This window comes from Pinus tabuliformis, chromosome 6 (genome assembly GCF_031772625.1).
Source record: "Pinus tabuliformis cultivar Carrire ecotype Pingquan chromosome 6, CPIR1, whole genome shotgun sequence".
Lineage (NCBI taxonomy): Eukaryota > Viridiplantae > Streptophyta > Pinopsida > Pinales > Pinaceae > Pinus > Pinus tabuliformis.
Window position 1 is genome coordinate 723,278,619 of NC_142292.1, and position 72,089 is coordinate 723,350,707.

Sequence of the window (72,089 nt, forward strand, 5' to 3'; positions counted from 1 at the left end):
TAACAATCTATTTAAATAGATTGATATCATATCAATTGAAATGCATAATTTGTTTCAAGCAATTTTGAGAGGCCCTCTTATTGGATTGCATTGATAATGTGTTTGGAAAACTTAAGAAATGTTGCGTAACTCAAACAGGAATTCATAAAATATATATCTCATCTTTTGATCAAGGGTAATTTAATGTTAAAGATGAGCTAACATGTCAGTACCCTGAGATCATAAACACTTACAACTAAAATGGGTGTAGGATTGAAAGTAGTAAAACTTTCATATATGACTACATTGAATTATGCATGGCCAACAAGTTGTTGAGGCATAAAAAGGGTAATAGTAAATCATACGAGATGAATTAACGATCTGATGAATATTAAACTTCAAAAGCTACAAGTTAATAGTTTTCTTTAGAACATTACGCGGAAGGTATGAATAAGATGAGAGATGCATGAATACCATACTATGCTACTGATATTGATTTGCACTTGACACAAAACTTTCTCTGATTATAGAAATGAACCATGCTCATGCAAATTCCTTTCCAACTGAGCACATTTGTTAAATTGCTGGAAAATGATAATGGAAGGTTTGACATGATACTAACATGAAAGAAAATATGTGGAATTTTTTTTTGTCATTTAGGTGAAACCATGGGAATGGTATGATGGGATGTAGCAAGATGGTATTATGTACATCAGTACATATAGTACCCATATGCCTACATATGTTACATGTTTGAAATATGATATGTATATCAGTGTATATAATACACATTGTGTGCAGGTATGCATGAAGACATTTGGTAGATGTTTAGCAGGACAACTGACTGGGTGGTTGCACGAAAGAAGAAAAGAAAGAAGTGGTTCAAGGATAAGTACCATGGTTAAGCATACATATTATTAGGAAGAATATATATGATAAACATATGTGATGTATATATTGTTATTGTAGGCATATTGATGTGAAAAATATGCTAACAGATGTGTTGTATGCAGAGAAATTGTAAGAAGAAGGTGTTCAACAAAGAACACAAAGGCTTGGAAGAATGCCAAAAGCAAACATGTATTCTTCAAATAAAATAAAAAAAAATGAGCAATAATTACTTTAGTAATATTAAGTAATAGATTTTGACATGTATCATAGTTAAAATTCTGCATCTATAAATTCTCACAAATGGTTTGAAACAATGTTACAGGTAGCTATGAAAGGAGGAGCACTCTTGGTGTCAACTGTAGCTATGGAAGAGGACCACTCCTTGTGACTGATGTACATCGGAAAAATTTCATCAAATGGCAGAGCGATGAGAGTTATTGATTCAAAAACCAGCTACCTGTGAATGAGCACATGATGCAGTGATACACCAAAGACAGTGTAAAATTTAAGGGGGGGGGTATGTAAAACCCCTCCCTTGTGTGCTAAATTATTTTAAACCTAAGTTGAGTTAAAGCTAGGTGTGATATCCTCCCTTGTGTGATGAAATTTTAAAGGAACTTATCACCTGTGGTAAGGGGCAAATCCTTACTGAAAACAAAGTAGAAAATTTATGTTTTTAGAGCCTAGGGGCGGGTTTCCCGGGTAGTCTTAGGAGGTTCGTTACAATAGTTTCCTTTATGAGATTTTAGCTTTTTGGATTCATAAAATATGACATGCACATTTTTAACTCCTCTTATTCCTTTACATGCTTCTCCGCACACAGGAAATTCTTCATTTGGGTCAACTATCCTCAACACATGTGATTCGAATAGAAAATGGCATCAACCGATGTTATTCATCCAGCCATGGAATTTACCCATGGTATTGTAAGTGGCATCCACCCATGGTATTGTAAGTGACATCCACCCATGCTATTTTCCCATGGTATTGTGACCCGTTGTATTGTAACTAAAAAATATTATAAGTAACAAGTCACATTTTGTAAAAGGAAAAATTTGTCTGCCACAATGTAGCTTTTACAGTTATTTTCTGTTTTAATAAAAAGTTTATTTGTGGTTTTATTATCTTGTGTTCTCCTATTTTGTTCTATCATTTCAATTTTTTAGATCTTGTGGGTCTCCCCCCAAGATCTATTCACTAGTACAAAATGACTAATTAGCTACTGAAAAAACAACTAAAATTTGCTTATAAACGACCAATTTTCAATCGGTGACCAATAGTAGCTAATTTACAGTATCTTATAACACGACCAAATTTTAGTCATTTTTAGCTTAGTCATTAATTGATTTCCTCAATTTTACCATCTAGTAGTATATTTAGTCATTAATTTGTTCATTAATTTTTCATTGGGTTAGTCATTAATTGTCGCAATTAATGACCAAATATATAACTAAATATATTACTATATTAATCCTCGAGAAAACTAATTAATGACCAAAGAAATATGACCAAAACATTGCTCGTGTTATAAGATATTGTAAATTAGCTACTAATAGTCATATATATGCAAATTTTAGTCATCATTTAAAACCAATTAATGACCAAAGAAATATGACTAAATTTTAGTCGTGTTATAAGATGTTGTAAATTAGCTACTAATAGTCGTATATATGCAAAATTTAATCATCATTTAATAATAAAAAGATTATCATTTGCAGTAGTTGTTTATCTTTTTTTTGGTATTTTCATATTCATTATATAAACGACTGATTTAGTAGTTTCTATTCATTTCATTTATTCATGTTCATCATTAATTAATATAAACTACTAATTTAGTAGTTTTATATTGATTTTGTGTGTTTATTATTAATCACCATAAATTAATTAGTATGATTTTGCGACTAAACTTTAAGAAAATGTCATAAAATGTGCATGTTTATCTAATATGATAACGCAAAGTTACATATGTTAATTGCAAGGCTAAATAATATCAAGTGCAAATAAAAATAATTTCAACCATATAAATTTTATTATATAAAATATCAAGTATTACAATATGAGTTTCCAACTTAATATGGGTTGGACTAGAATTTACACATGAAATGTTATTTCATCATTTCAAAACATTATCACTGTGTTGCCAAAGCATTGCAAGTGAATTCACCAACTCTGAAGGCTTGACCACCAGTCTCTATGAGTGTGTCTTATGCAAGATATTGGCTCTAAGGGTATCACTAGACAGATTCTCTTCTCTCTCTCATTTGGAATTTGTCACTCCACTGTTATTGCTCTCCTCTTTCTTCAATTGTTTCTTCTTACCATCAATATTGAGTTCCTCTCTTCAAAATGAAAGAAGATAAAATGAAAAATATAAGACATGAAAGATGATGAATACTTGCATATAAAATAAAGTAGACTATAAAATATTTATATGACATATACTTCAACATTCGATAGTGGACACTATGTGGGTAGATGACCTGTGTAAACGAAGCAAATAAAATGTCACCATGGAAAATGGAATTGGAGGGGGATTCATCATGCATGCTAGGAGTTTTAATGTGTGCACACATCATATTGCTCACTTCTAATTGTATAAAAAACAAAGAGTATGCACAATGACATGTAGTGACATGTGGGTGTCTATTTAACTCAATGATATGCTTAATCTTTTAACCCATTCCAATCCTACCATAATGAAATTAAGAGAGAAAATTACACAAGAAGAATTATGAATAAATGAAATTAGAGACTTTAGAATGAAACTCAATTGTACCTAAATGTAATGATAAGTATTTGCAGCTTCCTGGTAATCGATGAGCATAAAATCATACTATGAAAAATTCCTTGAATTATGATCATTTGGTTGCACCTACACTAATCCTCTATAGTAGTCCCTTAATTTGCCTATATATATAATTTTAGAAAGAATTATACTCCTGCAATTCTTCCCTATATGGATCATCTTTGTTCCCCCCTATTGATAGTTATTTTTCAAGGCAACAGAAGAGAACTCTCCAATTACATCATTGCCTTTCAAAATAATGCTTGAGTATTTCCAAGTGATTGTTGAACCAGTCCTTACTCAGATCCATGAAATCCTTGATTTGTATCCATCGCAAAAACCTCTTTTCTTAATAAAATTATAAATCCCACATTTGCATTCCTCATCCCCGACATACCAATTCTTTAAAGTGGAAATAGAGATCCACTACTATGGCATGGAGATGATTGGTGTCATAAAATGGTATAGTTCATCCTTCAATATATGTCACAGAACTCCTCTCACCTCACAAAACTCTTGTCATCTATAAAAATAAGAGTCCTCTCAGAATGCCTAGTCTCCATCTCATTCATCCTGAAATAAGTGGATATTTCCATGGGTGACAAAGTGTACTTGGAGATTTAATAGAAGAAGCTATCACTAAAATAATAAAAATACAGTGCAACACAATAGTTATCAGCAGGAGAAACAACCCTACCAAGCTACTTCCTAACTAGATAAAGATACTCCTGAATTACCTCGTATAATGAACAAAAGATAACCTCAACTACCTATAGAGTCTACCTATTCATGGTAGCAATGAAAACCCTGTCTAAAACAACATCTACAACAATGTTGGTCAATCTCTTCTTCTAGTCAAGGGCATGCCCAACTTTTGAAAAGTATGAAGCAGGTCAGGGTCCACCTCATCCATGCTCCTCTTCTTCTTCTACTCTCTCTATTTAGGTTTAGAATAGTATCAAATGTCTTCGAAATTCATGGGTGGTTAAAATTTATCAGACCATTGAGTTCTTCCATTTCTAATCATTGTCTGTAAGAATTGAATCTAAATTGCAAAAGTTGTTCAGGTTCCTTATTTTTAGCCAAAATTAACCTAAGCTTTGGAGAGTTGTAAGGTTTAATGGGTCTAAGTATATTCTACATAAAATATAGTAACATGGTTTAAAACTGTAGGCATTGAGATCAAAATCTAAGGATGAAACATAAAAGATTTTATGTTCATGATTACAAGAAATTTTAATTTCATGTAACAAAGTTTGAGGAAGGTCTAGCATTTGCATCCTACAAGAACATTTTCTTGCATCACTTGAGCCCTTTTGATTTGGACATGGTAGAGTCCATTACACAAACAATCAACCACTAAAAAAAGGTGAAGAGAAAAAATAAAATTTCATGCATTCTGACCCTAGAAAAGTTAGGGAGGAGCGAACTGATCTGTACAATAAGGACATGCAAAATGCTTTTGTCTTTTGATGAATTGTTGCCTGCAATCAAGATCTGAATTATCATAATCATTAAACCATTTGTACAATAAGGACATGCAAAATGCTTACTTGTGCATTGTCTATCATAATCATCAGACCCTTTGTACAATAAGGACATGAAAAATTCTTACTTGTGCATTGTCTATCATAATCATTAAACCCTTTGTACAATAAGGACATGCAAAATGCTTACTTGTGCATTGTCTATCATAACATTAAACCCTTTTTAGAATAAGGACCTTCAGAATGCTTACTTGTGCATTATCTTTTGATGAATTGTTGGCCGCAATCAAGACATGCATTATCATAATCATTAAATTCTCAACTCTAGATAAATTTATGATTTGATCATATAAACCCTCAAAATTATTTACCCATAAGAACAAGAATCCTCTTTAGTAAAAAGAAAGAACAGAGTCCAAATTCATACCCATGTAGAAATTACCAAAATATCATAATCATTAAACCCTAAACTCTAAATAAAATTTATGTTTTGATCATATAAACCCTCGAAACTATTTACCCATAAGAAAAAAATCCTCTTTAGTAAAAAGGAAGAACATAGTCCAAATTCACACCCATGTACAAATAACCAAAATATCCACTCAAATGACCTTACCGTTATTATAATCTTTAAACCCTCAATTATAGATAAAGTTTATGCTTTGATCATATAAACCCTCAAAATTATTTACCCATACAAACAAAAATCCTCTTTAGTGAAAAGGAAGAACATAGTCCAAATTCATACCCATGTACAAATTATCAAAATATCCACGCCCAGTGACCTTGCCCTTGCTCCATCTAATCGTTGATACTCTCCTAACGTGTTTCCCATGCAAACTCCATTTGAGGTTCGAATCCCATGAAATCCATAGATCACGTTGATGGTCTTCATTCTTCTGGAATTTCCACATGCTACAATGTGATGTTGTAATCTATGAATATTTTATTTGAACCCAGCACTAAACTTGAAATAAAAATGAAAAGAAATATTTATAAAAGAAAATAAAATATATAAATTGAGATGATATTGGGATGAGTGTAAACATTTAAATATGACCACAATTAATAATAAAAGTTAAATTAATAAAAATAATAAAATTTAATTTGTTATATTTTGATTTTGTTATTAACTCGTGAATAAGCTTTGTTACAATACCATGGGCCAATACCATGGCTTATCAATACTAAAAGTCCAAAAACATAACTTATTTCACAACCAAAATATTTTATAACAATATGATAAGATTCTTAACAGTGGATATTCACCCCCACATTACGGTAAATATTATTAACTTGTAAACAATAGCCTTTGTTACAATACCATGGGTCAATACCATGGATTATCAATACCACATGCAAAAACATAAATTATTTCACTATCAAATATTTTATAACAATATCACAAGATTGTTAACCATCGATATTCACCCTCACTTTACCATGGATATTAACTTGTAAATCCTCTTTGTTACAATACCATGAGCCAATACCATAGCTTATCAATGCCACATGTCAAAAATCCATAACTTAAATATTTTATTTTAATTTAATTTTACAACATTTTTTTAATTGAATCTAAAGGGGAAAACGTTACAATTTGAGATATATCTAAACCCTCTATTCTCACTACTACTAAAAATATTCCCATAGAAATTAAATTGAGGTTTTAATAAAATTAAGTTAAGATGGATCTATGTTGGTTCTTTATATATATATATATATATAGATATATATATATATATATATATAATCCACATAGATCCATCTTAGCTAAGGATCCAAGGGATGAGAGCAATCAAATTGGCTAATTATAATAGATTAAATAAAGTGCATGATTTTTTTTTACATTTTCATTATTTTATTTACTTTGACATGATTGATCCAAAATATCGGTTTAATATTTTACAACCAATACCATGGGCCAATACCATTTCTTATCAATACTACAAGTCCAAAAACCATGACTTATTTCACAACTAAAATATTTTACAACATATGAAAAGATTCTTAACGATGGATATTCACCCCCACATTATAGTAGATATTATTAACTTATAAAAAATAGCCTTTGTAACAAAGCATGGATTATCAATACCACATGCCCAAAAAACAGAAATTATTTCACAATCAAAATATTTTATAACAATACCACATGCTCAATAAACATAAATTCTTTCACAATCAAAATATTTTATAACAATACCACATGCCCAAAAAACATAAATTATTTCATAATCAAATATTTTATGACAATATGAAAAGATTGTTAACCATGGATATTCACCCTCACTTTACCATGGATATTAACTTGTAAATCCGCTTTGTTACAATACCATGGCTTATCAATACCACATGCCAAAAAACCATAACTTATTTCATAGTAAAAATATTTTATTTTAATTTAATTTTACAACATTTTTTTAATTGAATCTAAAAGGGAAAATGTTACAATTTGAGATATATCTAAACCCTCTATCCTCACAACTACTAAAAATATTCCCATAGAAATTAAAATAAGGTTTTAATAAAATTAAACTAAGATGGTTCTATGTCGGTTATATATATATATATATATATAAAGAACGGCATCGATCCATCATAGCTAAGGATCTAAGGGATGAGAGCAAGCAAATTGACTAATTATAATATATTAAGTATAGTGCATGATTTTTTAAAGTTTTTCATTATTTTATTTTCTTTGACATGATTGATCCAAATTATAGGTTTAATATTCTACAACCAATTAAGCTTTTCTAATTTAGATAATTTCTAACACAACACAATGTCTCAAATTTAAGAGACAGTTTGGGAGGGGGTGTAGACAAGGAGCGAGATGGTGAAAAAGTTGGAGGATAGAGAGACAGAAAGAGAGAGTGATTGTTGGGTCCCTATAATACTAGTGATTACCCCATTACTATTGTAGTTATACCCCTTATTTATATTGTTGTGCCCCTATTACCCCCATATTACTATTTTTGTGCCCCATAGAATCCCTCTATTGTTATTTTTGTGGCTTTATATTATTATTATTAGGTCGGCTGGATTATATTGTGACTCCTTAGACTCCTATATATAGAAAGGAGGTTTTGTCATTTGTATCATCCAAGAATTGTTCATTTATGTAATGTAAATGAGGTTGCCCCCTCGAAGAGGCTGAATTCTAAGGCGTTGATCTATCTTTTCTATCTTTTCTTGAGCTGGTTTCATAACATTTGGTATCAGAGCTTTGGATTCTAGGGTTTGGCTGCTCCAAACAGGTCATCGTGGCATTTTTGCTATAACGTTTTTTCTGTGACGTTTCAGAAGTCGCAAAAAAAACCCATTTGAGAAGAATTGGCTCTGAACCTTGGATCCGAATTTCAGAGCTTTTTGCGTGATAGTTTCGGAGATATGATCTGAGGAAGTTGGTCTTTTTGCAGACTCCTGAATTACATTCAAAACAGGTGACCTGGGGAAAATCATCATAACTTTCTCTTTGAGGATCGGATTGAAATTTCGTAAAAAGGTACAGAGAGAGGACGGACTTTGGTTTCGTGTGGGTGTTTTTTAGATCCAAAGGTCGAAACAGTGACTCGCGGCACGTCGTACAAGTTAGCTCTACTGAACTAGTCTATAATCAAGTCACTGTGGGAGATTTCGCATAACTCTTCCTTGGAGAATCCAATTTGGGTCAGACTTGTGGCATTGGAAAGAGGACACAGAGAGCTACTACAACTCGCAAGTTCCGAACTAGATGACTGGAAAGAACAGAGATACATCAGAAGCAATATCGAGCTCCTACAAAGTGAAAAAAGGTGTGTAGATTTTTTTAAATTTTTGCTTAAGCTTGGTTTGAAAATTTATTTTGAAGGAATTCAAAGGGCATAGTAGAGAATTATTATCAGTAACTGATGCCCCGAGGAAATAAAATGCAAACACCTAGTAAGGATTCTGAAAGCTCTAGCATGACTCATGAAGAAGAGGAAGAAATGCTACATGATATATCAAAATTACAAGAACAAGTGCAACAAATGTCACGCTCACAAAAGTTAACAGATGCTAAGATAAATGGTGTGGAAGCTAAGATGAATGGCGTGGAAGCTAAGATGGACAATTTGAACACAAATTTGAAGACAGGCATGGCAGATTTGAAGACAAATTTGACTAATTTTCTACAAGAAATACTTACTAATGGTGAAAAGGTAGTAAAGGAAACTCATGATGAGAACAAAAGAAATGTTAATCATGATTCCATAGACGCTAATGTTGGATCGAAGAATCACCACATTCCAAAAATCGATATGAGGAAGTTTGATGGCAAGGATCCCGCCACATGGATATTACAGATGGAGCAATTCTTCGATCTCAATAATGTGCAAAACACACAAAAGGTACGTATGGAAACTTTATATTTGGAACCAAATCAGTTTGTATGGTATCAATGGCTTTGTTCTCGTAAACAATTAATCACTTGGGCAATTTTTACGGAAGAATTGATAGCACATTATGAGGATACAAAAAGCAACACTTTTTTTAGCCAATTGATAAGTCTCAAACAAAAGGGTTCAATAATGGAGAACATTGAGGAGTTCCAAAAATTGAACATAAGGGTAAAATATATTCCAGAGGAGCATAGGATTGATGTTTTCATAGGGTCTTTAAAGGATAATATCCAACATGATGTGCGCCTTTGGGAACCTGATTCATTAGAGAAGGCATTCAGGTTAGCAAGAAAAATGGAAAGCAAAATTATGGCAACTAGGAAGCATAGCATTCACAACTATAAATATGGAAGTGTTGTTGCCCATAGTCTTGCAGAACCTACAAGGTTGACACCACAACAATTGGAAGAAAAAAGAGCAAAAGGGCTTTGTTACAATTGTGATAGAAAATACACAAAAGGTCATAAGTGTGCTGAGAAGAAATTATTCTACATAGATTGTGAAGAGCAAGAAGAAAAGGAGCAAGAAAGGTCAAAAGAAGAGAATATATTCCAGGAACAAAGCCTAGATGAAGAACAAATAAATCCGACCATATCTTGTAATGCATTGGCAGGAATTACCACTCCTCAAACCATCAAGATAGAAGGACAAATCAAGAAGAAAAAGGTAATAGTGTTGATTGATTCAGGAAGCACCCACAATTTTATTCATTGTAGGGTAGCAAAAGAATTGAATTGCTTCCTATATCCAGCACCAGAGTGTCAAGTGATGATTGCAAATGGAGGAACAATAAATTGTTCTGGAAAGTGCCATAATATCAAGCTATCCATGGGAGAATATGTATTGACTAGCCCAATGCTTTCCATTCCAATGGGAGGTGCTGATGTTGTACTAGGAGTCCAATGGCTACAATCCTTGGGTACAATAGCTTTTAATTTTCAAGAACTTTTCATGAAATTTTCTGTGGAAGGAAAGGAAGTTGAATTAAGGGGTATTGCAGGGAAACCAGGAACGATAATCAGCTCTAGTGGCATGACAAAGCTTCTAAAAAAGGAGCAAAGAAGTGTAATTGCACAATTATGTTCGCTAGATGTTTCCACATTGGAATCATCTATTTCTCCAGATCTCCAAAAAATCTTGGACAATCATTCCAAGGTATTTGAGACTCCCAAAGGTCTCCCACCTATGCGTGTCATGATCATGCTATTCATCTGATTCCAAGAAGTGTTCCTCCAAACATCAGGTCGTACAGATATCCATATGTCCAAAAAAGTGAAATTGAATGTATGGTTGCAGAAATGCTAGAGGCTGGTATAATTCAACCGAGTCAAAGTTCTTTCTCAGCTCCAGTAGTATTGGTGCACAAGAAGGATGGATCATGGCGCATGTGTCCAGATTATAGGGAGCTCAACAAGCTCACTATTAAAGATAAGTTCTCCATTCCTGTCATTGATGAATTACTGGATGAATTGCATGGATCAATTTACTTCACCAAGTTGGATCTTCGTTCGGGATATCATCAAATCAGAATGAAGATTGAAGACATTCCAAAAACGGCATTTAGAACTCATGAGGGTCATTATGAATTTTTGGTCATGCCTTTTGGCCTTACCAATGCACCTTCAACATTTCAAGGTTTGATGAATTCAATTTTCAAACCATTCCTTAGAAAATTTGTGTTGTATTTTTTGATGATATACTAATCTACAACAAGTCTTGGAAGGATCATGTTGAACATGTTGACAAGGTGCTACAACTATTGGAGGAGAAACAATTATATGCAAAAAGATCCAAATGTTTCTTTGGAGTCCAGGAAGTGGAATATTTGGGTCATATTGTATCTCATGAAGGAGTTAAGGTAGACCCTAGCAAAATTAAAGCCATTAAGGAATGGAAAATCCCCACATCCATAAAGCATCTGCGAGGATTTCTTGGGTTGACAGGGTATTATCGCAAGTTCGTTAAGAATTATGGGAGAATAGCAGCACCTCTAACAACATTATTGAAGAAAGATTCATTTTCATGGACTCCGGAAGCAACAAAGGCCTTTAAACATCTTAAAGAGGCAATGTGCCAAGCACCGGTCTTAGCTACACCGGACTTCACAAAAACCTTTATTGTGGAATGTGATGCTTCAGGAAATGGAATTGGTGTTGTTATAATGCAAGATGAAAGACCCATTGCTTTTGAAAGTCGTCCAATCAAGGGAAAGTTTTTAAGCAAAGCTATTTATGAAAAGGAAATGTTGGCAATACTCCATGCACTTAAGAAATGGTGACCCTACCTAATGGGAAGACACTTCAAGGTAAAAACGGATCATGATAGCCTTAAATACCTTTTAGAACAAAGATTATCCTCTGAAGAGCAACAAAAGTGGGTCACAAAGATGTTGGGTTATGACTTTGAAATCATCTACAAAAAAGGGAAGCAAAATGTGGTGGCAGATGCACTCTCAAGAAAGGATGAGGATATGGAAGCATTGTTGTGTGCCATTTCTATTATCCAACCAGATTGGATAAACGAAGCAAAGGAGGAATGGAAGAATGACGAAGAAGTGTGGGCACTTATTAGAAAGCTACAACAAGATTCCAGTACTTATGATACATTTAGCTGGCAAAATGATTCGTTATGGTACAAAGATCGCTTATACCTCTGTAAGAATTCCCAGCTAAAACAAAAGATTCTTATGGAATTGCACACTTCTCCCTTAGGAGGGCACTCAGGATTTTTAAAAACTTACCACAGGGTTAAGAAGGAATTTTTTTGGGATGGCCTTAAATCAGATATTCAAAAGTTTGTGGCGGAATGTTTGGTAATAAATTTGAAACAATTAAGACACCGGGTCTATTACAACCTTTATCCATTCCAAGCCAACGTTGGGAGGAGGTTTCAATGGATTTTATCACAGGTTTACCCAAGTCTGAGGGAAAGAGTGTCATCATGGTGGTAGTTGACAGACTTACCAAGTATGCACACTTTTGTGCATTATCACATCCATTTAAAGCCAGTACAGTTTCTACTGCATTTATGGAAACAGTTCAAAAGCTACATGGAAACGCAAAGATTATTGTAAGTGATAGAGATCACATTTTCACTGGAAATTTTTGGACAAAATTATTTTCTTGTCTGGGTACTCAGTTAGCTCATAGCTCATCTTATCATCCTCAATCTGTTGGGCAAACTGAGATAGTAAACAAATGTTTGGAAGGATATCTTCGTTGCTTTGTATCTGATAAATAGACACAATGGGTCAAATGGTTGCCTCTGGCTGAATGGTGGTATAACACTTCCTTCCATACAGCAACAAAAATGACCCCATTTATGGCACTTTATGGGTACCAACCACCATCAATCACACCATATTTAAGAGAAAATTCTAAGGTTCAAGCAGTGGAACATCACATCGAACATCAACAACAAGTCCTCCAACTCTTAAAGGATAACCTTGTGTTGGCACAAAATAGAATGAAACAACAGGCATATCAACATCGCAGTGAAAGAAGTTTTGATGTAGGTGATTGGGTATTCCTACGGCTACAACCATATAAGCAAATGTCCCTAAAGCAAGATAAGAAGGATAATAAATTATCACCAAAGTATTATGGTCCGTACAAGGTGTTGGAAAAGATTGGTACTATGACATACAAATTGGAGCTTCCTGCAGCTTCTCGATTGCACCCAGTTTTCCATGTTTCATGTTTAAAGAAGGTTATAGGCGACAAGCTCCCAGTTCAAACAATATTGCCAGAACTTGACGAGGAAGGAAAAATTGTATTGGAACCGGAAGCAGTCACAGAAACAAGAACTCGACAGCTACGAAATCGATCAATTTCAGAGTATCTTATCAAGTGGAAGAACTTATCTGCTGAAGATTCCACATGGGAGGATGAGAATTATATGCAGAAGTATCCAGAACTACTCAAGCGTTGAGGACAACACTTTTTTGAAGGAGAGGGGCATGTTGGGTCCCTATAATACTAGTGATTACCGCATTACTATTGTAGTTATACCCCTTATTTATATTGTTGTGCCCCTATTACCCCCATATTATTATTTCTGTGCCCCATAGAATCCCTCTATTGTTATTTTTGTGGCTTTATATTGTTATTGTTAGGTCGACTGGATTATATTGTGACTCCTTAGACTCCTATATATAGAAAGGAGGTTTTGTCATTTGTATCATCCAAGAATTGTTCATTTATGTAATGTAAAGGAGGTTGTCCCCTCGAAGAGGCTGAATTCTAAAGCGTTGATCTATCTTTTCTATCTTTTCTTGAGCTGGTTTCATAATAGTGATAGGGGGGGGAGAGAGTGAGGTGGGAGAGAGGGAGCGAGAGGAAGGAAGGGAGAGGGGGCAGAGAGAGCGATGGAGTTGGAGTGGGAGAGAGAGGGAGGAAAGAACAAAGACATAAAGAGATAGAGGTGGAGAGAGAGAGGAGTGAGAAGGGAGAGATGGAGAGAGAGTAAGGGGGAGAGGAGAGGAGGGAAGAGAAAGAAGATGAGATGATAGAGATAGGGAGAGAAGGGGAAGGGAGAGAGATGGATACATAGAGATGGAGAAGGACAGGGAGGGGGGGAGATAATGATAGAGTTGGATGGAAGAGAGAGAGAGAGAGGGAGAGTGATTTTGGGGAGAGATAGAGAGAGGTGGGAGATAAGGGATAGAGAGGAAGGGAGATAGATGGAGGTGGGAGATATGGGATAGAGAGGAATGGAGATAGAGATGAGGAGAGAGAGATGGAATTGGAGGGGGTAGGAGAGGGGGGGAACAAGAAAACATAGAGGGAGAAATGTGGAGAGAGAGAGGGAGTGACAAGGGAGTCATGGAGAGAGAATGAGGGAGAGAGGAGAGTGGGAGGGAACAGAGAGAAGGATATAGATAGAGAGGGAGAGAAGGGGAAGAGAGAGATTGACAGAGAAGGGGAAGAGAGGGAGAGAGAGTGTACCCCTCTCAAGGCTTGATAGATCCAGGGTTAAGATGGATGTAGGTCAGTTAATATGAAATTAAAGCAGTTTTTATTGATATTATAGTCTTAAAAGTTAAAATTTCCCTTTAAATTAATTTCAAATTAGAACTAGATCCAATTAGATTCAATGAATAGATTTTTAAAAAATACATAAAATATTTTTTTTATTAAAAATATATATTTTTAAAATTACAAATTATTAGAGATACATAATGCAAAGTTGGCTCACCTATACACCATGCGAGGATGAAGAAGTGATTAAGAAAGGATAACCTTTCAACCAATCTTTAACAACCTTTCAATCCCCTATCACTTGTAAGTTTAGATTGCTTGACAAAATTAAGATGACTAACGTAAAAAAATTATTCATATTATTGTAGTACATATTTGGTAGTTGTATTTTTGTTCTTAGAATAAATTAGTCATTCATTTTAGTCATTTTTAGTTGTATTACTTATTATCTAGTCACATATTTTAACCCGTGACTAAATTAGTAATTTTTGTTAGTCATTTTAGTTTGTTCACTTAATATTGCTCAGTTTTGGTAGTATTTCACTTGGAAAATCTGTGGTGACTAACTTTTTTAGTCACCTAGTCACTAATTGCTCATTTTCTACTAGTGATTTCAATTTTTTAGATATTGGGGGCCTTCCCCAAAGATCTGGATCAATGGTATTCGAGCAGGTTATGATTCCATGGGAATGAGGGTTTGATGCACATTTCAATTTCAAATTTTATAGTAGTATTGAAAAAACTTTAGGCATGTGCTACGTCCTCCACAGAGCATTTTCCTGGGCCAAGCAGGAGGAATTTTTCTTTTTTCATTTTTTTGGAGGAATGTTTTTGGGTAGCGAGTTTTCATATTAGATCTGAAATTTTTGGTGAAAAATTTACAGAAACAAATAATAGATATGGATTCTTTATGAAAAAATAACCAAATTCAAAAAAAAAATTGGTTGAATTCAAGTCTAGATGAGGGAGATATTGCTAATTTAAAATCAGCTCTGTTGCAGAAATGTTTCTGACAGAAATTCGTGGATGGAAACTCTCTTATCTGTTTTTGAAATTGTGGTACATAATTTCATAAAAATGATTGTAGATATGGGCTCCTTTCGAAAAATCATTCAATTTCAAGAAAAATAGGTCGAATCAAAGTTCAGATGTGGGAGATATCATTGATTTAAAATCAGTTATTTTTTTTCCGAACTTTTATGACGACGGAAACGTTGCAGTGTGAATCTGAGATTCTAGAGTGTTTAGATAAGGATTTCCAACATGGGAAGATGCAAAATGGTCTTTCTGTTTCAAAAAACAGGTTATAATAAATATTCTGAGTTATATTGACCAGGTTATGTCCATTTTAATTCTGGAGCAGCATTCAGAGCATGTTCCCTTTGGAGACATGCCCTCCCACCTCGCTTTAGTAGGCACCTGCTTCACATTCGTCAGTTTCAGCATAGCAGAATTCGGCTTGGGTTCTTTGGAGACGTGCCCTCCCACCCTAGGTTATGTAGGCACCTGCTACTTCATCAACAACCAACATCACGGTTATGGTTCAACTACACAAAATCCTTGTCATCGAAGTCCATTTGCTAGGCCGCACACCGTTAGTATCACAGTTGGTCACAAGCATTACAGTGTATCTCTATCCTCGAATCTTCATTTTTTATGGTTATGGATCATCCATAAACTCACACTTCATCGAAGTGCATTTGCTAGGCCGCACACGGTCAGTATCACAGTTTGTCACAAGCATTATAGGCTATCTCTTTCCTCAGATCTTTGTTCATCATGGTTATGGGTCATCCATAAACCCACACTTCATCGAAGTCCATTTGCTAGGCCACACACTGTCACTATCACAGTTGGTCACAAGCATTACAAGGTATCTCAATCCTCGGATTTTCGTTCATCATGGTCATGGGTTAACCAAATAAAACCCTTCTCTTAAGTGGCTCTTCATATTCAACAAAGGGTTCACAGGAGGGAACTTCACACAATGGAAACCATTTCTTCTTAAGGAGGGAGGACTGATCCGAATAGAAAATGGCATCAACCCATGTTTTCCATCCACCCATGGAATTTAGCCATGGTATTGTAAGTGGCATCCACCCATGGTATTTTAAGTCACATCCACCCATGGTATTCATTCACCCATGGTATTGTGACATCCACCCATGGTATTCGTTCACCCATGGAATTGACCCATGGTATTGTAACTGAAAAATACTATAAGTAACAAATCGCATTTTGTAAAAGGACAGTTTTGTCTCCCATAATATAGTTTTTACATTAATTCTCAATTTTAATAAAAAGTTTCTTTGTGGTTTTGTTTATTGAGTGTTCTGCAATTTTCTTCTGGCATTTCAATTTTTTAGATCTTGGGGGTCTCCTCCCCCAAGATCCATTTCAATTTTTTATATCTTGGGGGCCTCCCCCTAAGATCTAGATCAACATGTGTACTTGTTAACAACATCTTCAAATGTTGACGGGTCTCTTCCCATTTATGAGACCGCTCAAATTTTCATGCCTTTCTTTTCAAAGGAAGTAATAGGATGAGCTATTTTAGAGAATCCTTCAATAAATATTCTATAGTATCCTACTAAACACATTAAATATCTCACCTTTTTCACAATTTTTGGCGTTGGCTACTCTTTGATTTTTTAAATCTTTTGAAGTCTTTTGTTATCATTTTATCTACGATGATATGACCCAAATAATGAAAATTTTAAAATAAAATAGACACTTCCTCATTTCACATACAATTGATACTCTCTAAATACATATAAAACCATCATCAAGAGTTATTCATACTCTTCCTTATATTTAGGATACACTAAGATTTCATTCCAAAATATAATAATAAACTTGTCCATAAACTTCCATTCATAAGACACATGAAAATGCCTATAGTATTAATTATGAAAAATCGTGCCCTTTGGTTTCTTCCATAAATCTGCTTGGCGAAAATTCCCCACCATATTGAATGATTTCACTCGTTACTTTGATATATTCCCAAGTTAATATCACATCAATTACAATCCAGATGTAAGATATTAGTACATAAATAACATTATCGTGTATTTCCATTAATTTTTGGATTTCAGTGAGAAAGTCACTACTTTGTAATATGTCACTGAGTCACTAACAAAATCTTGGACAAAATATAAAGTTTATTTTATTAAGATCATTTTGGGAAGGAAAATTGTAAAAGTGATGAAAGTTAATAAATCTTCTTTAAAAAATATTTAGTCTAATTTGGGAATATATGAAGTCTGATTTGTGAATAGAGGATGACTTCTCATCAGAATATGAGATGAAATAGGTAGAAGGAATATTATAATAAAAATGGATTGTTTTTTTTTTTTTTTTAAATAATGGCAGCTGGTTCAGTATTAGTGGCTTTCGAGGAAACAACCATAACTCAGTATGTGTATTAAAATATTGTAATTTAGCCAGGAAAGTTAGCACTTCCTCAGCACCTTCTGAACATACTCGCCATTTTTCTTTTTCCTCATTGTTACATTGTCCCTTCTCTATCTTATGTCAGGCCATAGATATCTCCGCCTTTTTCGACGAGTAGAGGTCGCCATAAATTGAGAGCACCGCTCCACGTTTTCATATTTACCTATGTTATTTTCTTCATCATGCGTCGTTGGGTGGACTCTGGTTATTTTCCATCGTCCAAGTCAATCAGAGCCACTGGGGGATCAATAACTCTTCTTTATTATTAATAAATTTTTTAATGCTACTTATCATTTTGATATTAAGAGTTGAATCATTTATACAACCCCCTCTTAAGCTGATCCAACCAAGCCAAGTATGTCAACAAAGTTAGGTAAGGGAGTTTCAAGTCAAGAGAATATACGGATGGAGGCAAAATAGTTAGGTATAAAAGTGAAACGTTGTGCCCATCAGATCACGAGCATTAGCCGTATATCCAAGTGGGAAATTTGCGAGAGAAAAGGTGGCATGTCTATCTGGATCACGAGCATAAGAGCCTGCCTAGTCCTCATTGATGGAAATTGGAAGTAAAGGTGGCCTGTGGGGATGGTAAATTAAGCAACAAAAGGTGGCATATCAAGTAATTGAAATATTTTATTATAATTAGCCATAAAAATATATATATATTTTTAATTTTTCATATATGAAATTTATATTAAAGTATGATATTTAACATGAACATTTAAGTATTGTGTTTGTTTATATTAAAATATTTTTTAAAGATATATATTTTTTTCACTAAAAAAATAATTGTGATTTGAGGCGTCATTATTACAGTGATTGTAGATTCCTTGAATTGAAGGATCTAATTGTACTTATGCAATTGATAATTCAAAGGATCTAATTGTAGTTATGCAATTGAAATAGAAATAAGCGGAGCTAAGTGGTTCACGACATAACTTGGAAAGCATGGAATCTATGACCTCGAAAGAAAATATGAGTGTGTTGGGGGGCTAATGTCTCCATGGAATGTGGTTCTTTGGAGAGTTAAAATCTCATTAGTGTGTTGTGGACAATGGTGGGTTCCAATGTTGACTCAGTGAAGTTGATGGGTTTTATTCTATGTTATAGTATGTTAATTTGTTATGGGTTTTATTCTATGTTATAGTATGTTAATTTGTTATGGGGTTATTTGGTTTTGGGTTTTTGTTTTCATTAAGGTTTATATGGCAAGACTAGTGTATTAGAAAGTTTATGAGAGGGATTTTAGTAACACTAATTTTTATTTATTTATAATTTATTAATGTGTTTTTGAATTTCATGGATGGGTGTAGAAGGTTATGGTTATGTTTTTTCATTGAAATATTTTATTATATTTTGTTATACACTTTTACCATTGGTAAATTATGCATTAAATAGATTAATGATTTGAGACGGATCATTATATATTTTGATACTTCATGTGTGGAGAGATTATAGCAATTAGATTATGTTGTCCACTTCAAGGATATATCTTATTGCATTGGTGATTTAGGGTTCAAAAAATTTTGGGTATGTTTTAGCATTTAAATAGTTGTTTTTAGAGTGAAATTTTTTCGAACATTAATGAAAATTTCTTGATATTTTTTTTACACATCATGATCTTTCTAATATTAAAAATATTATCTCAATGGGGTTTTGTGTGATGAAGTTGTGTCTCCCACAAGTTCACCATATCGAGTACACAAAGTGTAACGCCCTGCGGTTATGTAGTCGGGCGCGTGCTCTCCGCACTTAGAAAAATGACTAAGTCATGACCATCGTTTATAGGCAAGCTAGGGCGTGGATGAGCGATGGGCGAGCCGACACGATATAGGGGTGTCACACATTGGTTGAGGGCGTCGGCGTGTGGATAGACGATGGCGTTTGGTGGGTCGGCCGAGAGAAGGTCGCACACATGGAAGGGTATAAGCGTTGGAGGAGCGCTTGGTGGAGAGATCATCAACACATCGCACAAGTCTTCATCACAAAGAGGAGTGCGCTCTTGGGTAGCCGCAGCGGATGCATAGGTGATGCGCCCGCCCGTCGGGCAAAGGCACACGGAGGTTGGTTGAAGGCGCGGTTGCGGTCGGTTGAGGGCGCGGGTGAACCACCCGCCCAGTGATCGTTCAGGGCGAGGGCGCGGGTGAACCACCCGAACGCCGGTTGATACTTCGGTTGTGGTTCGTGTGGGTGTGCACGGGCGCGCCTGCCCGTTCGGGCAAAGTTGTATTGTGGTATTTTGGGTGAGAGTTGTGGTGTGACCGCCATGCGCTCTTGCACGGGCGGGCGCCCAACCTCATTTATGAACGCCGGTGGAGCGTCGCTCCCGGCCATTGTACTATTTCTCATATATATAATAAAAGAAGATTTCCTCTTGCATATTGTTGGGTTATTATTGTTGTTCATGTATTATTAATGGATTCCGCACATTAATAATGTTAATTCATGGTTATTATGAAATTTTGAAGGCGTAGTTCGTAAAGTTAATCTAACTATGGAAAGAGTTGGTAACTTAGGCGGTGCCGCACTCGGCCAATTTAAGGAAAAAAGAATTGGGGGCGTGACACAAAGGGTCTCATTCATATTGAATTTTTTATCATTCCATACATACATAGATCATATAGAAGTGAATATTTAAGCATACAAAGAAGGTAGAAGATGTCATTGTAATGATTGATGGTACAATGTCCATGGAAACTCCATAGTGGGTGCACTTTTTTGTATTTGCATTTCATCACTGAGAAGAAAAGAGCAAGGCATAAGCCTCAACTTTTAATTTCCCTTTTCTTAATATTGGATATTCAATATATTTTGTGTTGGTGTGGATAGGGAATTATTTGTTTAACTTATTTCATTTTAGTTTTGTTTATTGTCATATTTTTAGTGACAATATGTTCTAGGCAAATATTAGTGATAATTTACATATCAATTGAGTTTTGTCATGGTGTTGCTCTATTGATGAGGTTAGAAAAAATATTGATTTATCTTCTCTTTATAATCCTTTTTGTTATGTGGATTCCTCCTAAATTTTTGTATACATAAACCTTTAATAAGGTCACCAATTCTAGGGAAAATTGTTATGCCATACTATGTGCATTTCATCTTAATGCATTATCGCACTTAGAGTTATCTTGGGTGATCAATAATAATAGGGTTCTTCATAACTTTAGGTCATAAGATAGAGAAAAATTAGTTTTACTTATCTAAGTTGGAGGGGATACAAATCATAGAAGGAATTGAAAAAAATAAGTGTAGGTGCAATCACATGAAAATTTGATAAGGCTGTTGATGTGTTGAGTTGTTATCTCATCCATGTTCAAGTTGATGAGCTGCTTCATTTTATCATTGTTCTATTGTTCTTTTCCTAGTAACTTCTTTATTTTCTGGCATGCATATTTTATGTTTTTCCCTCCACAATTCTTGTTTAGCTCAAATTATACATGGGCATTCATCTTCACCTAACATATAACTCTTTTGCAAATATTTTTTGATGTAAAATTTGACCTAGTCAATGTATCTTTTGATTTTTTAACCATAATTTTATGCCATTTTCTATTAAAAATTTTCTATTCTAACTATAAAATGTTGAGGAGAATAGAAACCAAATTAGAAATTGGGAAATAAAAGCATGGATCTAAAAATGAGAGAGTTTAATATGGATAACTATGAATGCTGATTATTTACTCATTCAAATTGTAGTTGGTGGATGATTGTGGGTTCCCTTTGGTCTTTATTATCTGAAGAATCTACTTTTGGTGACATTCTTAGAAGTTATTATGTTAATAACTCACTATTCTATTCTTTATGCATTGTGTGACATTATAAATGATAAGGATTTGCAATTCTTTGACCTTCTATTTCCTCATTTCACATTCACATCCCTTGATAGTTTATGTCATTTTGTCTTCAAAAATTGCTTGGGTTAGAAGAATGAGGTATGTATCCAACCTTGTTATCAATATAATGCATTGAATGTGTTTTCATTTAATGATTATAATGAGTGAATTTGGATGTTTATACATGAGATTCCCTCTCCACATTTCTTTTTTCTGAATGATTTTTGTTTGGCATTGCTTCCTATAAAAGTGAGCCATATTTTCATAATATGAAAAAGAGAACAACTCCAGTTCTTTCCCTACTTATTGTTATCTTTTTCCATCACAATTTTGTTTCCCAAGAATTTATGCTTAGTTTCAAAGACATGATTTAGCAAACTAAATCTTCTAAACTAATAGGGAACCAAGGGAGGCCTAGAAGGAGCTCATATAATGTATCTCTTTCCACCCTCTAGAAAACTCTCCTTCATAATCTTTTGAGTTTGAAAATAGAAGCGGGCATCCATATTCAAATCATCACATTCACATGTTAGATTACTTTCCCCATATATATGAACATAAGTTGAAGTTGGGTTTATGCTAAAAACATATTCTCAATAAAGATGCTCAACTCATAGATCCATCATGATGAATATAAAGATGCCCTACGATGTGTAAGGATTATTCCTTTGAATATTTCTATGGTTTATTGATTGGCAGACTATAAAATTTTCTCGGTGAAGGGATACTCAAGGTTAATAAATAATCCCATTGATTCAAGGAAAAATGTCAACATAATTATAGAGAAAGAGGTCTATAATGCAATTAGGAGAAGGAACATAATTCAATTGTATAGACTATTAATAAAATTTTCAAAGATTACACTGTGAATAAGAAATGTAAAAAAAAAAATACCTATAGATACTATAAGAAATTGGTACATATGGAGAACATTTAATGGTAGAAGACCAAGGACTTGAGGGAGAAAGTAAAGTATCTTGAAGAAGACATGTCGGTTGGAAGATAAATTGACTTGTGTAACCAATCTTTAGAAGGTGAGGAAGGTAACTATATGTTTTCTATTAGGGCTTCTCACACATTGCATGCTCATACTTCTGTGTGTGAATGGAAACTCAAAGATGGTTGTGACCATCATATGGCTAAACAATATTCTTCCTTTTTGTAAGTGAAAGAGATTACAAGAAAATAAATCTTTGTAGTAGGTGAGATGAACTTGTTGTTGCTAGTTGTACAAATATTGAATATTAGAATGATGTGATCATCGATATGTACCATGTACTTACTAGATTTGTTCTAATTTTATGTATGTTCCCCAACAAATTGACAATGGAAAGGATGTTGATTTTTGGTCAGATAAGTTGGTTTTGAATGATATGGAAAACAAATTTGTTGTATCACTAAATGTTCCATTAGATGAAGGACATATTGTTTTAGGTCCCTATAATATGAGTGTAGCCTGCATATTGTTATTGTTGTGCCCCATGTAACCCCCATTCTGACCCCTATATGTACAAAATAGGTCTTTTCTTTTGTATCATACAATAATTATTCAATTATATAATGTAAAATGAGATTCCCCCCTTGAAGACGATTATTTTTAATCCATTGATCTAAATTTTTTTCTATTTTGTGACCTGTTTACATAACATCTCGTATCAGAGATCTCGACCCTAGGGTTTCACTGCTTGCAATAGGTCTTCTTAAAATTTTCACTGTAACATTTCATATATGAACATTTGAAGTTGAAATTTCGACCATGTGGAGCCAAAATATTGTTGAACTTGTTTTAAGAATTTTAGATCTTGGTTCTCTATAGTTTTTGAGATATGGTGCGAAGAATTTATTGTTTCTGCATGCTCCAGAATTTTGTCTCAAATGCGTGACCTAGTAAAAATCATCAAAATTTTCACTTCAAGCATTAGATTTGAATTCTATAAAAAATTCCTAAAATTGAATAGATGTTAGTTTATTGAGGAGGAATTCCAGGGCTGAAGGTGAAAAAAGTGACACGTGGTAGTCTGTACAAGTTTTCTATATTGACTTAATTCATAATGAGATCATTGTGGTATCTTTGGTATAACTTTAACTTGAAGAATCCAATATTGGTCGAACTTGTGGGGTTGGAAAAATGACACAAATATTTATGTGAAGAGGAAGGTTTAGACTTTGGGAAGCCAAAATTATAGAGATTCAATAGTTTCTAGATCAAGCTCCTAAAAGAAAGAAAAAAGTGTGTATTGTTTTTTAAAATTACATAAATTTTATTTCTATAACACATGAATAAGAAGAATAAATACAACATGGTATATCAAAATTATGAGACCAAGCGCACAAATTTCTCTCTCGCAAAGAGTAACAAAAAATGAATTAGAAGTAATGACGAATGTTAAGATAGATGGTTTAAAAGGGGAAATAGATGGTTTAAAAGCCAAAATAAAAATGGAGATAAGGGATTTAAAGAATGGTTTTAAAACATAAATAAAAGGCGATACAAACAATTTCAAAACATAAATAAAAAGTGACATGAAACATTTATATGCATACATGGAAGGTTTAAAGGAAGGTTCGACAAAATTGCCAGAAGAAAGGCTTCTTGGTGGTGATAAGGTATTTCATGAAACTCATGAGGAGAACAAACACAACGTGAATCATGATTTTAGAGACTTCAACTTTTGAATAAAGACCAACCATATTCCAAAGATCGATATGTGGATGTTGGATGGCAAGGTTCCAGTAACATGAATACTATATATGGAGTAGTTCTTTGATATACATAACATGAATCACACAGAAAGGGTACGCATCAACTCTTTATATATAGAACCCAATCAATGTTTATGGTAACAATGGCTTTGTTCTCATAAAGCACTAGTCACTTAGACAATTTTTACAAAGGAATTTACAACACATTATGATGATACAAAGAGAAATGACTTCTTCAAATGAATGATAAATATAAAACAAAAGGGATCAGTTGGGGATCACTTTAAGGACTTCCAAAGATTGAATATCAACTAAATTGATATTCCATAGGAGATTCCATTGATATCTTCTTAGGGACTTTAAAAGATAACATCTAACATGAGGTTCGTATTTGGGAACCTAATTCATTGGAGAATGCATTCACAGTGCCAACAAAAGTCGAAAGAAAAATTATGGAAACAAGGAGGTGTTAGCGCTTGAAATTTCACCTCAAGCTGAGAAAGGTGAACCTCAAGGCAACATCAAACCACTTAGCCTCGTAGCTAGCCCTACGGGGTAGGAGAGGGCTCTCTCCTGTCTATCTCGATAAAGATCTTCAATGGGCGAGATAACCAGTAGGGTAACACTAATTTTAAGCTAGTAAACTGATCAAAAGGGTTGATTTGGGATTTTTAGGGTTTTTGGTGGCAAATTGAGGAGTGACAATTTTGGGCGCGGGGATAGGACATAGTTTCTGCAGGGGGTTTTCCGGGGCGAGGTAGGAGACAGTATTGATGCCTTTGATTGAGGTGGATGATTAAGAATGATAGATGAGGAGCTAAGGAGAGCAAACAATAAATTCGAATTCTCCTTAAACAGTAGAAAACATTGAAATTAAACAAACTTAAAAGTAGAGCATGACAGTCATGAGTTCTACTTTAACACTTCATTTGTTTAATGTGCAGAAGGAAAAGAAAGGAAATGATTCACATAATAGACTTACAAGTACATAGAGAAACACACCATCAATACATGTAACCACAAGAATCCCAAAAAGGACTGCAAAACCCTGGTATTCCTTAGCCAAAAATTGCAGAAATACAGTGAATAATACAATGATAGCTTCTCCCTCAAGAGTCCAACCATGAAAATGAGCAAGAAAGTACATAATATAGATCATCTAACATATTTCCCTGCCTCTAGGGGTCGAGCTCACTATCCTAGGAGCTGTTTCAACCAATTCTAAACTAAGCACTGAAAACTAGGCAGTCAAAACAACTTGCCTCTATAAGCCAGGAAACTAATTCATTCATTTAATTTTCACCTATCTCATGAATGAATCTTCTAGAAGAGATACATAAGTGTAAAAGTGTCATAAATTTACATCATTTACAACAAGAAGGATAAAAATCAACTCCAAAAGGTCAAACACAGTCAAAACTGCGTTTTGCTGAGCTGTAGGCTGAAATCCTGAGCAATTTGCCTGACGGGTCGCGCGCCAAATCCTGACGGGTCGCGCGCCTTTGAGAGAACTTTTGGGGCACTTTAAGGTGTCCACATGAGGCAAGAGTAGGCTTGTTGGAAAGGTCTGTGAGTCTACTTTCCAACCCAACTGGAATTTCTGAATTTGGTTGTCATTTGCCCCTCCAAAATTGCAATCTCCCAAGACTGCTTTCTGTGTGTCAAAAATGTTTCAGAAAGTCATTTTTTGCTTGATTTTTGACTTTCTGGAGGCCCAAAACTTCACAAAATATCTTGGCAATGGATGAGCATATGTAACTTTTCATGACAAATCTGGAAATGCTGAGTTTTTGCAAAATGAAGTTGCCAAGAGAAAGGGTCGCGCGGGGGGTGAGACCCGTTAAAGGGACAAAACCTGTAAATTGCCTGAAAAAACCAAAATTGACCCAAAATGCTCAAAATTTCTTGGGATTTGTGTTGTGGCTGAGCTATTTAGTGCCATGCTCCTTCAAGGAAGCCTCGGCCAAGATGTGGAGGGGGTCGGACCTTTTTCTTCGTTTTTGTGCTTTCGCCAACTGCCTTTGGAGCACTTTCATCTTTGCCTTGTACACGTGCATCCATGCCCAATAGTGGTTTATCATGTTCCGGAGCAGGCTCAACTTCTGGTGTTGACTCATGGTCATCACTTTTCTCATAGTTGGTTTCGGTTTCTGACATGGTTTCAGGGGCAAAGTGGCTGAAATGTACTGCTGCTTGTGCTTTGAAATCTGCTGTTTTAACTGTTTTGAAATGCTGTTTCAAAGGGACAAGTAGCACAAGGGAAATGTTAGGGAAGGGAGACTTGGAAGGGAAATTGGGAAAAATATATGAAACAGGGGTTAAAGAGAGGAATCATGACATCAACATCATCATACAATTTCATTTGCAAGGATGTTATGGAAGGTAGGGCTTAGGGGTTGATTTTTGATTTCTTAATATTTTTGGTAGGGAAATTAAATAACAATGATAAGGGAGTAAGAAATGGGAGGTGGGAAAATGTAGGAACAATAGGAATGAAAAGGAATACCTTAAAACAGCAAAACAAACCCTATCAACTTTGATATTTTCAAGCAAAAGCACATGGAGTCTTTACTTGCAAATGAAGGCTCTTAAAATATTATCATGATCTTCTCAAGCTTTAGCAAACCATAATTTATATGATTGAAGGCCTACCGGACAAGCTTGAGCAATTTGTGGTCGCTTGGAAGCTTGCTGGTAATTTTCTGTGGAGGAAACCCTGATGGGTCGCGCGCACTGCCCAACGGGTCGCGCGCGCCTGATGGGTCGCGCCCGTATAAAATTTGCACTAGCGGAGGTGCCCTGACGGGTTGCGCGCCTCCAACGGGTCGCGCGCCTGGTTCAACGAGTCACGCGCCTTCCCAACTCACACAATTCGCTCAAACTCTCTTGGAAACAATTGCTCTATCACTTGAATGCACAATGGGGCTTGATGGAGGGAGATTAGGGCTTTTATAGCCTTGTTTGAATTAATTTCATGTCATAACCCACTTTATAATGTTTTTCCATGACACTTTATAAACTTGACTTTTTTGGTTTCCTTTTGTCCTGAAATTGATTGATTTGATGCTTTTCTTTGATAATTTTTTGCAGGGATAACATCTGAGGGATCTTGGCAAGGGAGCCAGGGTTACATGCTGTCCTTTGAAGCCTTTTGAAATTTTACCATTTTTTACAAAATTTTGAAAAATGACCTTGGCTTTAAAAACAGGGTTTTTAAATCCAAGGTGAAATTTAACTGTACAAGATAGAAAATTTTCGAAGAAACACTTTGAAAATCATCCCTCTGGCTCGCTGAGCACTTATTCACCTTCAGAGGCATGACCTTGAAGACAAACTTGACCAGAACCCTATACCTAGGAATTTGACCTCAAGACAAGACAAGACAAGCTTGAAAGAGATTAAGGACTGAAATGACTTTGATCCAGCAATGCCAAGAGGGGGACAAAGACACCAGCTCCTCCATCAGGGTTATGGCATGCCTAATGGAATGCAATAAGATGACACTGATGAGACACCTACTTATGCAAATGCAAAGAGCTTTGATCGCTGATGGAGGGCTACTAGACCGATTCTAACAGGAGGTATATCACTCGCAACTATAAATATAAAAGTATTGTTGGTCCTAGCTTCCCACAACCTAGAAGGCTGATACTACAACAACTAGAGGAAAAAAGAGAAAAACAATTATGCTACAGTTGTGATAGAAAGTACACTAAAGGTCATGAGTGTGCTAAGAATAAATTATTTTACATATATTGTGAAGAGGAGGAAGGAAAGGAACAAGAAACATCAAAAGAATAAGATATATACTAGGAACCAATTCCATGGGCTGAAAATAAATAAATTAATCTGACCATATCTTGTAATGCATTAGCGGGAATATCCACTCAAACTCTCAAGGTAGAAGGATATATCAAGAAAAAAAGGTAATAGTGTTGATTGATTTGGGAAGTAATCATAATTTAATTCATTATAAAATGGTCAAGTATTTTAATTTCTTTCTATATCAAGCACTACAATGTCAAGTGATGGTTGCAAAAGGAAGAACTATAAATTTCTCTGGGAAACGCCATAATACCAATCTAACCATGGGGGAATATGTACTGCATAGTTCAATGCTTTCCATTCCAATGGATGGTGCAGATGTTGTATTAGGAGTTCAATGGTTACAATATTTAGGAATCATAAATTTTATTTTTCAATAGTTTTTCTTGAATTTTTTCTCAGAAGGAAACAAAATTGAATTAAGGGGTATCGTAAGGAAAACTAGGAATATAATAAGGTCTAATGACATGACAAAGAATTATATGAAGGAAAAATGATGGCTAATTCCATAGTTATTTTCTTTATATGTTCAAACATCTAATTCATTCATTTCTCCAAATATCCAAAGAGTTCTTGACAATAATTCCAAGGTATTTCAGACCCCTGAAGGTCTCCCACATATTTGTGATTATGATCATGCTATTCACTTGATTCCTAGAAGTGTTTCTCAAAACATTAGAGATTACAAATATCCCTATGCCTAGAAGAGTGGTATTGAATATATGGTTGCAAAAATACTAGAGGTAGGCATAATTCAACCGAGAAAAAGTTATTTTTCTTCTCTAGTAGTATCCATCCCCAAGAGGGATGGATCATGGCATATGTGTCTCGATTATAGAGAGCTCAACAAGCTCAATACTAAAGATAAGTTTACCATTCCTATTAATGATGAATTTTTGGATGAGCTACATGGAGAAATTTACTTCACCAAATTGGATCTTCATTTAGGATACATCAAATTAGAATGAAGACATAAGACATTTCGAAAACAAATTTTATAAATCATGAAGGTCATTATGAATTTTTGGTCATGTATTTTTCCCTTAATAATGTAACATTCTACATTTCAAGGTTTGGTTCATTCCACTTCCAAACCCTTCCTTAGAAAATTTATGTTAGCATTTTTTGATGATATACTAATCTATAGCAAGTCTTGGAAAGAACGTCACATTCAACATGTTGGTAGGGTGCTAAAAATATTGGAGGAGAAAAGATTATATGAAAAAATCTCCAAATGTTTCTTTGAGGTACATGAACTAGAATAATTGGTTCATATTGTATCCCATAATGGTGTTAAGTCAAACCCTAACAAAAATAAATGCATCAAGAAATGGAAATCCCCACAAACTTAGGGAATATTCTAGGATTTCTCAGGTTGATAGGATATTATCGTGATTTTGTTAAGAATTATGGGAAGATAGCAAAAACTCTAACAACATTACTGAAGAAGATGCATTTTCTTGGATTCCGAGCAACTAAGGCCTTTTAACATATTGAAGAGACACTGTGTCAAGATTTCGTATTAGATACACCAAACTTCACAAAAACCTTTATTGTTGAATGTGATGGCTCAAGAAGTGGGATTGGTGTTATTTTAATGCAAGAAGGAAGGTCCATTACCTTTAAAAGTCATCTAATCAAAGGAAATTGTTTTCAAAAATCTATTTATGAGAAGTAAATGTTGGAAATCCTACATGCATTGAAGAAATGATTCCCTTACCTAATTCGAAGACACTTTAAGGTAAAGAAAAACATTATAGCCTTAAATCATCTACAAATATAACATAATACACATGCTTGATCATGGAGACTATCGAGAAAGGTCCACACACATCTAAGTGAACTCTTTCAAGGACTACTTGTGCTCTACTGTCCTTATCATGAATGATGGCTTTGGTGTACTTCCCTAGTGTACACCCTTTGCATGTATCTCACTGCTCTAGTGCACCCTTGGGAAGTCCTGTAGAAATATATTGCATGATCTTCAAATCTCCATTGTGAAAATGGCCAAGTATCCTATGCCATAATTCACCGATGTCACGGCTCTACAACTTCTATGCTTTTGTGCTCAAAGAAACACAGTCTTCTACATCCAATTTGTAGAGGTTATTTACCAAAAACCCGATCCACTTGACTTATCTCGTGGTGATATGTCTAAGGAAAGCCTTTACTTTGCTAAATATCACATCAGAGCCATGGTCTTCCAAGATAGCAACTGAAACTAAATTCTTCTTCAAACTCGTAACATACATGACATATTTTAATGTGAGAGGAGAACCAGACTCCCTCTCAAAAGTAACTGTACCGATAATGATCGCACTATACCTTCCATCATCTCCCATATCAATGTGAATATGGAGGTCCCTCTCCTTTATTTCCCATCATATGGAATGAGGCTCCATTATCTAGATACCACACACTACCCATCACCAATGTCACCATGCATGCAATGAGTACGAAATCTAACATGAATTGTGAAGCTGGAGCTTCACCTACCACTACTTCTAAGGGCTTCTTGCTGGTCTTCTTGTGAAGACACTTCATGGCATAGTGTCCCAGCTCATGAAAGTGAAAACATTTAATATTTGACAAGTCTTTCATATTCCTGCTTGACCAGAATCTCCTTTGGATTTGGATTTCTTCCCTTTCCCTTTATTTTCCTTTCCATCTAAGGCACAATTCTCCTCATCCTCAAATTTAGATGAATTTTCATCTTTGCTTCTCCACGTGATCTCTTCCTACATGAGATCAGACCATATCTACTCCTAACTTGGTAATTTGTCTCTACCATTCACGAAATCCTGATAAATGTGTTAGCTCTTGCGAAGACCCAACAAAGTTAGAGCTACCATATCTTCTTGTGAAACAACAATACCAACCCCGCCAAGTTAATCATGAGACCATGTGGGTTTTCTCAAGTAATACAAAATTGATTTTTGCATTTTGATGCTACAAATCTTGTCCTTCAGTGCCATCTTCCTATGGTCACTATTTTTCTCAAAAAAGTCGGTCAATGTTTTCCACATCACGAATGGAGTTTCTTTCCTGTGGATTTTCGAGACATTATGATCTTGAACTCCCTCCAATATGATCGTCCTCGCTTTAGATACATCCTTCTTCCACTGAGCGAGATCTTGGTCATCAACTGCTAGGGGTTTAACTACATATGTATTGATGTAATCTAGTAGCCCGTTATCATCTAATACCACCTCCATACAGATCTTCTATGCCACAAAATTTGTGGTTCCATCCAGAGCATACTCAAGTGTGAGTCCGGTGGAAGCTATCTTCTTAGTCCTTGAGAAAAACTGTAACACTGATCTTGTAATTCAAACCTCTTGCACAAAACTCTCTTCTCTTCTCTTCTATTGTGATCCCTACTCTGATACCATGTAGAAATTCCTTATAGATTCAAATTTCTTATGTAATATGCTAAAACAAAAGACTTAAATATACTCTACTAATGAGCGGAAACAATTAATCGATCGAGAAATCACAACATAAACATTAGAGAAGATTCAATCACATATTCTTAGAGATTTATCTAAGGGGAAAGAAACTGATCAAAACCCCTTCCTATTTGTATTGAATTAGTCAAAAAATAGAGAAGAAATACAATGTTTTTTCAATTCTAAACAATCTTTGCACAAGTATATTCTATCTCACTTCCTCAAAATCTGACTCTAGCCAATACTTAGCTAATTATTTTACCTACCAAAATCCTATTTCCTTGTGTTGTTTCCTTGTGAGTTACACCCCTATTAATTAGGGAAATTCCAAATTAGAATTACATAATCCCTATAGGTCCTTCTCTGGCTGCATGTACCACCTGTATAACTTGGAAAATTGTACAACTAATAGTACACTTTCCTTGAACTCCAATCTGAACTAGGTAACTCGAATTTCATTCATGCATGAGTTAATTATGGTTGATTTATCAATTAACTAATTGAACACTGAAGTTGCACCCCATTGTTAGACCTCCTACTAGTTCCTCTAACATTTGGAACTAGTTTAATTGACATTAACTCTGTTTAAGTGAATTAAATTATTACAACTCAAATTAAACTCAGCCTATGCTCCTAAAATTTAGGAACCACTCTACATCACTCAAGTTAGGCCCTCAACTCGAATTAACTGAGAAAACTAAGTGAAATTATCTTAGTTAACTCATTCTTTTTGCCTTGTGATGTGGAATTACAATTTTATCCTAATTTAATTCAAGGGGAAATTAAATTAGGATTTTCTTGTTGCCATTTTCAACACACACACACACACACACACACACATTTGTGTGTGTGTGTGTGTGTGTGTGTGTGTGTGTGTGTTTTATTTGTTGCACCTTTTACAATCCAATATGATGTAGGGAAAATGAGAATAATAAGAATGTAGTTGATTACAAATAGTTTAAAGTTCCAAGAAACAAACATTTAAATTAAGCAAACATTTTATTTGAGATGAAAATTCAAGTATTTGATTTCTGATTGAATTACTATAACATAGAAGTCAATGCACATCATCAATAATTTATTAGTGATTACAGTGAACTCAATGCACAATGCTAATCTAATTACCTTGAAATTAATGTACACCATACGTCTAGTTACATCAAGTCAGAATTTACATCTTCACTGAAATCAATACATCTAATGCAAGAAATAAAATAGGATGACAAATCAATATCTACACTGAAATCAATGCATCTAATGCAAACAATGAAATATGATTATAAATAAACGTCTACACTAAAATCATTGCATCTAATGCAAGAAATCAAATATTATTAGAAATCAACATCTACATTGAAACTAATGCATCTATTGCTAGCAACCAAATAGGATTATAAATCAACATCTATAGTAAAATCAATGCATCTAGTGCTAGTAATCAAACATGATGAGGAATAAGCATCTTTAAAGAAATCAATGCATCTAATGCAAGCAATCACATAGAATTAGAAATCAACATCTACAAATACGTCAATGCATCTAGTGTAATAAATAAAATGAGATTAGAAATCAATATCTACACTAAAATGAATGTATCAAGTGCAAGCAATTTTCTTCCCTTTATCTCCCCCCTCCATATATATAAATCTTCGTCCATATATATCTCTATCTCCCTTTGTTTCCTCTTCTTCATCTCTCTATATCACACTGAAAACATACAATTTTTTTTCCATATCTATCTATATCTCAGTCCCTCTCCCTCTCCCTCCCTCTCTCTCTCTCTTACCCTTCTCTTCCTTTGTCTCCCTTTTATCTCTCTTCCCTCCTACTCTCCTCTCTCTCTTTCTCTCTCCATCTACCTTGTCACTCCCTCTCTCTTGTTAGACAATGTAACTATGTTCGGTATTCAGTAATGTACTTGAGTCATTATGTAATTTACTTGTCAAAATAATCAAGAAATGAATTTTTATTATTGTAACAATGACTTATTAAATCATGGCTTGGGTCATCATTATATTAGTCAAAGTCCCCATTATGGACTACTAGGATTAGTATTGAATTTATAGAGTCATTGTACATTTGAAGAGACCCTTCTTGGGATTTAAATTCATGTAAAAAGGTTTTGTATCAAGTCAAATATTAATTATATGTCCTCCACATCATGTCGGCCTAAGGAAGATCAAGTCGGCCTAAGGACCCCCATTTGACCCACTAGAAGGCTATTTGAAGGAGGTCGAAGTCATTTGGAGCAGTCACTCTCAAGAAAATTCAATATCTCAAGAAGTGATGTAGAAGTGTGAAGTCTGTTTCTGGGAGGTCGAAAGAGGTGTGAGTTTGGGGGAGTCTCTAGAGAAGAAGAAAATCAAACTTTTGGTCCCTCTCTCTGTATTTCGTGATCTAGGTTGGGAGATTGAAGTATCCTAATATTTTTATGTTGTTGTAAGCTTCATGTTTCTATAATTTGTTTCTTATTCAAAGTTTCTCGAAGGGGTCGAAGATCTTAGAGGCTGACATGGCATGGAGGGAAAGTCTGGTCTTAGTCTAGGGTAAAGAGTCTCAAAGAATACTATTGAAAGGAAGAATTATCTTGACTGGGTTTTCCCCTCTAGGGGGTTTTTCCCTAGAATGTGCCTATATCTTGTGTCTCTTGTTTTGTGATATTCATACATGTATAGTTGCTTGATGCAAGATAAGATAATAAAGAAGTAAAAGAAGCCAATGCACTCATAAGTAATTATCAAGAAAGGAGATTCAAACCCTAATAAAATATCCTTGACTTTCCAACATCTCTCTCTCTATGTCTTTCTTCTTATATCCCTCTCTCTCCCCTTCCAACTCCATCTCTCTCTCTCCCCTTCATCTATCTCCCATTATCTTGTACTTCTCTCTCTCTCTCTCTCTTTGTACTTAATCTCTATCACTATCGCCATCCCTCTCATTCTCTATACCCCTTCTCTCCATCTATCCTTCTTTGTCTTTCTATCTCACCCCAAAACATACACACTCTCTCTCCATCTCTCCCTTGTCACTCCCTCTCTCTTTCAACCTCCACCTTTCTCTTTCTATATATCTTTCTTCTTTCATCCCTATCTTTTCCTCCAACTCCATCTCTCTCTTCCTCTCTTTCTCCTCCACTCTATCCTCCTCTCCCTCTCTCGGTATTTGTGTCCCCCTCTGTTATAGACAATTTTGTGCCTTGCAGCATCAGGCATGAATTGTCAATAATCCAAGGGATCCAAAGTCCCTAAACATGATGTTCCTACCCCTAGAGGAACAAGGTCAGCAAACCAACAGCTCTCAGATTAGTTCTCCACCTGAAAACACTCAAAAACAAGCAATCCTGAAATCAAAGCAGGTGCTCCACTAGGCTTCTGCGCTGAAACTCAACTCCTCCATGGTGTACCTGCGTTGCAAAGCAGGTAGAACAAAGGCCACCTGTGCTGAGCGAGATGGGACAAGTGGCACACTGAGTCATTGCTCTGGAATCTTCCAAAAATGACACTTGGATCAGGGATTTCGCCTTGTGATGAGTCAGAGGCTCTGTTTCTCCAAGTGGAAGCAAGGTTCTCCAAGTGGACTCAAGAACTGAAGATCAACTGAAGAGAGAGAGGACACAAGGCAGCTACACATCAGTTGCAAGCTGACTCATCCTTTCTCAATTCATCTATATATTGAGCTCTCTCCTATGAGCTCAAGAGGCTGGAATTTTGTGCAAAGTAATGATATGTTGTTGGTTTCACTATAGAGCTATTGGGTGATTGCTTGAAGGAGGTGAAGAGGAGAAATTCTTTCTGCTGGGAGGTGTTGCTGGATTGGGGCCTTCAATGGTTGTAACACTCTCAGAACTTTACTTCTTCCATTAATAAAAGCTATTGAGGTTCTTCTATATGCACTTGTTTCAATGATGTATTGTGATAATTGTATATTTGATTTATGCTAATCCTTGAATCAGTTATGATTGCATGCTTCTTGTAGTTTCCTTCTTTGTTATTTTGCAGGATCTCATTGTAGTTGGGCCAGCAAAAGAGCAAGGAGCTGGGAGCAAGCAAGCAAAGAGAAGAGTTTGGATTCGACATTAAGCGCAAGACAACGGTTAGTGCATTTCTTCATTCTCTCTTGCTTTCATAAAGAAGTAAACCTTAAGTAGTTTTCTTTACAGTTGTTGCTGAGGTACTATCACCCTTAGAGTGGGATAGGGTCATCCGAATCGGATACTTTTCCCTACAACAAACTGGCGACTCCACTGGGGATCGTATCTGTTTGATTGTTTGTAGTATTTTGCTATTCATTTCCTGAACAAAAGAGTACCAAATCGAAAAGCTTTTGACTATATCAAAAGCGAAGTAGAGGGCAGCTACTCTATCTCATTTCTGAGCATGTTCATGATTTGAAGAGCTGATCTACAAGGATCCTTGTAAGCTCTTAGTGATAGCTTTTCATCCTCCTTGTCATCCCTTAGTGTGTACTTGACTGATAGCTTCTGATTTGACCGAAAACCGTGAATTTTTGAGAAATCTGTGACCCGGAAACTGAGAAAACGTAAGTCTCGTTTTCCAAAGCAGGTTGTACACAGGCTACCTGCTTTGCAACGCAGGTAGCCCCTTCGGGACCTGCGCTGGATGTCAAACAGGCAGTGTACTACCTGCTTTGATCCAGTTTTGCCTAGTGCTACTGGGGTTTCCTCCTGTTTCTTGCCCTGTTTTCACCATTGTTTTGCAGCCAGTTACCAGTCCATATACCTATATGAAACCAACTTTACTTGCCATTATTCCGCCTCAGTTATATAAAGAAACTGTACTTGTTCTTTTGTATTTCTTACATCATTTACAGTTTCCCATAACGAAAAGTGAACTAGTCTTGCTGTGGCCTCTTAGATCCAAACCTGTGTTAGGCATTTTTGATGATCTTAAGAGTTAGTTTGTTTGCTGTCCATAGCTGATTGGTCTTTTTCTTTCGTCGTATGGTTTGATTTCATATATTTCTAGTGTCGAAACAAGTGAATCTTAAGGTGTCTTTTGATTTTGGACAAGCTTGTTTGTTTTCACTTGAAATTGATCTCAAAGTTATATAACAGCTTTCTTTTTGTAATACATCAACATTAAGAAAGAGAAAAGAAATACTTGCATTGTGCATTTTGCATCTGAAAATTTTGCATGTGATTTAGGAGAAAGTGCATTAGTTTGTGCTGTATGATCTGTGTGAAAAGATATGTCTTTCTTTTCCCTCAGTAGTTAAGATTTTCATCAGTCAAAAAGATTTGAAAAAAAAGCTTGCTTCTCATCTTAGGCTGCATTTAGGAATTTGTCATATACATCTCGTGGTGAACCTTGAAAGGCAAACTTTAAAAAGATCAACTTAAAATATACTGAATGAACCTAACAACGCTTTGAAACATAACGCAAACACATAGAGGTCTAAGCTAGAGACGTGTTCCGGCGTCGTTAAACGTAGTGACTGTCGATCTCGAAGAAGGTGGGTGATTCCTCCTGAGAGTCGGTGGCACTAATACGGACTTGTGCTCCCACGTACCATCGAGTATATATTGGGAGACCCCTATAGGCATATATCCTTTATCCTTAGGAAGCCGTGTCGGCCGCCCTACTGATCGCAATGCAGTGAACACAGCATTCACGAAGATTGACCACACGTACCGTAAAACGTATTCCGTGGTTTTGCGAAAGGCTGGGCACACCCTCTGCCTAGATCTCCAGAGCAGTTTCTTTTGGCCTTTTTCAAACTCTATAACTGAAAAAGTCCATCCGAGCATTTGTCACTTCAAGCTCGTTAAAACATCGAAGGAGACTAGAGTCATCTTTAGCTTTTTCTCGACTTTTTAAAACTGAAAAAGCAAGTTGTGTCTAAAGTGTCGTTATAAAATTTATTTTAAGCGGAATAATCATCACCCTTCCCTCGTTGATCTTCGAAGTTAGTCCACCACAAGTGGAAGTTCCTATAGAATCGCTAAGAAATCTTTTGGATAGACTAGATATGTCTGAACAACCGTCGACATCTAGGACTGTGTCGTCCGACACAGCTGCAGCAGAGCCTCCTGCTGGTACTCCAACGATGTTCGCTAGTATACCATCTGTCACGGCAAATTGTCAACAACAAGCCGGAGTCCAATCAGGGACAACGACATGGTTAGTTCCTATTTCTTCATCCGGATTATCATCTGGTATTTCTTATGTTGAAACTCGCCAAATTGATCCATTTGGAGGTCAATCTGGGCAATCAATCCCCTTGAGTTCCGGATTGATACCATATGGGGGGCAGTATGCCCTTTCACTACCTCCTCCGGGAGGATGCCCATACGTGAGTTCACAACAAAGTTCAGGTCAAACTGGAATTACATCCAGCGGTTGGTTACCAATACTGCCTCAACAACCAGGAGTTGTATATTCGATCCAACCAGTACACCCTGTGTCGAATATTCCTACCATACCTGCTATAGTGAATGTGTCGCAAGTACAAGCTCCACCTGTTGTATGTCAACCCCAATCTCAGGTTGCAATACAACAACCACTTGTCTCAACGACTCAATCGCAATCTCAGGGTAGTGCCTCCTTATCTGGAGCGACTCAGGCTCAAACAACTACTGTGACTCCTCATCCTGGTCAATCATCCAGTATTGGTCAACAACCGCCATTCCAGCAATCATATCAAGGACCTGAGCAACAAGTCTTTGTAAGTAATGGGCAACCATACTATAATGGTTACGCCCATCAACCTTGTCAAAGTTGCCAGCATTATGCTGGTCTGCAAAGACCCATTGCTCAGGCAATCCCATCTTATCCTGGATATGCTTCGCCTAACTTGAATCAACAGTTGCCCTTTGTAGCAACTCTAGAATTACCAGATCTAAACCGGCTAACGAATGATCCAATTGCTTATGCCCCTTGGTGGCCAGCGATTCCACATAAACTTCCGTCAGATATTCCTAAATTTAATGGAAATCCGGGTGAAGACCCGTCGAATCATGTGATGACATTCCATCTATGGTGTTCATCGAACACCTTGAATTATGATTCGATAATACTTCGCCTCTTTCAAAGGACATTAACGGGTCCAGCGGCAAAATGGTACATTGAATTGCCTAGAGCTTCGTTCGACAACTTCAGTACCTTAGCCACAACCTTTTTAACCCATTTTCAATTGCCGATAAGGTATGAAATGGGAACAGAACTCCTTACCAACTTCAAACAGACGACTGCCACCCACATATCTGATCATATACATGAGTGGCGACGTCGTCGTAGGATGGTAAAAACATATGTTCCCGATCAGCTATTAGCTGAATGGTTTATAAAGTCATTACTTCCGGCCATAACGGAAGATGTGGCCAAGGGGGGAGTCGTAACAGAAGAGCAAGTTATAGCTCGTGCGCAATATCTAGACTTGGTTTATACTCAGTCTGGCACGCTCTACGACAAAATACCTGATGCCCCTAGACCGGAATTTTCAATTCCCCCTCCTCCTAAATCAAACAATGACTCTCATGCCGACGAGGGCGTGATTGGCAAACACAAAATTTATAGTCAAAATGCAAATGAGGAACTTCTTGCCTCAGAAGTAAATGCCGTGTCGAACGACAAGGGCAAACAATTGAAGCAACCAGGGGGCAAGAAGAAAAAATCAGGGAGAAAAAGGAAACCCCCTACGGGGTGTCATATATGCGATGAGGATCATTGGACAAAATATTGTCCACATATAGCTGAAGTTAAGAAGCTCTTTAAGAATTCAAAAACCTCAGCAGATCCGTTTCCTAATCCAGGTCAAAATCTGGTTGCTAATCAAAATGCTTCCCGATCCCAAGTGCTTATGTTGTCTACCTCAAAACAGCAGAATAATGCTTTGACAAGGAATAAAGATTACGGGAATCCAAAGCTGTCGAACAACAAGGTTAATGAACGACCTAGTAGTTCAACAACAACTTTGACTGAAGTTGTGCCACCCATCGTTCCTGAGCCAATGATAAAGTCGCCAAAGGGAGTAGTACACAAATCGACATTTAATCCTCGTGCCAAAGGAGCACAGAATTATAATATAGTAGAGGAACTGGCCCGATCGCCGTCCACTATGTCGACACTTGAAGTACCACAAAATTGCCCCCCTCCCAAGAGCAAGATTTATTATCAGCAATAGGTGGGATTGGCCCAATGGGTTCCAATCTTGTGGCCTTTGATCATAAAGGATATGACCCTCAGTTACCAGCTCAACTAGCTTTCCTTATTCAAGTGAAAGCCCTCAACAAAACTGTTCATCGAACAATTATTGATGAGGGGGCATCTACATGTCTTATGTCGATGAGTTGCTGGAAAGATTTAGGCTCACCACCCTTGTTGAAATCGTCGACGACGTTAAAAGCATTTAATGGACGATCATACACTCCATACGGGATTTTAAGTAACTTGCAAGTTGAACTGGGGGGCAAAACAGTAGGAGTTGATGTTGAAGTAATTGATGGAAACCTCGATTACAACATCCTACTTGGAAGACCATGGATCTATGCCATGGCCACAGTTGTGTCAACCTACTTCAGGAAGATTGCATTTCCCTTCCAAGAAGGAATTACAATCGTCGACCAACAAACTTTTCTCCCCAACAGTTCACAAGTTACGGGAAGCATTCCAATGATCCATGGAAGCAATCATTCACTCCAAAATATCGGAGTAGGTCTCCTAAAAGACCCTGCCTTAATGGGTACTTTCGCCCTACCGCCTCCAAGTAATCTGGCGGGAGTGGCCACGGTGGAAACCTACAAAATGAAATCTAATCCAATCTTCTGGTTGGATTCGGAAGATTCCTAAATATTTTGTCGGCATGGATCATTACCGAGGACGGTTCTTATCTTGTGTCAACCTCGTTAAAAAAAATGAAACAAGGAGTCCAGGATAGTTCCTATCTTGTGTCAACCTCATTAAAAAAATGAAACAAATCCCCGAGGTAAACCTTCATTCCAGCCACCGAGTTGGATGCAATGAAGCTTGGGGGGCATGCACCTCGATTTGCATTATTATGCTGGGGGCATGCAAACTTATCCCCGAGCAGTTTTAGCACATAGTTCATGCTCGTTAAAAAATAAACATAAGTTGTGAGCAATCTTCCCCTAGAGTTCAAGCTCACCCAGAAAAAATGAACCGGTAAATAACCTTGGTAAATGTAACCTTTGATAGCCATATTAAAGCCCTTGGTCGTGTTCTTGCAGTCTCACCTCCATCCGTTCATTTGGCCAATTGTTCATCTCCATATGTTTGTTTACCCATTTTGAGGAACAGCTGCGAAGAGTGATTTCACTTAGCCATCCTTGTGACACTGCCGTGATTGGAATATTCCAACCTATACCTGGAATCTACTGCTATCCCTGTTTATCACTCGTTCCTCAAAAGACGAGTCTTCTTTGAGCTCTTTTCTCCTGACTCGTAAAATATGAAAAGTTTGCCGAGTTTTGGCCTTCCAGCTCGTTAAACGACCGGGAGAGCTATCCCTCCTCTAGATTTTAATCTTTTTGGACCTGAGGGATTATTGCACAAAAAGATCGAGCGCTTGTTTTGTTCGGCTCGTTAAAGCAATCGAAAATTCATCCCTTCTGTATTGTTTTATACTTTTTCGGACTTAAGGGATTAGATGACGAAAAAGGAATTCTGGAGTTGACTTTATGTACCTTTTCAGACTCTCTAAAAATGAAAAGGACTGAGTTATCCTTGTCGTTAGACTCGTTAAATTCATTAAATAGCGACAAACTTGTCTTTAGACGAGAACGAGTTTCCCTATCGCTAGGCTCGTTAAAACATAGCGATGGGCTTGCCCGAAGGGCAGGTTATAGAATAAGCATATGTTATCCTCCTCAAGCTTGATAAAAATAAAGAGGTACTGGTGAGCAATGACCGGGGAAAAATTGGGAGAACCTCACAGCTTTAATGGTAGCAAGTCGCTCTTGAACATGACACTTTGTCCTCCGTATCACATCAGGTTGGGTTGTTTCATTCACCGGTCTCATCACCATGGTCCTCGCCACACCATCCACATTTGGGGTAATGCTACCGATCCATCACATCAGTGTCGTTATATGTTCAAGAGATGTTGTTCTGCAAAGAGTCAATCGTGTCCCATCCACTGCCATAGATTGTCCTTCATCCATTTCATGACCGCCACCCTGAATCATACATCACAGTTTGTTTTCACCTCATCACAATCACTAGCTCCGTTCCGTGTCACTGATGTGGGATTCATTAAGGCCCTCCTTTGACGGATCACTCCTTGTCGACATCAGCTCATTATCCAAGGAGTTGATCTAGGAACAACCCCTTCAGTACTTTGAAGCTTGCATGCCTCAATGGCAAGTTTCTCACTTCCGGCGACAGGTATACATCAATGACCTTCGACCATAAGATTTTGCATGGTGGTCGACGCCAAGTCCTTTATTCCCACCATGTGAATTGTACTGCCGTACCTTGAGGGTCATCATCCTTATCGGTGATTCCTCTCGCACTTGTTAACGGTTTACATCATTGACCGGTAATCAAGCGATGTCTTTCCATGTTCGACTTCAAGAAATTCTCACATGGATCGACTTGTACATCGAGTGAAGATCGGAAGAGATTGAAGACCCCGGATCTAGTGTCATCCATCCGGGCTGCGATATATATTCAGGATATAAAGACATTTGATATGTACATCATTGCAGCAGATGATCATCCTTCTCAAAGGATGATAATTTCAGCAGAGAATTATCAGTCTATCATCAGACGATCGTCTGTGCTATGTACCAAAATGAATTTATAAAGCTGAGCATGGGAATGCCCGCCTCAGCTAGATCATGAAAAAGAATGAAAAATAATGTATTGTATTGTATCTTATTACAGGACACTTCTCAGCAGATTGAATGAACTTCGGATCCTCCTAATAAAGCATTTCACCCGATAAATGACCTCATACTTTAGGGGGCATCTGTTATAGACAATTTTGTGCCTTGCAGCATCAGGCATGAATTGTCAATAATCCAAGGGATCCAAAGTCCCTAAACATGATGTTCCTACCCCTAGAGGAACAAGGTCAGCAAACCAACAGCTCTCAGATCAGTTCTCCACCTGAAAACACTCAAAAACAAGCAATCCTGAAATCAAAGCAGGTGCTCCACTAGGCTTCTGCGCTGAAACTCAACTCCTCCATGGTGTACCTGCGTTGCAAAGCAGGTAGAACAAAGGCCACCTGCGCTGAGCGAGATGGGACAAGTGGCACACTGAGTCATTGCTCTGGAATCTTCCAAAAATGACACTTGGATCAGGGATTTCGCCTTGTGATGAGTCAGAGGCTCTGTTTCTCCAAGTGGAAGCAAGGTTCTCCAAGTGGACTCAAGAACTGAAGATCAACTGAAGGGAGAGAGGACACAAGGCAGCTACACATCAGTTGCAAGCTGACTCATCCTTTCTCAATTCATCTATATATTGAGCTCTCTCCTATGAGCTCAAGAGGCTGGAATTTTGTGCAAAGTAATGATATGCTGTTGGTTTCACTATAGAGCTATTGGGTGATTGCTTGAAGGAGGTGAAGAGGAGAAATTCTTTCTGCTGGGAGGTGTTGCTGGATTGGGGCCTTCAATGGTTGTAACACTCTCAGAACTTTACTTCTTCCATTAATAAAAGCTATTGAGGTTCTTCTATATGCACTTGTTTCAATGATGTATTGTGATAATTGTATATTTGATTTATGCTAATCCTTGAATCAGTTATGATTGCATGCTTCTTGTAGTTTCCTTCTTTGTTATTTTGCAGGATCTCATTGTAGCTGGGCCAGCAAAAGAGCAAGGAGCTGGGAGCAAGCAAGCAAAGAGAAGAGTTTGGATTCGACATTAAGCGCAAGACAACGGTTAGTGCATTTCTTCATTCTCTCTTGCTTTCATAAAGAAGTAAACCTTAAGTAGTTTTCTTTACGGTTGTTGCTGAGGTACTATCACCCTTAGAGTGGGATAGGGTCATCTGAATCGGATACTTTTCCCTACAACACCCTCTCTCTCTCTCTTACCCTTCTCTCCCTCTCTCTCTCCTCTGCATCTCTCTTTCTTCACTCCTCCTCTTCTCTCTCCCTCACTTTATCTTCATCTCTCCCTTGTCATTCCCTCAATATATCCACCTCTATCACTCTAGGACTTTGTTCTACCCTCCCATATATATTTGGAGCTAGTATACATCCTAATATATTAATATATATTATAATATTTTTTCTTTTAATATTTTTTTTTCTACGTAACACTATTCTATTTAGAAAGGCAAAAATAAAAATACAGCGAGGCTCTGGCCTCTATGGTGCTGAACAGAGTTATGTCAAAATTAAGCAAAAAAGAATAAACTCAACTACCCAATGGGGGGAAACTAGTTCGAGTGAACCCATTGTAAAAATCCCATGTAGGGGTCTTAGAACTTAACTTAAAAAGGCCCACATAGGGGTCCTAAATCAATACCGATCAAAACTAGCCACATGGTTTCTTTTAAAAAAATAGTAGAGAAAAACTCCATGAAAACAAACCCATGAAAAAACAATCTGAATGGACACTTGGCAACTGGCTCAACAGTCTGAAGGGCCCCCTAGGTGACATGCGTATTCATACCAGTCATCATCCTCTGCTGACGTGCCACGCGGGAGGCCACCGACTGCTTGCGTGCCTGCTGAGCTACCCTCCACTGCATGCTTTCCTGACGTGCCGCCCGAGATGCCACTAACTGTCTGCGTGCCACCAAAATTGCCTTTGATTGCATGCTTGCCTCCATCCAGCTTCCCTCCATGCAGAATGCTATCAAGACCAGCCTTGCTCATTTTCTTTGTCGTCTACTACTTGCTACTGTTTCCTTTCTCTGGTTCACAGTCATCCTTGTTCTTCTGCTGCTCGTTACTATTCCTTTTCTCTGGTCCAAGGTCGTGGGTATGAGCATCCTACTCATCCTGCGTACTGATTTCCTTATTGAAGGTCATAGTGACAGTGGCTATGATATCGAGGTGATGCAACGTGTTGTGGAAGTGAAATTGGGTTGTGTGGTGAGAGGGGTGAGGAGGGGTGGGGAGATTGGCTAGTTGGGTATCAATGTTCAATATTCTAGCGCCATGGGCCTGTTCCTGACCTCTACCACTGTGAGTGTCAGGGTATCTGCTAGAGAAATGACCTCTAGAATGAGTAGTAGAAGGGGATGAGGAAGAAGTAGCTGGTTCAGGGTTGGGCATCGAGGGGGAGGCGAGTGCTTTCTCCTAGACTACCACCTCTTCTGTTATGCATTCGATGGCGAATATGCATCATGGATAAATGATGGTTGTTGAGCTAGGCCAAAATGGTAGTGTTGTGTTCAGTGATTGCAATTAGGGAGGCACATTTAACTATGGAGTGGATGGAGCTATTCAGAAGAGAAATAGAGGATTTCTGGGCAAAATTTTGTGCACAGTGAGTTGTTTGAGAGAAATGGAAGCCATTACCTAGATCAAAACAACTGAGAATCCAACATCGCCACCCAGTAATTGTGCATGAGCTCGACTCTGCAGCTTGAGGGGGGTAAGAGCATTTTAGCGGGGAAGGGGTGACTAAATTATGTCTTATGGAATCCATCGCCTTATGCTTGATGTGAACTCCTCGACTTGAGCACTAGAGTAATGGTGCGTGTAGGTCAACTATAACTTGCCATAAATTGTCATGGAAAGGGACGCGGATGGCCATGTGGCCTGGCCGCCTACCGTCCTTCTGTCTAATCTGCATTAACTTCATAATAATCACCCACATCTAGGTGTTCCTCTTCGATTTTTACCAGTTCATTATATTCCTGTGGCTGGGAAGTAGCGGTGATCATGTTGAGTGAACTTGTATGTAGAGTTTGATCACTATCCACCCCCCAAATTTTCCAGGAGATCAACCACTTTGTTGCCTTCTCTTCTGATATGTTTGAAAGTGACTGCTCTATTAGTGGTGAGCCATTTTTCTATGAGCTCTAATCTTTCTGCCAGTCTCTAGCTGCTGACCACTTTGTATGCCAAGGTCCCCTGTAGGATTTGATTAACCATATTAATAAGAGTCTAAGAGTCGCCTTCGATTACTAAGGGTAAGAAGTTGTGTCGTTGACCTAAAATAAACCCTTGCCATAGCCCTTCTAGCTCTGTAGAATTGTTCGTATCCCATCCAATTGAGCCTAGGAAAATTAAAAGAGGTTTGCCTTTGTGATCCCTAAATGCTCCTCCATAGCCTACTTTGCCTGGGTTACCTTTGGAGGCTCCATCGAAGTTTAATTGGATCATATTATGTGGTGGAGGGATCCATTTGTTTGGGATATTGTGATGTAAAGAGGATTTACTATGTTTTTCCTGTACCTGGTGCATCTGAAGATTCCAATTTGTCCATATATTCTGCTCCTGTGGAAGGGAAGGAAAGTCCTCTTCATTCCAAGTTTGGAGCATTAATGTTTCCTAAAGGTTGTTGCAAAAGTTGTTCCATAGGACTTCTAATGGTGTAGATTGATCTTTAAAGATGCGGCGGTTCCTTTCTTTCCATATAGTCCACATAAGAAGACATGGGATGATTTTCCATAAAGATTTTAACAGTTTTCTCTTGTACAGATTGATTGCCTAGCTACGTATGGTGTTGGTAATATCCTCTTTAATTCTTCCTTCTTTTTGGCATCTGAAACTTGCTTTTTCCAAAAGTCTGTTTGCCAAATTGCAAGAGTTCATGAGATGCAGTATGGTTTCTTCCTGTTGTTTACAGTTGGGGCATATGGAGGGCCCGTGGAAACTTCTTTTCCTTAGATTGTCCCAAGTGAGTATTTTGTTTTGACATAACAACCAAAGGAAAGTAGAAACTATTGGACATATTTTGGGGGACCATACTTTTTCCCATAGAGGATCCTTGACTGTTTGATTGCCAACTATTAGTTTGTATGCCTCTTGAGTGGTGAAAGTTCCACATGCATTATAACCCCATCGTATTATGTCCTTCTTGTCAGAAAAATGAATTTTCCTATTGATAACCTCTGTCTCTAAATTCTTATGAATAGACTCTGTTCCTTGCCTGATGATGTGAGTCGTGCTTATCCATTGTCTGTATCCTTGCTTGAGAGTAGGCATCTAGTGCTAGCTAACTTTATCCATTTGATGCTCTTCCCCTTCCTATGTTTGGTGAGGTCTAATCAGGTCGCTTAGCTTAGGTCTCTACTACCATGAGTCATCCCAAAAATGTGCATTGTTGCCATCCCTTATTTCCCAGAAACTATGATGTTGGATTATAACTTTGTGCTGACTAGCTGCCTTCCAAATTAAGGAACCTTTTCCCACTTCCGTGAGTCGAATTAAATCATCTATCAATCAATTTTTTTCATATTTGGTGGTCTAGACGATGGCCTAGGGTGTGTGTTGAGTAGAAATCCATTTCCACCATAAATGTGCTCCCATGATTGCATTGCTGTGTTGAGGATCTCGAAGCCCAGTGCCCCCTAAAATTTTTGAAGGCAAATCGTAGCCCACTTGACCAATGCCCATTTTCTATTTTGTCCTGAGGATCCCCATAAAAAATATAATTGAAGATTTTTGATTTTCTTAAGCACCCATTTTGGTGCTGCCAAAACAGAGGAAAGATAAAGAGGCATGGATTGTAGGATAGCTTTGACTAATACTAGATGACTAGCCATATTGAGGGCTCTATAAGTACATGAGGAAAGGCGAGCTTCCAATTTCTCTAGGAGTAGTTGCCAGGTAGAGTGCTTTAATGTAGTGTCAGTCATGGGTGCACCCAGATATTTAGAGGGGAGAGAGGCAACTGAGAATCCAAAAATGCGTGCTGTAGAAGATTGAGTGATGGGATGGGTATGAAAGAAAAAGATTTAGGATTTGGCATTATTAATGCTGGCACCAGAGGCTGCAGAGAACTCATTCAAAAGGGATTTTATTTTATGGGCCTCTTGAACCGAGGGATGGCCAAATAGCATGTTATCATCTACTAATTGTTGGTAGGTAAAAGCAGGAGTGCTAGGGAAGGAAAGACCTCTGAGCTGCTTGGATTGAAGAGTGTATTTGATGCTTCATCCAAGCCCTTCCACCATTAAAATAAACAGAAAGGGGGAAAGAGGATCTCCTTATCGGATGCCTCTAGAGGGATGGAAGGGGGTGGAAGGTATGCCATTGACTAGAATGGAGAAAAGTGAAAGATATAAGACTTATAACCCATCTAACCCAAGGAGGGGAGAATCCAAAGGCTATCAACATCTTTTGAATGTAAGTCCAACTTAATTTATCAAAAGCTTTTGAAAGGTCAATTTTAAGGAAAATAGCTACTTTTTTGAGCTGATTCAGGGAGTGTATGATCTCATGGTTGAGAATGATGCCATCTGTGATTTTCCGCCCTTCCACATATCCCGATTGCTTTGGCGAGATGAGCATAGGTAGCAACAGCTTCAGGTGAGAGGCAATAACTTTAGATATGATTTTGTAAATGACATTATAGAGAGCGATAGGCTTGAATTTTTCTAGAGTTAGAGATTACTCTTCTTTGGGGATAAGGGCAATAAAAGTCGCGTTCAGAGAGGGAAGCATCCATTGTGAAGTTCGGGATTCTTCAACTACCTACCAGACCTTCTCTTTAACGAGATCCCAGAGATTGTGAAAGAAATTTGAGGTGAAACCATCTGGACTAGGTACCTTTCCTTCCTTGAGCTGTCGAATAGCAAACTTGATTTCCTGTAGAGATATCGGACAAAGGAGGAGCTGATTGTGTTCTTCTGTTATAATTTTTGGTATGTTCTGTATAATCTTCTCTATAGCTGGTTGTTAGTCGACTTGTGGTTCTTGATGCACTTTTTTGAACCATGTAAGAAGCTCTTGTTCTATGTCTTCATGGTTTTCCAAGTGTACTCCTTGCTGATTTTGAATATGAGTGATATTGTTGTGCATTATTCTCTGTATGGTGGTGCGGTAATTTTTTTTTGTATTTCTCTCTCCCTCCTTAAGCCATCTGACTCTAGATTTTTGTTTCCAGAGTATCTCCTCTGGCTTTTATCTTTCTACTATTTGTATCTAAAGGAGCTTTTCCTACTCTAAGAGGGCTTCAGTTCTTCCTTCAATGATGATTGTCTGCTGGATTCTTTTCATTTCCTAAGCTAGAGCATTCTGAGCTTGGAAGATATTACCAAAGGTCAGTTGATTCCATTGCTTGATGTTCTTTTTGAGATATTTAAGTATTTGTTGAAACTGATACATTTTTGAACCTTCCGAGGGACTGAAGCTTTTCCAAGTTGTATGTATCAGGTTGTTGAATTCTGGATGCATCAACCAGAAAGCTTCAAAGCGAAGAGGTCTCTGAGTGTTGTTCCCGAGTCTTTGCCATTAGAGCAAAATAGGCCAATGATTTGAGCCAGAAAGAGGTAAGATCGAGGCTGAAAGATCTCCTCCAAGATTGATGGCATTGTATGAAAGCAGAAATATATCCAGTTGGGAGGTGATTTGCTGGGTGCCAATTCTTCTATTATTCCATGTGTAGATGCCATTATTGAATGGCATATCTATAAGCCAGTTATTTTGTATGAAATGTTGTAAATGGATACTTTCACTATCTAGTTTATTCCTGCCTCCGCTTTTTTCTTCCAGTTTAGTAATCATATTGAAGTCTCCTCCTGTAATCTAGAGTGGATGAATTTTGGTGGAGTTGATCAGAGTTAATGTATTCAGAATGGCTATCCTATGCACAACTTCTTAGGGGAAGTAGACATTGGTGAGGTGACCATCCACATTTGTCCCTATTATATGAAAAGTGGCTTGAATGAAATGATGACTTGCATGGATATTAGTAAGTGTGATAGCTCATTCATCCTAGGCTAATGCTAGTCCTCCTGAAGCTCCTAAGGCATCCACTGCTACTGCTTGACTGCCTGGCCATGCTTTGGTGAGAGTTTGGTCAAGTGTGCTAGAATTACATGTTGTTTCTTGCATGAAGAAGATTTGAGGTTTCTCCTGTTGAATCATATTTTTTGTCATTCTGTATTTCCCAGAGTTGTTTAGCCCTCTTATGTTCCAAGATGTGAGCTTCATGTTTCATTATTGGGTAGGGGACTGTAATACTTTGTAAGCTTGGAATATCTTCCTAATTGCACCATCATTTCCCCAATATGGATGGTTCTTTGGAGGTTTGTCTTTCTCCCTCATTTTTTATTGTCTTTAGGAATGTTTTTTCCATCCCATTGACTTCTGGGTTGAATACCTAGAGATCTTTGCTGATGCGCTCTAGAAAGGATGACTTCCAAGCTTTCTAGCTGTCTTTCTAGGATCTTGTCAAATTCCTTTTTCCTGCAAGCTTGTTCCAGTCCCAATATGTCCAGATCTCCTATGTCTATACTTTCAGGCTCTTCTTCCATATGCTTGGCCTCACTGCTTTCCGCCACGAATTCTGTTGCAATGGTGGTCTCTTGCTGTAAAATGTCTATGTCCATGCCATGAGGTTCCCAAATCGGAGTCAGACTGGGTGTGGAGATGGTGAAATCTATGGATTGTGAGGGCTTTTAAGTTTGCCCTAAGCCTATGGGGTTGACCTTAGAGGTTGCCTTGAGAGGCTCCTCGGAGGGTAAGGGGGACTCAGTGGTTGTCAGATCAGGTTGAGCTAAGTTATCAAAGCTGTTGCTAGTGGATGGCATTGAGGTGTTGGCGGAAGGCTTTTTAAGGTTTGATGTAGGTTTTTTGTGGTTCTTTTTTCAATTGTTTACCTTGGTGAAACCTTCAAAATCAGGTTTTTCTGAGGAGGTATAAGTTGGGGTTTTACATTTAGCTGGCAATCACGAAAGAGATGGCCAAGGGAATGACATTTTCTACTTCTGAATGGAACATGTTCGTAATCTATTAACTGAATCCACTCAAAATCATCATGATATATACTTACCGCATCCGTAAGAGATTTACTTAGATGCATATAGACACAAATGCAGGCGTAGGAAGTATATCTTCTGAGTATTATCTCCTCCACAATTTTAATGAACTCCCCCAGTCCATTTCCAATACCTTTTTGTGAATCTTCATCCAAATACTCCAGAGGAAGGGAGTAAAGACGGATCCAGACTGGTGCCCAGCTTAGATCCTCTTTGTCTGGGTTGAATCTCTCAATCCAGTCTCTCAGGTAAAGACCAGCTGCATTGAAGAAGTAGGGTCCTCCATCGATTACCCTATTCTGTTCCTCTATACAGTTGAAGACTGCCATGAAGAAGCCCTTTGGTCCCAGCTGCAAGGTGATGTGCCCTTTTGGTTTCCATTTGGCTACAATCCAACCATGCAGGGCTTTCTCTGTGGGCCAAAAGCTGATAAATTTCCCTATTAAAGCATGATCCTTCATGTACTAGATTTGGGTGTTGATTCTTTGACTTGGTAGTTCAATCTTTGGTCTTTCTACTGCAACAGGTTTGCAGGTTGCCGAGGATGATTTAGGAACCTCATCCCTTCTTGTGTTATCTATTTCTGCATTAAGATTCATTTTCACTTCTTCCTGTGGCCTCTTCCTGTCATTTCCCATTTGCATTTGAGGTTTTTCCTGATCATTGGGGGGAGGCACTGTGTCCCCCCCCTAGAGGTTATCCATGATGAATACTCTATTTCTTGTCGTATATTATTGCTAGTGTTGCTGATGAGTTGTTGCAGAGGCACTGTGGTTTGAGGAGGTCTGCCGTTGCAGGGTCTAACAAAAACCCTATGCTGCCATCATTCCTCCAGTACGCTCTAGCCTATAGGTTGTTCCTTCATTGTAATTTTTTTTATATTACATTAAAGCTAATATTATATTAATTAAAAATTAATAAGTTTAATCTTAAAATATATTAATGTTAATTCATATTTCATAATTTAATATTAACAATTTCTTTTAATATTAATATTAGATTTAATAAGGTTTCTACATGACATGATAACAAAAATTATAATAAAATTTGGAATTTTAATGTGGTAAAAACTTTTGTGGAAGGTAAATTTATGATCCATTCAAATTCAAGGTATATGATAAGGTATATTTTGAGCACATAAATGCATTCTTACGCATTCCCCCCATACTGGGCTGTAGAATGCACGTCTCAGCACAATAACATAAGAAAATTGTAATGTTGTTCATAACCTAGATTCAATTGACTTTTCATTCTTAGTAAAATACTTTCATATCAACATGGTTAAATTATTAATGGATTAAATTTTATATCTTTATTGATTCTAAAAACTAAATTATGGGATTATGGTATTCACAAAAGGAACTGATTTTTTTTTTACAAAGGATTGATCAAGCTTAATAGCTCATCAAGCCATATAGCTTAATAAAGCCCCTGGTTAAACATGTAAATGGTTTGATTAAGGGTTTAGGAAAACCTTGATCAAGATTCTGAGGTCCTAAAAACCACAATTTTCGCACCCTTTTGCAAAAAAAATTAAAACACCATTTTTTACCCTAGCAAACTTAGGGGAAATTTTTTTCTTAGGTGGAGTTTATCATGTTGGATTCATTAAGGAGTCCTCTATCCAATGGAATATGAGTTTGACATTTTCGAATTCATATGATATTTTTCATCTAATTTTTTTAAACATAATGGTTGAAATTTTTTTGGAGAGTTTTAAAGAGGCTGAATAAAAAATCAATAACATAAAATATAAACCACAAAAATATTTCATAAAATACCACTATCTTTGTTTACAAGTCCTCTTCAAGATGGTACTCTTTTTTTCAATTTATATAAATAGTTGAAGGAAACCTTACACAGACATATGTGTTTGCAAAATTCAATTGAAATATTACTTCACCATCTTCGAAAAATAATAATATAAATAATTTTGAATTAAAAAAATAATGTTTTTAATATTAAAAACCTAGTTCTCTTCGTGTAGATCATGCTGATATGCTCATAGATATATATATATATATATATATATATATATATATATATATATATATATATATATATATATATATATATATATATATATAATTACACCTTTTAAATAAGTTATGCTAAGTGAACACACACATACCTCTTAAGATGTGCTTAAATTTGCAAGGACAAACATTTCATTTAATGGAAAATTGACATATTATATGATCAAAAATACATATCTCATTGCCCTGATGATGGACTCACCTAACTAGTCCGAAACGTTGGTTTCATAAATGGTTCACAGGTTTTTCCACTAGCATAACACTCTGCCAGCCTATATGGAATCTCTCTTTAACACTAATTTTTTTGCAAAAAGTGTCACTAGGATATAAACATAATTCTCCACAAATTATCTTTTTAATCTAAATCGAAATTTACAATGCTTATATGTATTTTGAGGGCTTCAATTTGGTAAAAGAGTAAAAATTTGAAATTTCATCACTACATTGGACTAAAAGTATAACCCATATTCATGCATTTACCCCACAATGAACATTATAATAATATAATAAATATTTTTCACATGGAAGCCCATAAAGGGAGGAAACCATCGAAATTTTTTTGTTCATTATGTAAATGCAAGCCCCAACTTGTTACATTCTGTTTTTTGGCACCAACTAGAAGGAAGCAACCACTACCTAATTTGCAAAGACCAAATTGTAGGAGCTCCAACCCCTATTTGTTTTTCTATAACCAACAAACTATAAGCACCAAATGCCTCATTCGCAAGCACCAACATGTAGGAGGCACCGAGCCCCAAGATGTTTCTTAGAAACCCACCTGAAGGAAGCACCAACTTGCAGGAGTTGCAGCCTCCAAAAATTTTCTTAGGAACCTAAATGAAGGAAGCATGAAATCCTTGAAGTGTAGGAACCAACCTATTGAACTATGCAGAACCATTTTTTATTTATTTTCATACTTATGTCCACACATTCTCTATTCTATCAAAATTTATTCTCACTGCAGTAGCTTTGTCTTATCCTGATATAAAACAATGCACTCAAGATCCTCATTTTCATTATTTGCTATACAACACCCTCATACTCATATATAATTACACCTTTTTGGATATGCTCTATCAAAACAATCTCTCATAATCTCAGCCCTTTCAACTTCGCTATTATTCTCATCTCTTAGCCTTCTCAATGTTGAAAAAAATGTAGCAAGAAAGACTCAATTTGACATTTGCCTTAGTCAAATTGAGTAAACCGAATTTCCACATCAGTAGGACAACTTGGAGGAAGTTAAATAGTGTTACATGGCTCTTTCCACTTAGTTATCTCAATAAATTCAAGTTATGCATGTGTGATTTCTAAACTTTAGAAATCCAGTTCAATTATTTTTTGTTGTATTTAGTTAACTGACCTCTAAATATTGTTGGAGTCAGTTGAAGTTCAGTTTTGTAGTGGGACTACAATATAAATAAAATATCTTTTAGTTAGCTAATAAATCAACCCAAAATAGCTAGTGCATGAAAGGAATTTGAGTTCCTCAGCTGAAGTGGAGATGACAAGGCACTGTAACATAAATTGTAAATTAGTTCTAAGTGTATAGGTGTTTCATGCAGTTAGTGATCCATCCTTGGGAATTGAACAATCAATTTGGATGAAATTCATATCTTTTAGAGGCTAATTTCTTCAGGAATTGCACAAGGAAATAAGAGTCTTGGTGAGGAAAGACTTAGCTAAGTGTTGGCCAGAGTTTGTCACTGAGAAAAGAGAACAATTATTCTTTTGTAGGGTGAGCTCAAAGCTAGAGCTAGTAATTGTAATAGTTTCTCTATTAAACTAACTAATGAAAAAAGGCTTGATGGTTTTTTTCCAGTTGGGTAGCCTTAGAAATCAATGTGTATTTTTGGTTTGGTTATTGCATGTCTATGTATGTTGTTTTAAATTATGATTTTCATTCCACATATCAGTAGATTAGAATTATGTCTCCTTTTTTCAGGTTGAATTCTTGAGTAGTTGTAATTTCTATCAAAATTTATACATGTTATCAGAGCCTTGAAACCAAAATGGAACCAATATTTCAAACTTGTCTCTCAGGAATTTTGAAGTAGAAACTTCTTTGCAGCTGTTTTTCTTCAGGATCAGGAGAATGCCTTTCAATGGTCTAAGATTGGATTATGCCTTGGAGGGTATCTCAAATTTCATATCCTGGAAGGATCGAATGAAAGTAATGCTCGATGACAATGGTGTTTTAGAATATGTGAAAAAAGATATTGCAAAACCTCCACAATTGGATGCACAACAACTAACCTAGTGGAAGGAGGATGTTGCAAAGATGAGAAGAATTATTCTGGAAGGTGTGAGAGCCATTTTGTCTCAAATATACATGGAAAATAGACATCATTTTCCATGTGGAAGGCATTGATTGAGCTATTCGATAATAGTAGTGACCATAGAAAATTGGCCTTGAAAGAACATCAGGATGCAGAAATATGACAATATTCTCTAATATCTCCCCAGGTTTACACAAGTTTGAGATGAGCTTTGAGAGGTCAGGGTGAATGTAGGAGAAGATGACCTCGTGAGCTTAGCTCTTCTAGGCCTTGGAAAATCATGGCACAAGTACTAGGACTCTTTGAATGGAAGGGAAAAATTATTGAATTGGGAAAGGTTGTTGTCTGATTTGGTTCAAGAAGAGTTCAGGAGAAATAAAAGAGATGGAACTTCATCCAAAGCTGAGGATGAAGAGAATTTGACATTGTTTGGAAAGGGGAAGAAGGGAAAAGGAAATAAGACCCATAGAAAACCTGAATCCATGGGGGCTTCATTTGAGGAGCAATACCATACCACATGCATTCATATTTGGGGATATATATTGTGGAAATAATGATATAATCTATTGGCGGATATATAGTGAGTACAATGTTTTTATATTGGTGGGTATAGTAAATGGAGTTCAAATTTAATGAAAAAATATAAAGGTATAAAAAATATTAATGAAAAAATGGATACCTACAATACCTAGTGAAATAATGGGTTTTTTAAATTAGGGAGGTGCACTTGTTTCGTATTGGTAGGGGGTAAATAATGTGATTTTTAGAATTATTTTCCAATATGTAGTCAAATTATGGGTCTTGTTTAGTATTGCATGAATGCATGTGATATGTCATAGGTTCATTGAGTGAAGCCCCCATGCCTAAATCCAACCAAAATAAATCCATTGCCACAAATTTTGGCACTATGAAACAAAATGTACGCACAAGAAGTCTACTAAGAAGGCTTCAAGAGGAGTATCAAGTGAAGCACTGGCTTCACAATTTGAGTTAGACTTCACCTTAATAGCATGCATGACCAACAATGTCATAGGGAGTGTGTGGTACCTTGATTTCAGTGCCTCATTCCATATGCCATGGTGCTATGAGATTTTCATTAGTGATAGGGTTCAAGGATTTTTTCAGTGCCTCCACCTCCACCTCCACCTCATAACACTCATGGACACTTTATGGTCATGGTAATTTTTATTATTATTTAATTTTATTTCGTCGCCTTTGCATATGATTACTTTCTACAAAGTATATTCATTGCAACAATTTTTTGTTTCCTGTTTGTTTATCAAGAGAGATTTCTTAGCAAGATTATATGCAATTTTAGATAAGTTAATATTTATTGTAGTAATTAGTTTTTCTCATAACTATTGTAGTTGCAATTTAATTTATGTTTTTACTTTAACTTGGTTTTACTATAGTTGTAATTTGTTCTTTATTTACTATAATTAATTTTTCTAGTATCATTGTGCTTCATTTGTTGAATCTATTTATCAGTCACTCTAATCTTATTTCATGCAACTAGTTAGTTTCTATTTGAATTTTTGTAATTAATGTATGTAGCAATAGATAACTAGTTTAGATTACAATTTAGTTGTTAAGTTAAATAGATCGTTTGTTATTGGTTTTTAGTTAACCAATATATACCATAATTGATCTAATATTGATCATAAACTAAACTGAACTAGAATTGATTGTTTTCCAATAGTCAATTGATCGTTAACTTTAAGTGTTGAATGTGGAAGACTGAAGGAAAGAAGTTGATTTAAGACTTAATCAAGAACTTAAGAAGCATAATTAAACATGAACTTGTAGCAAGAGCAGATATAGAAGACAACAAACATTGATTATGGAGTTCGTCTCTGATGGATTATGTTATGAAACCAAGTCAAAAAAAGACAAAAAAGAGAGATCAACGCCTTTGAATTCAGCCTCTTCGAGGGGGCAACCTCTTTTACATTACACAAATGAACAATTCTTGGATGATTCAAATGAAAAAACCTCCTTTCTATGTGTAGGAGTCTATGGAGTCACAATATAACCCAGCTGACCTAACAATAATAATATAAAGCCACAAAAATAACAATAGAGGGATTTTATGGGGCACAATAATAAAAATATGGGGACAATAGGGGCTCAACAATATTAATAAGGGATACAACTACAATAGTAATGGGGTAATTACTAGTATTATAGGGACCTAACAGATTATGTCTTTGGGTCCACTTTCAAGATGGGCATCTGATTTATTAGAATTGATCGAAAGAGGTCTTTAACACAGAAAAAACACTAGACTGAATGTGCATACAGGCACTTCTGGTCTTTGTAAATAGAAATCTCTCTCTCTTAGCTTTCCAGAACCTGTCACATTTCCCAATTCTACTTCTGAATGACAAAGATACATTGAAAGCAACAACTGCCTCTCTAGCTCAACATCTACATACAAGTCTCAAAATCTCTCTAATGCCTTTCACCATGAACAAAAGGTTGAATTTATAGTGTATTAGGTTCATTCGAGGCCCCTCAGGCTAAGATAGGCATGTATGTGGTTTGTTTGAATGTTTAGTATTACAGTCTTTTCATATTGTGACATTTAGAGTTGGTTATATTAAAAATAGACCAAATACGCAACAAAAACCCAAAAATATACTTTGGATAAAACAAACTTGCTGGCGGTCAAGCTAACTACATGTATGGATTTACTGTCTGCATGTGACTAGAAAACTTCACTGTAGCCTAGTCATAAACCGCCACCCATGCGGTCATCTCCAACGGTTCCAACTAATAGTGTGGCCAATTACATGTGACCTATCCAACAGTTGCAGTCTGTGACAGTTAATTGATAGGTCATATCCGGTGGTTCCAACGCTGTCTCCCAAACTGCAGTTTGTTGCATTCACATGCCCATAAGCCTTTGACAGTTACAACCTCCGTGAGGTCAATGTCGATGCTACGGTTTACTACTATCACCCGTTCACATGTGCAGTCAAACAGGGTTCCACTGGGGTATTTTGCACACGATTAGGGATTTGGTTGTGCTTGCATTGTTGTATAACATAAGGTCTGAAAGGGTTTTGCAATCGATATTGTTATGTAAGGTTTATTACATTGTTTTTCACCTTTTGCATTTTTGTGCTAGGGCTTAAAACTTAGGATTAGTGCTAGGTCTTTAAAATTAGGATTTAGAACTTAGGTTATGTCCTTACCTTAGTATTTAAACCTTATTACATCACCATAATAAAAACCCATTACAATAACATTGTCATATTATAAAAATAACCTGGACCATATCTCCACAATGAAAACTACCACCATGAGGAAGTAACCAACATCCTAAAGAACATTGGCAAAGTTGATGAAGCTGAAGATGACATGAACTCTCTCGATACAATGGACTGACAAGATCCTCCTGGGTCAATCCTCTCCACTTGAAAGATTTTGGACCACAAAAGTTTGATTTAAGCAGACATCAGGTGAGGGTATAGTTCCCTCACTCTTCTGATCTCCATCCACCTTGCCTTGCTCGGATTCATTCCCTTGAGTCCCACTCAAAGATATTCAACATCTCCACGCCTTGAAGATCGAATCTTCATGTCCAAGATGGTATCTTCCTGCAACTCATTCATATACGCAGTTGCCAAATCATCAATAGTAGGAATTTGTGTATCTTCCTATGGATCCATGATCATAAGAGGTTCATACAACTTCATGTTTTCTACATTTACAACTAAGTAAATATCATGTAAGGAGGTAAATCTAATCGAAATGCATTATTATCAATCTTATCAACAATCTTGAAAGGACCATATCTGATGGGATTCAATTTTCTACCTTCACCTTTCAACCTGTCTTTACTGATATACAACTATACCTGATCACCGACTTGAAAATGATGATCGACTCGATGCTTGTCATGGTGCATTTTGTAGTTGGCCCGACTCTTCTCTAACTGATCCTGCACTGCTTCATGTATCTGTTGTATCCATTGAATGAATTTAACTACTTTGTTTGCATCATCATGTTCACCCACTTCATCCTCTTCACTAAGCATGAAATCCATAGGTGACTTTGGTAGATACCCAAAACATGTTTCAAATGGTGACAATTAGTCAAAGAATGTAAGGCTTGATTGTAAGCATGTTGCACATAGCATAAAGATTCATCCCACAACTTAGGATGTTTACTGCATTAACCTCGGAGAATATGTATGATTATCTTGTTCACCGCTTCTGTCAGTCTGTGGATGAAAATTTGTGCTCTTATTCAACTTTGTGTCCATAAGTCCCCGCAAAGTGGACCAAAAATCTCTTAGAAAACGAGTGTCTTGATCAGAAATAATGGAAGCAGGTAACCCAAAATGAACCCATGCATGTTCGAAGAACATCTTTGTAGTCTTTTTGGTTGTCACTTTCTTTTTGCATGGAACAAGAATGCACATCTTGCTGAATCTATCAACTGCAACATAGATGTAATCAAGTCCGGTCCTTGACATCGAAAGCCCTCCAATAAAGTTCGATAGGTTTTTGTGCATTAGGTTTTGTAACATAATTTTAGTGCTAGGACTAACACCTTTGCCACTGGACTAACAAGATCCTCCTGAATCAATAATATGCTATCTAATTTTCATCAATTATGTATATAAAATATGTCCATAACGTATAACTTTTAAGTAGATAAGACTTAGAAATTTAGATTCCATAATTGCATATACAATGAACAACATTTTTAAAGCTTACAATAATCAAGTAGGGTTGTTCTTCTACATTGTTTAAGCCTATCACTTAGGAAAATATTATTTTTTATTATTTTTGAAGATACAGAATGAATCCATTCATTGACCAATTGGATAATCTTCCTTTGATATAAGTCCATATATGAAAATTTGACTCCTAAAACTAAAGCATTCAAGGTGAGCATAATAAAATACAATGATGTTACCAATATACATAGTATTTTTATTTTTTTGAGAGAATAAAATAAGTCAACCTATTTTAAAAATAAATATGGAGAAGTAAAGACCAAAGGAATTTCCATCTCTAAGAGAGGGAAAAGAAACATCTCTCAAAATAATCTTTTAGAGGATGTGATAGTTCCTCTCCTTTCCAATACTAACCAAAGGTTGAATTGAACCAACAAGAGTGTGGAAGCTTCTATAATGGATTAAGCCAACCATGAAATGGAAGAGTAAATATAATGGATCAAAAATATGTTTTGGGTAACACTACACCCTTTGGGAAGTGAGAATTGACTATGTTTATTTCTTGTCTTCTTATTTTGACCTATTAAAAATGGGTTCATTCCATGTCAAACTATTGACACCTATATCAATGTTAAAGGATAAATATTAGTTAAGCAATAATTATCAAGGGAAAAATATGAAGAGTACAATTAGTTTCACTAATCTTTAATAATTTTTGACAATAATTTATTTTTTCACAAATGTAGACTGAAATATTAAATTTTGACCCAAATATAGTTGTGGGATTCATATAATATTTATTATTTATAAATTATAAATAAACGCAGTCAAGTAGTTATATTTATTTCAATTATGATATAAAAAAAATTAATAAATTGGATTGATTTCAATAATAATGCACATGAAAACATTTATTGCATTAATTATCCCCCTCCCTTTACCGTGGGTTCATTTAAGCTTAATTTCGTTATAAAAAAATCCGAATTGTGAGCAGACTCTATTTCGTGGAAATGCTAAATTAGACATACAACTTAACTTCCTTGGAAATATTAATTGATGATAGAAAACTTGTAGGAACTATGCCATTATTGCCCTAATCTTCATTATTTCAATTAAACTTAAGTTGAACTACCTTCCATCGTACTTGAACATATTTATCCAATTTGTTTTTATTGAAATAATTTCAATTTATCGCACTTCTATAACCACTTCTATAACCACTTCTCAAATGGTACGAGAATGTAAAAATTTACTCATAGGCATGTCACTTATCCATCACAAGTTAAAAGGGAAAAAAATTTATTACACAAACTAATATACATTATATTGTAAAAAATTACTCATAGGCATTTCAGCTATCCATTACAAGTTAAAAGGGAAAAAAGCATTACTACACAAATTAATGTACATTATATTGATGTGGTGAATAATTCCTTTTAGGTGAATATGGAGATTATAAATTTATTCAAAATGTTGATACACTATTAACTAGAGAAGGGAAGGTATATAAGAAATAAAAATTTTGGAAATATAATTTTGAAAAACTAAATTACTGAATATGAAAATTTTTCTTTGTAATAGAATAAATATTATATAAAAATTAATATTGAACTCCATCCAAATTGTCAAAAAGAAGATAAAAGTTATTTATTGCATTTCAAAAGAACATGTAGTTGTCATTGATTTTCTTTATTCTTCCATTCTTTAATTATTCCTATAATATGAAATAAATAAAAAATTCTCTTATTTTATAAAATAAATTTTGTAAACCATTAAATTATAAAAATTTAAAAAATTAATCAAAATTACATTCTCAATTTGTCATTCCCATAACAATTAGTTTGCAAATGGACGCACCAGTACACCACCAAACCCTGCCCTGCAAAAATTCCCCACCATATTGAATGATTTCTCTCGTTACCTTGGCATATTCCCATGTTAATATCACATCAATTACAATCCAGATGTAAGATATTAGTACATAAAAAATACTATCATGTATTTCCATTAATTTTTGGATTTCAGTGAGAAAGTTACTACTTTGTAATATTTCACTTATCCACTATTAAGATCATTTCGGCCATGAAAATTGCAAAAGTGATGTAAGTTGATAAATCTTCCTTAAAAAAATATGTAGTGTAATTTGTGAATATATGAAGCCTGATTTGTGAATAGAGGATGACTTCTCATCAGAATATTAGAAAAAATATGGAGTCTAATTTGTGAATATATGAAGTTTGATTTGTAAATAGAGGATGACTTCTCATCAGAATATTAGATGAAATAGACAGAAGGAAAATTATAAAAATGGATAGTTTTTATTTTTTTTAAATAATGGCAGCTGGTTCAGTATTATTGGCTTTCGAGGAAACAACTATAACTCAGTATGTGTATTAAAATATTGTAATTTAGCCTAAGGAGTGTATTCAAATAGAAACCGGGCTTCTTTAGCTTCTAAGTCACCCAAACAAAATCAATGTATCCAATCACGTCTTGAAAACGTAAATAAAATCACTGGGTTAGTCCCCAACACATCTTCACGTTCAAACTGCAACAGTACTTTCTGATTTTACGAATTCAAGGAGAACTTCATTATCCAAAGAAGGTCCTCCCATTCTCCATATAGCTGCGCAGATATCCAATCCAAGTCCTGCAATTCTAGAGTGAAAGCACTCAAATATTTTACATCCTTTCTTCACACAAATCACTGAACCACTAGTTTCATCCTCATTCTCGTTTTGACGCGTAAAATGTTTAAACATAACAATGATCTCTTCTGCTATATTCAAACTTCCTCCCAGAATATGAGCAGCTGATATGCCTTCTGTCATCAATATATCTTTGACAAGGGAGAGACCGAGTTCAAGGGCTTCACAATTATGCCGCCCCTCTGCTTCGGCTTCAAGCAACTGTCCCTCACGGAGATCTTTCGACTCTTCTGATTTATGAATTTCTCTAACGATGCAGATTATTAGAGCATTAACCAACATTTGTGAGTGAATTGGATTACTAAAAGATGTTGTTGTGATCCAGGATCTCCGCAGAATAGAAATCGCGTGATTCAAGTCTTCACTGCTAATATCCTTTGCATTCGTTTGAGACAATTTCATTGTAACAATGACAGGACCCATAACTGCTACAATATTTTGGTATAATTCCTTTCCAAGGGTTTTCTCAACCTGGGCACTCATCTCATCAAAAATTTTACAGAACATTTTTAACATAAGGGAGTAGATTTTCACATAACTTTCGTTATGGAGATAGACAAGGTTTATAATTTTGACATACCCCAAAATCAGGAGAACTTCCCTGGGTTTTTCTATATCATATATATCCAATGGTTTCAGGCCTATAACATCAATCGCCCTCGCGATTTCCTTACACACATCCCATACGGCTTCTTCGATGTCCTCTTCTATTGAATTGTTCATCAAAACCATCCTTATCTGAATGATCAGTTCGTTCAAACATCTGAAGCCATGTAAAGATCTGAACGTTTCTATGTTCTTACAATGAAACTGACAATACATGCGCAGTAGATTAATTTTTTTCCACATTGCCGAACACTGTATATTCGTTGTCAGATTTTCTGAGAAAGTTTTCTTTAATACATCCAAATATTGCTTCATATCTCCCTCTTCCAAAACTTTTGTATACTCCTCTATTACATCTATCTCTGCAGGTTTACACTCAGAAAATTTCTGAAGTTTAATGTAGTCTTCCATTTCCTGCCTCAATTCTACTTGAGGAATGACATTTTTAGCGTTGAACCATTGTCTATTAAACGGGTTCTCCGCTTGACATTTGGTTTCCCAAATCGTCTCTAAAGTTTTTCTATTATACAGACTCCGAGTGGGATCTTGGTCAAGCGGTAATTTAACTGGATCGTAGGCAAACTCGTAGGTAATGATGTCCATATATCTCTCTGGAACCATTTTCCTCTCTGGAACCATTTTCCTCTCGATTTCAATATGGTCTTCATTTCTTGCTAATGAGTTCGCTGGAGCCATTATGAGCTGCATGCAAAACAGTAGAATACTGAACCAATTAAAGCAGAAAGAGACATAGAAACACTGTTACACGCCAAACAAAGCATTTCTTCGTATGAATAAAGTAAAATACCTGAATTGCAATGCTAATGAAAATCTAAGAGAAATGCTTCCCGTAAATTCTGATTATGGAAACTCGAAGATATCTGATCAGGCTGAAATCACTTTCGTATCGATATCTAACGCTGAAATCACTTTGGTTCAAACCATATTTTATTTATAACCATACAAATGAAACAAAGCGTTCTGGTCGGCTACTTTTATCCATAGTAGTCAATTTAAGTGGTCCTTTCCGTTATTCTGACCATTTCTAACCTATTTACGTGTCTAGATATTATTTATTATTGCGATTTGAGGGGTCATCCTTAAAATGATTGTAGATTCCTTGAATTGAAGGATTTAATTGTAGTTATCCAATTGAAATAATCGGAGCTAAGTGGTTCACGAGATAACTTGGAAAGCATGGAATCTATGACATGGAAAGAAAATATGAGTGTGTTGGGGAGTTAATGTCTCCATGGAATGTGGTTCTTTGGAGAGTTAAAATCTCCTTGGTGTGTTGTGGACAATGGTGAGGTCCCAATGCTGCACTTAGTGAAGTTGATGGGTTTTATTCCATGTCATAGTATGCTAATTTGTTATGGGGTTGTTTGGTTTTGGGTCTTAGTGTTCATTACGGTTTACATGGCAAGGTTATTGTAATTAGAATGTTTATTTGAGAGATTTTAGTAACAATAATTTTTTATTATTTATAATTTATATATTTTATATAATGTCTGTTTGAATTTCATGGATGGGTGTAGAAGGTATGAGTATGATTGGAGACCGATCATTATATCATTCGTTATATATTTTGATAGTTCATGTGTGGAGAGATTAGAGCAATTGGCTTGTGTTGTCCATTTCAAGGATATATTTTATTGCATTGGTGATTTAGGGTTCGAAAACTTTTGGGTATGTTTTTGCTCTTAAATAGTTGTTTTTAGAGTGAACTTTTTTGGAACAAAATGGAAATTTCTTGATGTTTCTCTACACATCATGATCTTTCTAATATTAAAAAGATTATCTCAATTGGGTTTTGTAGGATGAAGTTGTGTCTCTTACAAGTTCACCATATCTAGCAGACAAAAGGTTTCACTCATATTGTATTGTTTATCATTCCATACATGCATAGAACATATCGAAGAGAATATTTAAGCATACAAAGAAGGTAGAAGATGTCATAGTAATGATAATGGTACAATGTCCATGGAAACTCCATAGTGGGTGCACCTTTTTGTATTTGCATTTCATCACTGAGAAGAAAAGAGTAAGGCATAAGCCTCAACTTTTAATTTTCCTTTTTTTTAATATTGGATATTCAATATATTTTGTGTTGGTGTGGATGGGGAATTATTTGTTTAACTTATTTCATTTTAGTTTTGTTTATTGTCATATTTTTTAGTGACAATATGTTCTAGGCCAATATTAGTGACAATTTACATATCAATTGAGTTTGGTCATTGCATTGCACTATTGGTGAGGTTAGAAAAAATATTGGTTTATCTTCTCCCTATAATCCTTTTTGTTATCTGCTTCCTCCTCACTTTATGTATACATAAACCTTTAAGAAGGTCACCAATTCTAGGGCAAATTGTTATGCCATACTATGTGTATGTCATCTTAATGGGTTATCAAACATAGAGTTATCTTGGGTGATCAATAATAATAGGGTTCTTCATAAAAAAAAATTGTATGCTTTGGTAGGACTCTCTTATTTTCATGTCCATTACATACCCCACTACGGGGCAAGGGTAGCCCAAGATTTGAACCCAAGACTTTCGGTTCGGTGAGACTTCATTTCCACGGCCACTGCCGCTTGAGCTACCCCATACGGACAGGGTTCTTCATAATTTTAGATCATATGCTAGAGAAAATTTATTTTTACTTATCTAATTTGGAGGGGATACAAATCATATAAGAAATTGAAAAAAAAAATGTAGGTGCAATCACGTGAAAATTTTATAAGGTTGTTAATGGGTTGAGTTGTTATCTCATCCATGTTCAAGTTGATGAGCTGCTTCATTTTATCATTGTTCTCTTGTGCCTTTCTAAAGTTGTAATTTATTGATTTCTTGGCATGCACATTTTATGTTTTTCCCTCTACAATGCTTGTTTAGCTCAAATTACACATGGGAATTCATCTTCACATAACATATAACTCTTTTGAAAATATTTTTTGATGTCAAATTTTCCCTTGTCAACGTATCATTTGATTTTGTAACCATATTTTTATGTCATTTCCTATTGGAAATTTTTTATTCTAACTATAAAATGTTGAGGAGAATAAAAACCAAATTAGAAATTGGGAAAGAAAAGCATGGATCTAACAATGAGAGAGTTTAATATGGCTAACTATGAATGATGATTATTTTCTCATTCAAATTGGAGTTGGTGGATGATTGTGGGTTCCCTTTGATCATTATTGTCTAAAGAATCTACTTTTGGTGTAATTTTAGCTATATTCTTAGAAGTTATTATGTTGATAACTCACTGTTCCTTTCATTATATATTGTGTGACATTATAAATGATAACGATTTGCAATTCTTTGATATTCTATTTCCTATTTTCACATTCACATCCCTTGATAGTTGACATCATTTAGTCTTCAAACATTGCTTGGGTTAGAGGAATGACGTATGTATCCAACCTTGTTTTCAATATAATGCATTCAATTTGTTTTCATTTAATGATAATCATGAGTGCATTTGGATGTTTATACATGCAATTTCCTCTCTACATTTCTTTTTTGTCAATGGTTTTTGTTTGGCATTTCTTCCTATAAAAGCTAGTCATATTTTCATAAGATGAAAAAGGGAACAACTCCAGTTCTTTACCTACTTATTGTTATCTTTTTCCATCACCAAATTTTTTCCCAAGAATTTATGCTTACTTTGAAAGACATGATTTAACAAAATAAATATTCTAAACTAATAGGGAACCAAGGGAAGCCTAGAAGGAGCTCATATAATGTATCTCTTTCCACTCTCTAGACAAATCTCCTTCATAATCTTTTGAGTTTGAAAATAAAAGTGGGCATCCATATTCAAATCATTGCATTCACATGTTAGATTACTTTCCCCATATAGATGAACATAAGTTGAATTTGGATTTATGCTAAAAACATATTCTCAAAAAAGATTCTTAACTCGCAGATCCATCATGATGAATATAAAGATGCCCTATGATGTGTAACGATTATTCCTTTGACTCTTTCTATGGTTTATTGATTGATGGACAATAAAATTTGCTTGGTGAAGGGATGCTTAGGGTTAATAAATAATCCGATTTAAGGCAAAATGTCAACATAATTATAGAGAAAGAGGTCTATAATGAAATTAGGAGAAGGAACATGATTCAATTGTATAGAATAATAAACAGTTCAAAGATTAGACTGTGAATAAGAAACGTAAAAATAAAAATACCTATAGATATTGTAAGAAATTGGGGCATATGGAGAACATTTAATGGTAGAAGACCAATGAATTGAAGGAGAAAGTAAAGAAAATTGAAGCAGACATGTCGGTTGGAAGATAAATTGACTTGTGTAACCAATCTTTAGAAGGCGAGGAATGTAACTATACGTTTTCTATTAGGGCTTCTCACACATTGCATGCTCATACTTATGTGTGTGAATGGAAACTCAAAGTTGGTTGCAACCATCATATGGCTAAGGAATATTCTCCCCTTTTGTAAGTGAAAGAGATTACAAGAAAATATATCTTTGTAGTAGGTGAGATGCACTTGTTGTTGCTAGTTGTACAAAGATTGAATATTAGAATGATGTCATCATCGATATGTACCATGTACTTACTAGATTTGTTCTAATTTTATGTATGTTCCCCAACAAATTGAGAATGGAAAGGATGTTGAGTTTTGGTTGGATAAGTTTGTTTTGAATGATATGCAAAACTAATTTGTTGTATCACTAAATGTTCCATTGGATGGAGGACATATTGTTTTAGGTCCCTACAGTATAAGTGTAGCCTCCATATTGTTATTGTTGAGCCCCATGTAGCCCCCATATTGTTATTGTTGTTCCCCATAGAATCCCGCCATTTTTATTATTGATCCATTACAATATTATTGTTATGTAGGCCCTCATTATATCATGACCCTTTAGACCCCTATATAGACAAAATAGGTCTTGTCATTTGTATCATACAATAATTATTAATTATCTAATGTAAAAGGAGGTTCCCCCCTCGAAGAGGATTATTTTTAAGCCATTGATATAAATTTTCTTTTGTTTTGTGATCTGGTTAAATAACATTTGGTATCAGCGATCTCAACCTTAGGGTTTCACTACTTCAAATAGGTCTTCTTAGAATTTTTGATGTCACATTTCTTCTACGAAGATTTTGAAGTAGAAATTTCGACCATGTGGACCCAAAATATTGTTGAACTTGTTTTAAGAATTTCAGATCTTGGTTCTGTATAGCTTTTGACATATGGTCTAAAGAAGTTATGGTTTCTCATGCTCCAGAATTTTGTCTCAAAGGCATGACCTAGTAAAAATCATCAAAATTTTCACTTCAAGCATCATATTTGAATTTTGTAAAAAAATCTTAAAATTGAATAGACTAAATTTTATTGAGGGGGAATTCCAGGGATGAAGGTGAAAAAAGTGACATGTGGTAGTCTGTACAAGTTTTCTATATTGACTTAATTCATAATCAGATCATCGTGGGATATTTGGTATAACTTTACCTTGAAGAATCCAATATTGGTCTAACTTGTGGAGTTGGAAAAATAACACAAATATTTATGTGAAGAGGAGGTTTTAGACTCTAGGAAGCCAAAAGTATAGAGATACAATGGTTTCTAGATTGAGCTCCTAAAAGAAAAAAAAAAGTGTGTATTGTTTGTTATAATTACATAACTTTTGTTTGAAAAATTAGTTTGAAGTGATTAAAAAGAAATATTGAAGAATATATATATATATAGATATAGATATGTATTTCATTCTAAGGTTTCTTGAAAAAAGTTGATACTACCTAGCAAGGAAATATAGATCTCTTGTATAACACATGAATAAGAAGAATAAATACAACATGGTATATCAAAATTACGAGACTAAGTGCATAAATTTCTCTCTCGCAAAGAGTAACAAAAAAAGAATTACAAGTAACGATGATTGTTAAGATAGATGGTTTAAAAGGGGACATAGATGGTTTAGAAGCCAAAAGGGACATAAGGGATTTAAAGAATGGTTTGAAAACATAAATAAAGGTGATATAAAACATAAATTAAAAGCGACATGGATCATTTATATGCGTACATGGAAGCTTTGAAGGAAGGTTTGGAAAAATTGATAGAAGAAAGGCTTCCTGGTGGTGATAATGTATTCCATGAAACTCACGAGGAGAACAAACACAATGTGAATCATGATTTAAGGGACTCCAACTTTTGAATAAAGAACAACCATATTCCAAAGATCGATATGTGGATGTTCGATGGCAAGGTTCCAGTAACATGGATACTTTAGATGTAGTAGTTATTTTATATACATAACACGAAACACATAGAAACTGTATGCATCAACTCTTTATATATAGAACCCAATCAATTTTTATGGCAACAATGGCCTTGTTCTCATAAAGCACTAGTCACTTGGACAATTTTTAAAAAGGAATTGATAACAAATTATGATTATACAAAGAAAAATGCCCTCTTCAAACAAATGATAAATATCAAACAAAAGGGCTCAGTTGGGGAGCACATTAAGGACTTCCAAAGATTGAATATCAAGGATATTGATATTTGTTAGCCTTCTGTTACACCAGGTTTCATATTTCATGATTGACAGTGGAAGTGCCAAAAATGTTCATCTTTTCCATGCTGCAAAGGTTCCATTTTTGAAAGGTTGCTCAGTTAAGGGAAATCCAAACAGCCTAAGCCTGGTTTCCCTAAAGTTTAAATTTCTTGTCTTAGAATATAGAGAATAATATCTGGCCAAACAGTTCAAACTTGGCAGATGTGCAGATAGGTAGAGAATCTTGGGAGCTCAATAGTTCAAGCTGCGCCCCTGGCAGAAATAAGGGTAGTTTTTAGATAGGAAGGTAGTTGAAAAGAAAAAGAGATCAGGGTTTGCAAATCTAAGTGCACCCTTCCTGGAGTAACAAAAAACGCTAGGTGTTGTAAGAAGGGTAGGTAGCTTGGGGTTGCAGAAACAAGATTGTCTTCATTTTTAGCTTTAACAAGCACAACTCATCTCATCAATGGCAGAATTTTTGAAGCATGTCTAACTTCCCTTCTCCTCCCCCCTCAAAGTTCCTCACTAACATCCCCTTAAAGGACCTTGGGATCTGCCCAACAAGTCCTGATGCTGCTCCATTTCTATAAAGCATCAAGGTAATGTTGGCTTTCTTAAATGAAAAGAAGCCACATTTCTTGTCTAAAATCGCTTTTTGACTTTCATTTGTCCCTACATCTAAGTTTTGCTGTTGAAACTTAGCCTTCTGCTCTTCTTTCACCTCACAATCCATGTTAACTCTTAATTTTATTATATAGCTCCCTAACCACTCCCCTATCCCTATTTACTACAAAAATTATATAAAAATCCCAAAAAAAATTAAATAGCCCTCCCTTGGCACTATAGTCATATGCTCTAGAGTCTGGGGAAATATCAAGTCCATCTGGGACTCATATTTAACCTTCCTCGTCTGTCCCTTGGGATCATTTAACCTTTGGTGAACGGATAACCGTTTCATCCCCCCTCCGCATTCATTTCCCACAGTTAATGTCTAAAATACCTCATTAAACATTAAGTTGTTCACTTCCCCCTCGCTTAAACCTTACTCGCAAAACCCATCTCTACAAAGTTCTAACCCCCCGCGCTCACACAAACCCAAATCCGCTTTATTAATGTTGTAACCCTCCCCCCCCCGCTGTATCAAAAAGTAAGTAAAATGTCGGGCGGGTCCCTTCCATAACCCACCATCACATTGATTGTCCCGCCAGCCATTAGATCTGGCCCGCCCCAGATCTACGGTGGGCGGGCTTTTCTATATACAACACGCCCGAGCTTTAGCATCCAGGAGTTCGGCAGTTTTGCCGTCGTACTCCCGCCACGCGTCAAACTCTGGGCTGTGGCAGAGCCCCTCCCCCCAAAACCGCCCAGGCGCTTAGGCGGTGTGCCCGAAACTGCTTACCGCCCTCCCCTGTGACGTAAGCCCCACGTCACCTGCCGCGTCACCCCCCTACCAGTCAACATGACACGTCGTCTGCCACCATGTCCCTTGCATACTGCCACATCACCCATCCGTACCCCGTGACCCGCCAATGACGTCATGTCGACGTCATCCCGAAAAAGCGCCAAATGTCAATTTTTTTTTTTTGCTTAAAAGAGCGCGGACGACCGTTGTAATTCATTTTTATGGGTTCATTTGAACGCGCCGGCTCCCTGTTACATTCATTCTCTCACTCCTAAAGCTTCAAAGCGACCAAGCAAGCTACTGGGGACCGCAATTCAGCTTCATCGTCTATCTGCGCACTAGCTTGTCCACTTTCGGCACAGTCCGAACCAGGTATTTGTCATATACTCCTCTTTTTCGCTCCTGCTTGTTCATTTTGTCCACTGCACGCACTGTAAACCTGTAAAGTTCCCCAATTCGTAGTTCTGCTGCGCCTGTGACTTCATTAAACCTGCTGGAGGCCCCCCACTTCAGAAAAACCTCAGAAACCTTATGCCCATTTACGCTTTTATGGGCAAATTCTGTTTAAAATCTCGGCCCCCAGTAAGAATTGCTGAGCAGCTCAGTATTGCCCAATTTTACCCCGTGCCGCTGTTCAAATCCGTCCACTAAAACTGCAATTGCCCTCTGCTCCCCTGTATTGTTCCTCACAGTCCTTAGCTCCAGAGAATTCACCAAGAAAAGGGAGGTTGACCCAAAACTCCTCCAAGTTGGTCTCTCACAGCATAAGCTCTCAAGCCGTTCAACCACTATCACATTTGAAGTTCAGTTTGCCTACTCTTGGTAGTTGTTGTGAGCACAATTGATAGTCGATTGTTTCATTAGCCCTCCTTTCAACTCAAGCACTCAAAGTTGCATAATGGCCGCTCCTTCTGCTCTGAATATAACTCCCATCAACCCGCCAAGCAAAGAACTGGAGTCCATGCCCTTGGCCGATACATATTACCTCATTCAAGACTTTGTTGCCAGAAGAAATCATCTACGCACCTACTGCCAGCTGAGAAACAGTTTCCTAGACAAAACTGACAAGTATTACATATGGGAGTCCAATCTGCCCTATTATTTCCTTCCTTCTGTGAATATCTTTCTTGAAATTATTCACCTCTGTGCTGCAAA